General features: G+C 46.2%; 1 protein-coding gene across 2 annotated transcripts; it reads right to left on the bottom strand.

The window, feature by feature from the left end:
* Positions 1-14,061: 14,061 nt before the first annotated feature.
* LOC135902687 (nucleolin-like) lies at positions 14,062-46,138 on the bottom strand. Of its 2 annotated transcripts, none has more exons than XM_065432899.2 (4): positions 45,982-46,138; positions 40,244-40,345; positions 29,546-29,752; positions 14,062-17,784 (listed from the first exon to the last, which is right to left on the bottom strand). In XM_065432899.2, exons 1-4 carry the CDS (start codon positions 46,036-46,038, stop codon positions 17,308-17,310), a joined length of 843 nt encoding a protein of 280 aa, XP_065288971.1. In that variant the 5' UTR covers positions 46,039-46,138; the 3' UTR covers positions 14,062-17,307. The 2 variants fall into 2 exon arrangements, with proteins under 2 accessions (XP_065288971.1, XP_065288970.1); XM_065432898.2 differs by lacking the exon at positions 45,982-46,138 and adding an exon at positions 45,394-45,579.
* Positions 46,139-68,837: the final 22,699 nt, after the last annotated feature.

Raw genomic sequence — 68,837 nt, 5'->3', positions numbered from 1 at the left:
ATCTGCCACCAAAATTATCACTGACTCCAAATCCGCCATTCTCAACTATGCCAATGGCTACATATCCCGCACCGCTGCGCGCTTACTACGCTCCTGGCAGCCCCGGCGCCGCATAACGCTAATCTGGACGCCAGCACATGCTGGCCTCCCCGGCAACGAGGAGGCTCACTCCTTCGCCCGAGGTCTCACATTCCGGGCAGTGGGAACCGAGCCCCCTCTACGGCCGGGGAGTGCCTGCTCTCCTTCCGTGATATTCTCTCGTACTACCGGGACAAACGAAGGGAATACACACCCCCAGCCCTATCCCTCACCATAGAGCAGGCCGCACACTGGCGTCGACTACAAACTCGGACTGCTCCATACCCCATACTACTACATGCCAGATACCCAGACCAATTCCCCTCAACATGCAAACTTTGCGACAAACCAGGAGACTTCCTGCACATCCTCCTCACGTGCCCCACCTTCCCTCATCCCCCATCACCTGCCGTGGCGGTGTCTTACTGGGAGACTCTTCTGACCTGCACTTCCGCTCAAGACCAGTGCCGGATCATCTCCAGTGCAATAAGAAGGATTGCGCTTCAAGGACTCTCCTTTGCTTTGTAAGGGTGCCCCCTCATAGTAAGGGAGCACTCAAGTGCCATGTAGGGGGCTTGAGTGCTCAATCGCAGCGTACTGTATATAGCCCACATTGGCTTTGATATCTTTATACTGGTCACTTCAACAGGGCAGAGCTTTAATTAGCACAGTATTTAATTTAAATTTGTACATTCTTTAATATTTTTCGACGCAGTGACGCTCCGTTAAATCCAATTTCAACTAGCGCTGCATTTTCGCGGAAGTACTTTTTATGACACTATCTTTTTGCAGTCGAGCCAGGCAGAGATTGCGGTAATTTAGTTGGACGTCATTGCGTGCGTGAAGCTTCAGAAGCAGGGCAGTGGCCGCAAAAATGATGCGAAATTTGCTTTAACGTGATTATGGATTTTTTAGGGGGGGGGGCATGGGGGGAGGGGTTCAGTCCTAAAAGGCTTGGGGCCTCGGTGTAATGCATATGCCGCGCATTTAATACCTGGGCTATAGAAATTTCATTCCTGCTTGAAAGAGAACAATTTTTTTCTAGTTTTTCGTGCTCTCAAGAGAGATATATTTTTATTGACTACTGTAGAAGTGAGCGTAGCCAAGGGTTGGCTTGAAATTTATGAATGATTGCTGACGGCAACGGACGACTAGATTAAGAGATGGGAAGGTGATGCTGTCTTTGTGACTTATTCAGTGTAGCCCATCGAATGCATTCAATTAGTGCCTCAGACGCCCGTGGTGATGCAATATTCAGCGCTGTAAAGGACGATAAGAAAGGATTTAGCCATTCTGTGGCTGGGTCGGTTTCAAGGAAACAATTCGTACTATTTTAGAAATACAGAGCTTAAGAATCTCACGTTATTTTGATAGCATAACTAAATATAAATTGTAAAGATTGCACCTATGGCGAATGAAAGTCAGCCTTAAAAGGCATATCTGCTGACTCGCTCCTCACGTGCCGCTAGACCTCGGTATCGCGGTAGACTTTCACAGTCGCGGCGGTCACACGAAGGCCTTCAACGCTCTAAAGATCCATAGCAGGCAAGAAGATGCTCAAAGCTTATTTGCGCGAAGTTTTGGTCCTCCTTTGCACATTATTCTTCCAATCTGTGGCATTACTGGCTCTCCCAGATGTCATTCGTTTTGCAATTTGCCAATAAAGCTGTTTCGTAAGAGCTGGAAAAGCTGCCAGCCGCAGCCATTACCATAGATCTGAGAGAGGGGCAGGGTTTTGCCAGTTTTTTCAGCTACTTACTGAAAACATCGCGCCACCCCAACACAAATTTCAGACGCAGAGTACAGGTCTGGAGCATAGAATACACAGCCGCTGTGACACACCAGCACATATCTGGCCAGATGCAATTTTTATTGCAGGTGACTCTTGAAACGTTACACGGAAAACGCACAAAACATCCAGGATAGCACACACTTCGGAAAATATAAATATTCATATAAACCGCCGGTTACAAGTAGCATAAGCTCGAACCCAGTAACATGAAACATTGCATGGTGTTAGCCTCCAGACGATATGCGTGAAAAAGGAACAAATATTATTTAGAGTAGCGCACCAGATGCAACTAAAATTTTACAACATAACATAACTGAAGGAAACGAAGCAGCTGGTTTGTATGCTCACAAAGTTTTGGGCAGGTGGTACAACAAAAAGCCGCGCGATAACACTCATGTACAGCAAATGAAATAAACAAGATTATCACGCAAAGAATTAGAATATATATACAAATGTACAACATATATTACTAGAATACATTCAGGCAACACAGAAAAGCATTCAAGTCTGTGAAGAAATGAAAGCGTCATATGAATATAATATTAGGTCCAATAAAGTAGAAATGCTCGACCCGCGACAGAGGAACACGGCCTGCCCATGGCGCTGAAGAAAAACAACAACACAAGCAAAGCGACGCTTTCGCGCGCGTTTCCAAGGCGACGGCTGGGGCTGGCCGCAACGGCCAATCATCGGTCAGAAAAGCGCCGAGTGGAGAGGCGGGCGAGGAGGATGTGCGAGGGTTGGCGGCGCGGCGGCAAAGTTCACAGAATGGCGCTACTTTCAAATTATCAAGGGGCTTTAGGCCGACAGTGTCGCGCGCGCCGCCCCGCGGGCGCGACAGAAAGGGGCCAGGTGCTGCGGCGGAGTTTGACAACTGAAAATAATCTAGTAACGTTGCAACGCCCAGTACGCCTGCGTTTACCCAAATACCGGACAAGCTAGAACTCCCTGATGAGTGCCTCACAGAGGTCCTAGATCCCGCCCAGTAGCACCAGCACGGTGCACATAAAAAATACGCATTTGCTTCAAACAATTTGAATAATTAAAGAAATAATTGTACTGGGTGTTTACGGCTACAGCATAAATGCATCGCTAGTTTAAGTAATAGCATTGTCGAGGTTATACGCAACGAAGTAGTCAACATATATTACTTGCAATATGCATAAAAAAAAGTCAGCAGATTTGTGCAACCTTGGGAGAATTGCAATCTGATTTCCGGCGAAGCTGTTTCTTTCGAACAGTTGCAATAAAAGATTCAGTTTCTTGTAACTACATCCCACAATTTAAGAAGTTGCCCATATATATATATATGGAACACTTGTTGCGAATTTTTAAAAAGCCAGTAATTCGTTAACACACATGTTCATATGCCATAACATTTACCATATGGTGTCCTCCCTCCCTCCCTGACCCCACACCCCCACTCAGTTTCCGCTGGATGTGGTATCAGTTGAGTTCGCTGTTATCCCAGGACAATGGGATATAAGTCCTTAGTTCGCAAGACATATTCATAAAGCTCCGGATCGCTTGCCCGCCTAATTTAGAGCAAATGACATTAGTTCCATCTTTGAAATTTACTTACATAATGAGCCCTTTATTTTCGCCAATTATAAACAATATGAGTTGTTTAGTTCATAGAGAGCAAGGCTGAAACCCAGTTGGAACATGTTATGACGCCTGAAAATAGGGGGCAAAAAACAACAGCTCAGTAATTATTTGCAACACTTCTAACTGAACCGGGAACGTAAAAATTTTGTCACATTGCAGTTACCTGAGGAAGTTCCACGTTCTGGATAATCCTAACTGATTATCCATATTGGTGCATGTTGCTTCCCATTATTGGTTACAGAGCTGTTGTGCGTAGCTTCTATATCTCTGTTAAGCCGGGCCAGCCTGCGTAGGAGCGTCCTGTTGTGTCTGAGTTTTCCATCTCCTCAAGAGACCAGCAATTCACCCTGATTAGACAGGCACCAAAAACAGACAATTAGATGAAGAGATAGATGGTATATAAGGTTTTATGGTGCAAGGGCCAGGTATGGCCAAATATAGATTAGCGAAGTGAAGAGATTAGCAAAGCAGAATTGAGAACAGCTCTACAAAAGCTTAACAGTACATCCGCACCAGGTCTAAACGGAATAACAAACAAGACAATTCGAAATCTCGATGATGCCTCTCTAGAACAACTTACCAAGTATCTAAACGAATGCTGACAATCCGGTACAATACCACGACTATGGAAAACGACCCCGATTATTCTAATACTTAAATCAGGGAAGCAGCAACAGTTGGAGAACCTGAGACCCATTTCACTCATGTCCTGTGTGGGCAAACTCATGGAGCACGTTGTCCTAACAAAACTGACCAACTATCTCAAGGATAACGACGTTCTTTCATCTACAATGTTGGGCTTCTGGAGAAATTTGTCTGCACAGGATGCAATGCTCCAACTTAAGCATCAAATTATAGATAACACAAATTGGAACACTAAAGCTATCCTAGGATTGGACCTCAAGAAAGCTTTTGACAGTGTTACCCACGAAACAATATTAAACATCATAAATGAGCTAGGCCTAGGCCAGTGAGTATACAGTTATATACGAGACTTCCTTATAACAGAAAAGCACACATTAAGATGGGAGACCTTAACTCCGAAGAAGTAATGATCAGAAGCGCAGGTACACCTCAAGGTTCAGTATTATCACCGATGCTGTTTGATCTGGCTCTGATCGGATTACCAGCAAAGCTACAGGAAATCGATGGCCTCAATCATACCATCTACGCTGACGATATCGCCCTCTGCGCGAGCGATGGCAACGATGGACAGGTTGAAAACACATTACAACATGCAATAGAAGCAGTTGAACAATACCTAGCAGAAACCGGACTGGCATATGCAAGCACTCTGTTCGGCAGAGAAATCTGTGCTCCTCATTTATGTACTATCGCGACGTGGCCGAAAACCACACAACTACAAGGAACGAAACAATCCGGAAATTCACCTAACTACGGCAGATGGTACGCCCATGCCCAAGGTTGACAAGATCAGAGTATTGGTCCTCACCATTGAAAGTAACGGCTACAATGGAGAGACCACAAGCAAACTAGACGATATAATATCTCAAATCATGCGGCTACATAAACGAATAGCCAAAAACATAGTGGAATGAAAGAAGGCAATCTGCTTATACTAGTCCAAGCGTTCTTAATAAGCAGAATAGTATACGTGACGTTGTACCTACGATGTTACTCGTCAAAAAATTACAAAGTTAGACTGCTTAATCAGAAAAATCTACAAGCAAGCAATCGGACTCTCCATCACGACCAGCAACGATAGACTACTGCAGCTAGGTCTTCACAATACACTGGATGAGCTAATCGAGGCACAACGCATAGCACGATACGAACGCCTGTCCAAAACTAAAACAGGTAGGCAAATATTGAATCGCTTAGGTATAGGGTACTACACCCAACATGGCGTGAAAGTAGATATGCCCAGACACGTCAGAGACATGATAACTGTCCCTCCAATTCCCAAGTATATGCATCCCACCCACCATCAGGGTAGACGGGAAAGCAGAGCATGCAATATGCAGAAGAAACTTGGTAACAGCAAGGACATCACATTTGTAGATGCAGCTAGATACAGACACAAGCGCGCCTACATAAATTACGAGGGAAAATGCATGACGAGCACTACACCGCAGCAGTGAGATTTGAAGAAATAGCTATCACGTTAGCCATAGCACAAACACAAGCGGGCATAATCATCAGTGATTCCCAGATGGCGATGCGAAACTTCGCCAATGGTCGAATCTCCCCCAGAGGCACTACTATACTCCTAAAATTAGCTGATAACAATGACAAAAGTGTCCATCTCATCTGGACACCCGCTCACACACTACCAGACCGTTGCAATGAGGCGGCGCACCACATGGCTCGAGAACTTATGGACCGAGTCTCGGTTAGCCCCGCCTCACCGCCTACCAACGAGCGGAGTGGGAAGATCCAAAAACCAGATTTTAAGAAATTACACAACACCATAGATTGCAGAGGCGCACAATCCCGATGCTGCACCCAAAATTAAGCAAAAATCAGTCTGTCGAACGACGGCAGTTAGAGACCAGATCGTAAGCGAGTCCAGCTATCATGCACCTAATACACCCAGATTTATACACAACTGACAAGTGCAGACAGTGCGACTCTAAAGCCACCCTGGAGCAAATCCTATGGGAATGTACGGCTATAATACACAACAACAGTGATGCAGCTTCAAACAGCGACAGCCTCTGCACGCACTGGGAGTCTGTGTGTTGCTCAGCTCGGACCCGCAGCACCAACTCTGGGCCATCCAGCGAGACAAGGAAATTACCAAGGGCCAAAACCCTTGGCAGAAACCTAGGCGGGGTCGAAGCCCGCGCCACCAAATGGCAGGGTACTCAATAAAGTTATTTGAATGAATGAATTGCAGTTATCATGTCCCCCATGCGGTTTTCAGAAAATATAAGCCTGCTGTAATGTATCAATCAATCAATCAATCAATCAATCAATCAATCAATCAATTTTTATTATTACATTAGAATAATATACAGATAGAGGTACACAGAAGGCGGTCCCATAGTTAAAACTGAATTGGGACCTCCTGTTCATGGTTAACATAGAAGTTCATTTGGCAAGCAACAACAGCTCGATTGGTACAATTCCAGTAATAATAAATAGGGGTGTGCGAATATTGAAATTTTCGAATACGAATCGAATACGAATAAGGCGAAAAACTGTCTTCGAATATCGAATCGAATATCGAATAAATGTGTAGTATTAAAAATTGCAAAACGGAGGTAACAATAGCTTTATTACCCTTTTAAAAATAATATTGCATTTTACGAGGCTGCTTCAGGTTAAAGAGGCACTCCTTCTAGGTAATGCACTCAGGTAATTGCAGATAACGCTCTGTCAAGTAAACGCTTGTTACAGATTATTGCGAAGCAAAATTTACTGCTCAACATGTTCAGAAAGTAAAGGCTCTCTATGCACTGTGACAACATTGGTCCAGGTAACATTTTCTAGGTGCATATTTTATTGCGCATACTTACAAAGCCCGAAAGTACACCATATATTGTTATAAAAGAGCCCTGGAATACAGATTGGTAAAAAAAAATCGAAACTGATCATATCTCACCGGCCTGATGCAGATATGGGACAGAGCGTGCGTATTTATAGTAAGTTCGTTACAGCACTTAAGATCACAGTGCTGTAACGCTGTGTCGTCGATTGGTACCTTCTTTTGTCCTTGTTTTGTGTTGCGCTGTAACGAACCTTACTATGAATCCCAACCAACTGGCCCAACTTGCTATCTTGATGCAGAGCACACAGATAATGAGCGGATCATGTGAAGCTCTCAGTGAATAAACATGTTCTTAGGAGAATGTGGAGCAAGCATATAATTCGTTAATTGCTAAATTATTCGCAGTCTGTCCGAACATTCGCCGTTTCGACCATTATTCGGCCGTCCTCGAATATTCGGGAACTTACGAATATGCATTTCTCGAATCGAATACGCTTCGAATAAGGAAAATATTCGATTCGTATTCGAAATTTCGAATATTCGCACACCCCTAATAATAAATAATGAGATACAAGTCTAAGTAGATGAAGTAATTAATAGACAATATAACGGCAGTAAGAAATATTTCGAAACTAGTTGCGCTATGTTGGGACACTGGGAAGCATAGCTCATAACGGCCATATCACACGCTCTAACACTTTGAAAATAATTTTTTACAAAGGCGGTGTTTGATCCAATCATACTTAACTTCGCACAGAGTTTTCATGGTGTACCACCAATTTTCACTAAATTAGGTCTTGCTGGCTTTTATACTACTGCCAGAGCAGTAGGTTCAACTCTTCCCTGCTCGTTAGACATGCACATGACACTCGAGTGCTTGCATGCGTAATTTATTGCAAAGCCCCAGTTAGCCGTCCATTTCGAACTTTACCTACACATAGCCTATTACAAACATAACGAATCGGCCTCCTTTACTTCAGTGAGGGCACCATGCTAAACTAATATATCACGCATGAAGAAGTAAAAAGGTGTGGGTTCAATAAGAATTCTGAATGCTTCTAAGCCAGAAAAGTTAACACTATGCGAAACACTGCACATAAATTGTTGCCCTAAAAGAACAATATATCTGAACCACACAGTTCTCTTGGGACATCTTGAAACCTAGCCAATAAGAGCAGTGCGGTACTTTCGAACAATTGCTTACAATTTTTTTAACGCTCAATTTGATCAACTCACATTTACCATCACACATAAGGTTGGCATATTGTTCCCCTTATGTTCGCAAAATTTGACCTCAGTTGTAGTAATTATGCCAGTGCAGCTGTCCAAGTTATGCACCACTCATAAAACAAACTAGTAATGCTATAGACCACTTGCATGCCCATTCTACCAGAAAATGCCCATTTAACCCGACGATGTGAAACACTGCCTACACATTGGCTATACCATTCCCTTAATTTCCCCCAGATACAAACAAGATACCTTGCTTAGCTCACCGAGGACTCCGCAGAAAAAAGCTATGAATCTCGTATAGTTACTAAAACACATGGAAAAACTGGGGTTTAGTAATTATCTGCAACACTTGCACTTAAAGCAGGAAAGTCAGTTTCGCAGAGAAAGGCGTTTAAAATTCTATTTTCACGGAATAGCAACCATCTCTCATGCTGTGGTTTTAGGAATCTGCGAAACATTTAGATTAGCAGCAGTATGACACTCTGGAACACTTCAATTAGTAACTTTCTACAAAGGCGGCAATGAACCTACACATAACAAACACATATCGCTCGTTACTCGGAACATTCTTTCGTACTTGGAATAAATATAAACACCGTGCCCCGCATATTTTACCGAAGATACCAGAGGAAAACAACTAAATTCCGCGTATAACGCATAATAATTTGGAGAAAGCAACTATTCTGCAACTGCTGTCAGACCACATAAGCCACCTACACAGTTAACCAATGTGGGCCTCACTTTTTCAAAATACGAAATTCAATTCAGTGCTCAATTGGTATTGAAATGGCTCAGCACGTTTGACCAAGGTCATTTTCACAAGCATATCTACTATAAGTCACGCTTACACGATGAAATTCGACAGTTACATCGGTAAGTCGTTTGATTAGATGGTTGATGGTGATAACATACTGAGACTGCAACGCTATATCTAGGCAAGGTTATATCTAGATAGAGATTAAATAGTTACAGCATTTGATAATCCAACGATTTCATGCCGCAAGGCACATTAGTCATTGGGCGTGGCTGATTATACTTTATCCAGACCTCCCCTCCGCACGCAGGTTAAATGTACCAAGCCGATTGTGTTTTCAAATACAGAAATAGCAATCTCAAAAAACTGGGCATGATACAAGTTGCACAAGCTTACATTTGTTAGGGCAGGAACTGCCCAGCGTCAGGCGTTCTCCGCAACGCGAGTGCGTATGGCCAATCCCGCACATCGTCCGCTACAGGGCGCCCCAAGAAGGCACAGAAGACAATCCTCGCTGTTCAAGCGGGGGTGGGTAGTAACAAACACAGTACTTATGTAGACACTCTATTAACAATGAAAACTTAGCTTCAGCTGTCATTTTCTTGGACTTTCCAGCGTGCTGCCGAAAGTGCCTGCTTTCAAAAGTGGGGGGAGGGGGGATAACGACATAGTTTGACCCCTCACTTTTGAAAGCGGGAGGAGGGCAAGTGACTCTCACCTGGTATATACGTCCATGAGGCCCACGCCTATAGCTACCATTAGCAGCACTGACCATTTTGCATAGAGAAAGGTTCGGTCAAGCTATTGTTGAAAGCATGAGGGGGGGGAGGGGGGAGGCCACCACGCGCAGCAACAAAATTTGTAGGATGCTTAAAAGGACCCTCACCAGGCCACATAGCAAATTTTGGTTATACGCTGGACGTTGTTACGTATCCTCTAGGGAGTGTTCTGCCGCAAAAAGTTTTCAAATTGGCCCATTAATAGCCGAGATGGAAATATTTCAGTGCCGAAAACCCATGATTTCAGCAGGCAGGCTTCACTGCCAAGCAAGACGCTCTCTCCACTCGCCCCGTCTAGCCTCCGCAAGTGGAATTTCTTCCCTGCTTTCTCCCATACCGCACCTCGAGGATCGCGTGACGAATACATCACAGACACCACCTTCATTTTCTTTCTCCTCGCTTTTTTTTTTTTTGCCCTATGCACTTTTGCTGACAGCGTCGCGCGCGAGCTGCTGTCTCGTTCGTGCAGAGCATGATTTTGCGCGCTGTGCAGAAGGAAACATCATTAGTGGTATAATTCAGTGCTACACAGGCAGAACAAGCGGATCGCAAAGCATGATCACGCGCTGGAACACGGTAGAAAATGGCATAGTTTCGGTGCCTGTCCATGTGACCGCACGACCGTGGGAACAAGCAGACGAAGCGGAAGTACATCTCTCTTGCTTCAGTGCGAGGTAAAACAAAAAACATGCACACATTCTGTCTGTGCACTTTATTATTTCTCTAAACTTCAATTCAAGCAACAGATTGCACAGATAGCAGATGTCATGAATAACTCTCGAAGTCACATGTCACCACAAGCGGAATCACACTGCGGACACCAGTACGTAGGCGCAGGCACACAAGTACGTCATCCTCCGGCTTGGAGCGCGGCAACCGTGAGAAGGAAAAACGGCATTAGGTTTGAAATTCCAGATCTTTCCGCGGCGCATAGCGATGCAATACTTTGCAGACACGATCGTGATCGCGCAATGTATGCTCTGCGCTTATCAGCTCAAAATGGCCAGACCTTGTGCTGGGTCTTTAAGCTTCGCCTTTAAGAGTGGAATGCGTTAGCATTCTAAGATCCCTGACTGCTTCTCATGCTTCCCGGCAACTGCAGTGTATGTAGCCGTAATGTTTACCAGGAAACGCTAGCGGCGAATGCTATGCACAAAGGCGGGCTTTCTGGTTCAAACGAAGTTTTTTGCACGGGCCACGATGCGGCGGAGGCGCGCGCCGTCTGGAACTGTTTCAAGAAAACGGGCGCGCGTCTCCATGGACTCCGATATTCACGCGCAGGTGCACGCAAATGGCAGTCGCCGTGGCCACTATATGTATGGTAAAAATGCTGGAAAAGCGATTTGAGTTTTTGCGTAACAGAATTGTTTTCTCATATATTAAATTACAATCCAACATTATCAGGTTCCAGGTAGTGTGCAAGTCGTACTTTACAATTTTTCTATGTATTCTAGCTTGAGAAATACAATGAGTTCAGCAACTTCCTTACGCCACATGGAAGGCCTGAGTATGGGTGGTTCGAAAATCTTTTTGCCGAAACGACGACCGGCGCTGGAGGCCAACACCGGATTTTCTGCGACACGGGGCCCTTAATGCTTTCGCGTTAAAACAACAATGGTGCCAGACACAACTGGTCCTGATCAGGGGAGGAGGTATTTTCCTCAAGGTATTTTCCGCACGTCACCTGTTTCAGCGTCACAACAGGGACAGACCGGAGCATGCTGCAATGGCAAAGTTTTTCTACTCTTTCCCAAACATGACTTAGTTGCGTCGCCTGGCGGGAGAATCTGTACTACATGCATGCCCCTTCCACGAAAAAACACACGGACGACTTACACACGGCCGTGTCGCCAACCATGTGAACAGCAACCCTTTCTTTTCAATTCTACATGCTCGCCACTAACACACCTTTGGTCGTTGCCTCACCAACCCGCCTTACCACCCCTTCCCTTTAGGACCCTACCCTATCTACTGTGCCGAGGAAAGCATATTTGATCTTGAAAAAGACAAGTCCACATGTCAAAACTTTGGCTCTCGCTTTTACCTTGTTATTTTGCTCATCACTTCACGACTAGACTCTGACTGGCAAACTTTCCATTGCATTAAAAAAAGTAGGTACCACGAGAATCGGCTGTCAGTCCCTTTAAGAAACTGACAAAAGTTCAGCAGCTCTAGAGGCATAGGCTGAATGTTAATTATATCAGAGGTCTACAGCTGAGATATCACTTTTCCCCTTCTCATATGTGCATCCATGCAGTCATTATGTTCTCGTCTGTCAATCAAGTCCACTTGTGGACCGCCCATTTCAGCGCCCCCTTATTGGACGGAGCTCAATAGTCAGCGGTGATGATAGGGACCGATCCAGCGACTCTATTCAATCAGCGCATGCTGAAATGGGCATTCCACTTAGTGGAGTCTTACAGAGTACCGCCCCCCCCCCCTGGAGATTTAAAGGGGCCTGAAAGTACTCACAGAATGACCTCACAACTAAATGACGCCATCTTGCAACTCTCATGCCACACATTTTTTTCGGATCCTTCAACCATAAGTGGAGTTATCACACCAATACCGAGCTTTCTCTCACTTTTCGTCTCTGCTAGCACACTGGAAGCTATACAGCACAGCAGTCATGCGGGCAAAGCCCTGGCTAGAGTGTAGAGATGTAAGCTGCTGAAAAAAAAACGATCACATTTTGAAAAAAAACTGTTTTTCCGATTTTTTTTTCAACCAGGATAAAATTGAAAAAAGGAAACAGCCTCCCCACAGAACTCTTCTGGTGCGCTGCAACTCCTCTCAACGTGTCTAAATGGCAAGGACTCTGCTTGAGCGCCAACCCTTGAGACCCCTCGCTTGTCGCATACTGCAGATTCCCCCTTCTGCAGCATGCGAAAGAAACTGGTCCGAGTTTCAAAATGTGCACACCAAGCTACACAAAAGGCTCTCAAGAGATTGCATGCAAAAACTTGTGTACGCACACTCAAACTTCAATGTCCGGATGGCTTTGTCTATTGTACAGCGAAGCATTGATATATAAAGTGGAAATGCACGGGATACAGACTGTCACAAATGTCAGTCAAGACGCTTTGATCTGAAATAAATGCCTTGACATAAAATCGTGCCACGATTTTGAACTCAGAAGCTCTGCTGATCTTTCTGTGATGCAATAATGTAACAGTTATATTATTTTCAGTGTTAGAGAAATAAATGTGCCTGGTTTTTCATAGCTCTGTGCACAATCGTCTTTCTTTTTCAATTTTTCATATTTTCCTGAAACAGGAAAGAAACCACTTTTCATGCCCCTCAATATTTCAGCAAATTTTACATATATACTAGAGTGTACTAGACTAAAACAATTCTAGTACAGTCTAGCCCTGGCCGTAAGTTCAATGTCGTGGCAGCAAAAGGGCTCATCGCAGCACCCGGTGGCGGCCACGGTAGACTACGCCACGCAGCACACCGCTGCTATCTGGGAGGCCATGCACAGCTGACGCAGTGCAAAGATGAAAATATTTTTCAGTCTTTTTGAGTTAGCAGACATGTATTTTTCATTTAACTCAAATTTAGCGCATCCGCAGCAATTCGGTCCTGTTGGTATACTATGGTGAAACATTTTGAATGGCGCAAGGATGTGGGAAGAAAACCATGAAAGACAGAGCACGCAGTCTTTCGTTTTCTTGTCAGGTCCTCGCACTATTCGCAATCTATTAAAATTTGCAATTTTGTATAACTGAGAATGCTCTCACGATCACGATATCACCCAATAGCGTTGGTGTGTCCAGCTGCTTTCGATGATATTGCGGAAGCAAGAGCAAGCTATCTCCCACTGCGTTCGACAGGAAATTGTTAATACTATGCTGCAAGCAGTTCAGCAACATTTGGCCCGCATGTTCACAGCAGTCTCTACAACAGATCGGCGATGTCTTACTATGATAAAAGTGTTTCAGGGCCTCTTTAAAGAAAATTTCTATGTTCTAGCAATCTTCTTTAACAGATCTTTGCATGGCGTAAGCAGTAAGCTTTGTACAGTGAAAAACATTCACAAGTCTAAAACGGGCCTGAACTTTTCGAACTGTGATACCAGTAAATTGACATAAAACCACACTACTAATTCTTCCATGCCCTCCAAATGAGAATTCGGATGGCTTGCAAGTCTTACAAGAACGGCGCCGAATAAAACAACACACGAAGAAGGGGAACACGAGACAGCACGTAGGCGCACGAACAACAACGTGCTGTCTCGTGTTTCCCTTCTTCGTGTGTTGTTTTATTCGGCGCCGTTCTTGTAATCATGCTTAACCAACTAGCCCACCAACACATGCTCAGTTTGCAACAGTCAACAAAGAGCCCAAAAAGCCAAACAGCATACTTTGATGGAAATTTTATTGTGAATTTACATTTGCCATCATCATGAATGAATAGAAAAAAAAAAACAATGAAATGATGAAAGACCAAAACATTGGAAACGTGTACAACTACAAAAATGCACGGCTGTTAGAAAAGGAAGAGGAGCGAAAGGATGAAAACGGATACTTTGCGAAGCACTCAGACAGGAGGACGCAAGGAGAACAAGGAGCATATTATTGACAGCAATGTTCGTGGGTATGTGCAAAAATAGTCGTCACAGCAAGCAAACCAGCCCCATGCTTTATAAACATTACGGAGGCTTGCAGCTTTCAAGTCGGACAAAAACACTAAGAGAGAGCTTAGGTTCAGCACACTAACCTTTCAGGAAAACAAAATCCAGTGCCTCAACTGCTTTTTCCAGCCTAATCTAAACACATTCTTTCAAGACAGATTACTACAGTTCCGAAAAGCGTGAGGTCACCGAGTTTTCACCGACCAAGAACCAATAATGATTCTGCAAAGTGAAAATGTAATTTCTATAATCATTGCTTACTCAGCTCAGTTGTGAAACTACCCGACACTCAGCCATGGTCTGCTGATGCTGACAAGCCCCAAGTCAATATGAAGGCTTTCTAACAAAACACGCTTCTTCGAGACCCATCCAAACCAGTCTGACTACATGCCATTGCATTTGAAATGACAACTGGCACCCGTGAGCTCGCAGCACAGAGTAGAAAAAAACACAGGCCAACACCATACCACACACGCAACTGCTTGCTAATGCATTCCTTCTGCGCTGGGATCCCCGCTCCATCCCATCAGTCCCACAACACAACAATGTGCAAGCAGAAGTGGCAGTGGATGTAAGCTCCACAGAACACACCAAGGCTTGCTCCTGTACATTCAGTTCAGACAGAGGCAATGCTAAATCCTTAAAAAGGACAGGCAGCCACCACTAATAGAACGGAAGGGGGGGGACCTTTCAAAGAACCCACACAGACAGACTAACACCAGATGACCAAGGAGCATTCGCACTTCACTTGACGAGGCTTCCAGGACTTGAGCTCTGCGCAAAAGCAGCAGCTTGGTCAGCCAAAGCTATTTGCGCAAGAATGCACCAGCCACCCACACTTCTTTCAAATGCAAACACATACACACTGTCCGTGCCCCTCGTCAACCAGCACACAAAAATTAAGAAAGAAAATGGCAGCATGCCATGGGTGTGCCCGGAAAAACAGAGAATAGTACATCTGACATGAGCCAAAATGAGCATGTTGAAGAGCCAATTTGAAATAAAATTGACAAAGGTGCCAAGGAAGCAAATGCGTGTATTTACAGTGCACCGCCACACGGAAACACTTTGTTCTGAGTGGTAGTTTTCTGAAAGGGCACAGTGGAATAAAAAAAAAAGGGGGTGGGGGCTGCAGCTAATGAAAGATTGTAAATGCATTCCCTGTCTTAATGTCATAGAAGCTTCAGCAGGCCCCCAAATTGCTAACCAAGTACAACACTCTTCAAAGACATTTTAAGTTTGAAGCCAAAAAAAAAAAACAAAAAAAAACGTCTTTCCAATCTCCAGATGCCACTGACATGGCAAAATGACATGATCCCAAACGAACAGCAAGAGCTTGCAGCTATGCTACCACCATTTCAATGGACAATACAAATCTACAAGAAAAGACTCCACACAATTTTTGCAAACTACAATCATAATTGAATGAAGAAAATGAACACAGATACCCTATTTTGCCCCAGGGACATGCAAGTTTTAAACGAAGGTATAAAAAGAAAAAAGAGGGAAAGAATGGATAACTCTGATGGGCTCCCTGAAAGTAGCCCTTAGTGCAGGCAGCTGTGATCTACATTTCACAATACTCGCAGTGTCACACCCTTTTCTCTGAAGTACGCAGATTATGGGTAAGACTGGCTACTGCCTCTTCATCCCTTTCAGAATAGAAGCTTGGCCTTGTACACAGCTGCCTGCACTAAGGAAGAACATCCAAAAGAGCATCGTATTAAAACAATTTTGCTTTGAAGAAAAAAATTTTAAAGAGACGAATTCGCATGCTTTGCCAATCGCACCTCCTGCTGCAAAAGCCATACTGCAGGACCTTCGAAGAAAAGAAGAAAATGAACACGACTCGTGGATGAAAAACGGAAACAAGTATAGTAAAAGCAGCTAAAGAAATACACACTAAGTTCAACCCGTGCCAAGCAACAAGTCTGTACAAGCTGGTACGGTAAGGACCACACCTGCTGGTGACATTTGCTGGCAGAAAAACCCCGCATTCACCAACGGCTAATCAAAACTGCAGGCAAGCTGCGGACATCATTGTAAACGATTCCTGCATGAGTGTGGCTATCCAGCAGCCCGTGACAAAATGAAAGGTTTCAGAAAAAAAAAAAAAAGTAGAATGACTGGGTCATCAAATGATCACAAAAGCGCCGCAGCTCCCTTGTCGTTTTGTTCAATGTAATCCCAATGTGGATCCTGTTTGCTGCTAAAGGCGTGCTTGTCACATTCAAAATCAAGCAAGCTGACAGCCAACAAAAGCGGTATCTATGATTGAACAATCAGGGCCAACTCATGCAAGTTGTGCCGTATTCACTCTTTTCAAGGCATAGTGATTCAATGAAACAGTGCCAGCCAGCACGTGCAAGTGGCAACGGCACATGCTGCACGTGCCAACGTACCAGGATATAGAGCTCACCGCCAAGGCGGCACTGCAGGTGCATTCGATGCCACCAAGTCACACCAAGCACATAGGACTTCAAGCCCACGCTTAGCCTTATCTACCAAGCAAGCCCTCTGCATCCATCACACAGGGCGCTGTCGAAAAGTAAACAGCACAAATGGCAAGCAGCTCGCGCACTCATGCACCTCACACGGTGCTTTTTGACATCGCCAGGGGCCAACCTACACCCACAGGAGAAGTTGAGTGAACACGCAACGGGACAAATAAATACGGATGTTGCTTCAGAGCCCAAGAAAGAAGACTGATGGGGGGTGGGGTGCAAGCGCGAAGTGGAAACTATGGAAACCCATTCCACGCGTCGCCAAGGTGGACCTCGCTGAAACGCTGTTATCAAGAAAAAAAGAACCCAAGGAGAAGTGGTGCAATGCCAATGAGCACCAGAAGCTCTCAAAGCCTGCAACAAACAGGCTTCACATTGGGATGATGCGAAGAGAGGTGTGTGTGATCTGAAAGAGGGTGCAGTGCCTGCCAGAGGGACAGCGCACAGCCGTCAACGACAACCGTGCACACTAGGCGGCCACTTCCTCCAGTGGCTTGGTGGCCGGTGGCTTTGCAGCCGGCGGCGCTGCCACACTGTCCCCTGCGACGGCGTTCTCCTTGGCAATTGGTGGCTCGGTGTCCGCTTTTGCATCGGCTGTCGTTGTGGCTGCCTTGCTGCTGCTGCTGCTGCTGTCTGTGGTCGCCTTCTCTTCCTTGTTGTTGACCTCTGGCTCCTCCTTGTGGTCGTCGTCCTCTTCAGAGTCCTCTTGCCGGGCCTTGCCCGCATCCTCGTCGTTGTTCACTTCGTCTTTCTCCTCGTCCTTCTTGCCTTTGCTGTCGGCCGACTGGTCCTCGTTGGTGGCTGCCGTCGAGGCCTCCTCGGCAGAGGCTTCCTCCTCCTCCTCCTCTTCCTCCTCTTCGTCCTCCTCCTTCTTGCTGCGCTTGGAGGCAGCAGCCTTCTTGGCAGCACCGCGGGCTGGCTTGGCAGGGGTCTTCCGTGCGGGCTCCTGCGGCATACGTAAACAACTGTGAGGTCCACATCCAATCTAGCGCCTTTAAGCGTTGTGCAAATGAAAACTGCACAAGACTAGCAAGCTAACACACATGAGGGCACACTTCTGCACGTACGAAATACACGAGGGAGTTTTTCGGATTTGGATTGAATGAAACTCCAGAAATCCGAGAAATAGTGTGGGTCCCAAAAATGCTTTGGGTCACTCTCAGGGCGAACGGGAACACGTTCAAACTGGCATGGATACAGCGTGCGACTTATAACAATCCCCGAAAAATTTTTATCAACTAATACGGCAGCGTCGGCGGCTCTCGCCTGCCACCAAATCTGATCTGATTTTCAAGTAAATAATGTTTACATGAAATGAAAGATGAACAGGTTTTCCTCACGTCATGTAAACGAGAAAAATTTAGTGAAAATCACCACTCTTTTGAATATCACTTGTCTATTTAAAAGCCCGTGCGCCTAAAGCGGTAAGGTCTCGGTTGGCATACCCTAACCCAAGCTGGCTTGACTGATGACAGCAAATTACTAAGCGCAATGAACTGCTTACTGGTGATGTACCAAACATTCAGAATTCTTACTAGAAAGACTCTTAAACACGTAATCATAGACTGGCCTCACTATTAAAAGACGTCGCCTCACGAATCTCTTGCCGAATAAAATTGTTAGAGTCCTTCGTGCACAGCATAGTTCGAGGTATTTATCAGTCCGATCTGCAGCTTTCTCTCTCCTTTTGTCTCACCAGCGCTAGGGCACCTGGAGCTAAGTCACTTACAGAGCCGAATTAGCACGTGTGGTTGTCTTATCATCTCAACAAAAAGAGGGCTCCTCACGATGGTATCCAGTCTATGCAGAATGCCGGTGCGATCTCGAAGGCCATGCTCAGCAGACATAGCTATGCACAACTGGCATGTGGGAAACGGAAGTGCAATGACGAGATACTTATTTGGTCTTTTTGTGATTGCACACATGTGTATTTTTCGTTTATTTATAATTCAAAAACAGCAATTACAGTATTACTGAGAATGCTCTCACCATCACCTGGCGACTATGAGGTGATTGCAAATAACAATGATGGCAGCTAGTTGCTTGTTGCTGTTCCCTCAAGCGGGAACATTCTTCAGAAACAGGCCTTAGCCGTCTGACAGCACGGCACTTTGTGGACTTCATCTCGCTTACAGCAGGCAAAGAATGACCAACAAGGCAACACGTTGTCAGTTGCAAAGGTCTAAGCAACACTGGCAATCCCGTTCGCAATGGAACACACGTGTGGTGTAGGGAGTGTGATGCGTTTGGGACTCATAAGAAAGCAACATTCTATTCATCCATAGCCACTCTTGAAAAACTTGGACATTTCGCATTTGCAAGCCATTCTCCACGAATTTTTCACTCTAAAATCTACCTTAAGCATCGAGCGGTTGCGACGGAACTAATTTCCTAACAAATCTGAAATTTCTTGTCCACATACATGGCTCTTGTTATTTTGTATTTTCAGACACAAGTGGTCAATTTATTACCCCTATGTTATATATATTTCCAATCTGCAGCAAGTTTGGTAATACAAAAAAAAAAGCCAATTTCTGAACCATCTTTTGTCAGCACTTGAAGGGTTGAAGAGAAACACAGTACAACGTCAAAAGCACTTCCTTCATCAGCACTTACTATTTATTGTAGCATTGCTTTCTAGTCACAATGGCACTACAAGTGCCATACGCTGTCATAAATCTCTTTTGTAGCCAAGCCAAACCATGGTTTAACCTGAATGCTTTTACATGCTTCCGCAGACACCAAAGAGAAACGTTAATCATTTTGGACTGGGATGTTAACTACCGACAACATTATCTTCATTTTTTTGCAGTAAAAAAGAAAGCCTATTGTAAGAATGTGAAGGCAAAACTTAAAAAGTATGCTGACTACCAGGGTACCAGTATGACCACCAGGCGACACCACAATTATTATGGCATTTTCCTTTATGTGAACCGTTATGTCAAACATGCTGAGCGGCACATTGCTTTACAGTGCTGTGTATAGACAATTAAAATTAATACACTCAATAAATGATTTTTTGATTGAGGAGGGGACCTATAGAAAGACCCACATAATTCGGCAGTTCATTCAAAAGCATGACTCCAAGGTTTCAAACTCAGCAGCAGTATGCAAACCGTTAAATGGCCGGCACCTCATCAGGTCTGCACAGTGCAAGCAGACAAGCAGTGTGTAAAACCCACTTCAACAATCGCACCTGCAGTGTATTAAACCACTGCACGGCATGAGAACAGATGAAATCTTCAACAAAAGCCTGTGCACCCTTTCTTTCGAGAGAGTTCCGTTTTCCTATAGGAGAATCAAGGTAACGTGCATAAACGCTTTTATCCAAGGTGCACTGTCTACAACGTCACCGACTATGGCTTGCGACTTCGGAAATCATCCGATGCAAAACATGCAAAATCACTACTGGAAGTGCGCCTAGCTGCAACAAAGAAAGAAGAGGGAGCAGAAAACAGAAAATAGGCAGGGTTTGTGATGCACGCGTAACACAGTCCCTCAAATCTGGTGGACAAAAGCAGGGGATTACCCCACCAGCTTCACGGCAAGGCCACAACTAAAGAACACCAGCCATTAAGCTTTGTCTATTTTTACTTCACTGTTACATATTTTGCAATGTGCAACTGCCATAGCAAGGCGTTCGCCACCTCCGAACTCGCAATTGGTGAATGTTGTTGCATGAAGCGGTACGTCCACAGCATCGGTGCATTCAGCAAGAAAGTTTCGTTTTCACTTCATTGAAAAGAACGGGCCTTTGCTGTAGCCTCGCCTCTGCTTCGAGTTTTAGTTGATGTGGCTGCAAAATTTGCTTGTTGTGGAACATACGACCGCTTTCCTCAATGCTGTTAGCAGCTGACAGGTTTGCCAGTCCAGGTTAGTCTGGCGTGGCCCGACTAACCTGGACTGACACGTCTCGATGGCGCGTTTGATTCTAGAAAGCCAATGAGCAAGCCAGTGGTGGCAGGAAATTGAACACAAGGGGCTGCTCTTTCAAATGAGGCCAAGATGACTGTGATCGGAAACATGACGGCAGTTGCACAACGCGAAATAAGGCCCTTTTTGTGCACGTTCACTGCTAAAAATTCAGCTATCCAATACGATACAAATCACTGTTACAACTACAACATTGATCCAAAACGTGAGAAAATTTACAAGATTAGGCATCAGTCACAATATAACATAATAAAATGTTTAAGAGTTTATTTTTTCACAATTTCGGGAAAATCAATTCCTCCGATTTTACTAAACAGGGTACCAATGACTACTGTATGGCTAAAAAAAATACAAATAAGATCAAACTTTTTGTTTCCTACTCTCGAACAAGAGTTGCGAGACTTCAAAAGAAGACACAAAGAAGATGTCCAGAAAAACACTGAATGCAGACCTTCCTGTCCTTCTTTCATTTTTCAACATGAGGGTGCCTGTTATAAGGGGGCAGTTTGTACTGACAATAAAAGCGGAGCAGATACTTAATTATTTCTAATAAAGTGCAGGAGGGTTCTCTCAAAAAAAAAATAAAAATAAAAGCTCCGCTTCACGCTATTTGATGTTTATTGGAAGGCCATTCCCGACTCACCTCACAACCCTCACTACCTCCTGCTGTACTTTTCACAGCCAGCCTGCAGGTCACAACTTGCATTTTACAGAACAGCTGATTGATTCACAGGGCTTAAGGTCTCATAGTGACACGTGGGCTACGAGGGATTGCATAATGGAGTGTCCTCATTTTGTATCATTTGGGAATTTTTATTATGCACCACACGGAAAGCGTCTGATGTGGCCAGGTTATCCCACAACCACCATGCCATCATGGGAAGTCACCAAAGTAGCCCAAATGACACAGGCCAAGGTTACTTGCATTGTTGACAGGAGCTGAGGAGAACCAAATGTAAACAGCAATGTAATGTGCATAAAGCAGGCGGGCTGCGATGCTACCTCCATGGTGTTTATGGATGGACTGTGGAGCATTGAACACGAATGTACTGCTGTACTAAGGCTTGTGACACTCATGTGACTGCTCAATCTCACCAGCCCCGAGATGCTGCCATAAGTGCAAAGACGTGTTTCCTTGCAGCTGTACACTGAGCTTATCATTCTAGCTGACGGCAGTTATCCTTTAGTAAGAAGTGTACTAATGCTTCTTAAGGGGGGTTGAGGGTCATGAAAACTTTCTTATTTTTCAACATATGTTGCTTAAATTTTGTGTGCAGATATATTGTAGAATGCTGATTTCAAATATGTATTAAGCACTATTAGGTTTGGATTCTTCTTTCGCTCCTCCAGCCGTTCTTGGTTCTGACCTAACAGCCGCGCAGACCGAAGCCTTACTGGTGGTCTTGGCAAAGCACAAAGCCTGTTTCGATAGCTGTTCCCGTTTTGAGCCAAACTTCTGCGGCTACACACCGCATCGAAACAGATGGTTGCGCTATAATACGACGACGCCCCTATCGTGTATCGCCGTCCGTACGCAAGATCATTGAACAACAGGTTGCGGACATGCTTGCGCGGAAGATAATACAACCTTCACCTAGCGCATGGGCTTCTCCCGTGGTTCTGGTAAAGAAAAAAGATGGCTCCATTCAATTTTGCGTCAATTATCGAGCACTCGATAAGATCACACGCAAGAACGTATATCCAATACCGCGAATTGACGACGCTTTGGTCACACTACAAGGGGCAGAGTATTTCACCAGCATTGATCTTCGATCAGGATATTGGCAAATTCCGATGAACGAGACTGACAAAGAAAAGATCGCATTCGCTACACCACAACGACTTAATGAATGTAACGTGATGCCTTTTGGCCTTTGTAACGCTCCTGCCACATTTGAGCGCATGATAGACAACGAACTTCGTGGTTTAAAATGGAAGACCTGTTTTTGTTATCTGGACGATACTGTCACCTTTTCATCTGACTTCAGCCAACATCTTCATCAATTAGACAAAGTTCTCAAGTGCCTTGCAAATGCTGGTCTCCAGATCAATACAAACAAATGCAAATTTGCAAGCAAGAGCATAAAAGTATTGGGCCATGTCGTCTCAAAAGATGGCATCCTGCCAGACCCCGAAAAGATTAGTGCTGTTCTTCAGTTTCCTCGCCCCCAGCAACGGAAAGATCTACGCAGTTTCCTCAGCTTGGCGTCATATTTTCATTGATTTATACACAACTTCGTTGCAATAGCAGCTCCTCTACACAAGCTACTGGTTAGCGGTGCCTCTTTCACATGGACTAGCGATTGTGAGTCGGCTTTTCAAGCTCTTAAGCGACAACTTACTCCCGGACCAGTGCTTCCCCACGTCGATAATCGAGCCCCCCCCATACTCCGTACTGACGCAAGCGCACAAGGTATTGGCGCAGTACTTCTGCAACGTAATGCAGCCTCTAAAGAGCAAGTCATAGCATATGCCAGCCGAACACCTTCTCTAGCTGAGCGGAACTACACCATTACAGAGCAAGGGTGCCTTGCTATTGTTTGGTCGATTCAGAAATTTCGCCATTACCTTTACGGCCGCCACTTCACCATCGTCACCGACCATCATGCTCAGTGTTGGCTGTCATCAATGAAAAACATGTCAGGATGCTAAGGATGCTGGATACTCCGTTTGCAGGAATATGACTTTACAATAATGTACAAGTCTAGAAAAAGTCATCATGATGCAGACGCATTGTCTCGCTGCCCACTGTCACTCTCTCCCGGTAACGTGCCGTCGTCTTCCCTACCAAGTCATTCCGATGCTACGCCTGCCTCACACCAGCTCTCGATAACGCCCCTGGACCAAGTTACGCTTTCATCACGGTCTGATTTCGTGTCGCTTCAGCGGGCCGACTACTACTGTCGAGCTCTCATGGATCGCCTTAGTGGGTTCGCCGAACCACTCAACAGCCGCATGCGACGCCAACTTTGACAATTCCGCCTTCACGATGGCGTGCTGCGCCGCTACGTTTTCCACCCAACAGGTCACCGGTGGGTCCCAGTTCTGCCTCGCTGCCTACGCCTGCGAGTATTAGAGGTATCGGCTGGCCACTTAGGCTTCCACAAGACTTACGACCACATCAAGACCCGCTGCTTCTGGCCCGGCCTATCCACAACGGTGGCCAAATACATTTGCCTCTTGTGCGTCATGTCAGCACCGCAAACGCTCGACATCCCCTCCTGCCGGTTTATTACAACCTCTCCCTTGCCCGGATGCACCTTTTGAATTTGTTGGTATTGATTTGTATGGTCCCTTGCCGTTGACACCCTCCAGTCCCCGTTCGATTGTGACCTCGGTCGACCATTTAACAAGATATAACAAGAATAAACAGCGCTGGACAACTTGATCGGTCTCGGTATTATAGTACTTAGATTTAAAATATCGCACTTGGAAGAAAAGATATGACAGAATAGTCCTGATTCTGTCATTTCTTACGGACTTTTGTAGTAATCTCTCATTAAAATAAAGTGTTAACAATATGCATACCTTTTCAAAAGGCCCATTGCACATCCTAAAGCTAAAGGATGTGCAAAGCTAAAGGATAAGCTACCAAAGGTGGGAAGAAATAACAATGTGGCAGTAAGTAGCTTACATTTGATCTAATTGATAATCTATCATAGTTAAGAAAAAACAGAAAGCTTTAGGATGTAGCTGTAACATTACCAAAAGAAATGATACCTAGTTCACTGAAATCAGTTGATGCAAACATCAAAACTTATGTAAAGCAAAAGCACTTGACAAAAATAAAGTTGAGAAAATTGCATTTAAATTTTTACTGCCACTGTCTCTTTTGTCTATTGAACATATGGAAAACCTATAGCGTCTAGCATGTTGCCCAGGTATTGATGAGCACAAGAACACAAAACTTACTGAAATCAATTGAGGAACCTTCATCGAACCTTTCATAAGGCAAAGGCACTTGAAGAAAAACCGCATCCAGAAAGCCACTTTCAAGTTTTAACTTTCAAGCGTCGCCCCTTCAACAGAGCTGCTGCTCAAACTGAACGCCAGCCTCATGATTGGTTGGTTTTGTATTCATGCAATGCTCTTGAAACAAGAAACTTTCAGGACACATCTAATCTTGTGTGCTGCTTACAAATATGCAATTAAGTTTTTCTAAACTCAATAAAAAAAAGTTGTTACAATTTTTCTTGTGTTAAAACATTTGGCATGTGACTTGCAGAAAATTACTGTAACAGGATAGCTAAAAGCAAGCAGGTACGTCCCTGGATGTTCCAATACTGCAAGTTAGCACTTGGATGTTTGTATCTGTACTATAGGCTAAAGTTATGAAATTCTAAAGTTGCATGCAGCTTTACAAATGGGAATTCTTTTTGGTGATTTCTACAGGATTTCAAAATATTTCAGTGTCCTAAGACACTATATCATAGCTTTTGTGCACTTTCTGACTCACCTGCATTCAGGTAAAAAAAGAATGACGATAATTGAATGAATAGAAGGGACAGAGTTCTGATCCCAAAATTTGACTTTAAAATGCAAAGTTCTTTTGTTGATGTAGAGTGCACGTATAGGCTCCTAACAGAATCTGGAATGCACGAGCACGAACCCATGTACGTGCGAGAGGCACGTGAATAGGCATCGGTCTGCGCTCTCCAAAGTAAACCTACACGCAGGGATAGAGTGCAATGGTTAGCTTCCCCGGCTGTGTTATTGCCGATACGATACCACATGAGACTGCATGACTCAGCGACTCATCTCCGGCCCGATCTTGTCGGTTTGTCTGAACCTTATGATAACTGCCCCCTCTTTCTTGCCGTAGAAAGCAGAGACGGCTTGCGCTTCACTTTTCACGGACGCATGCTCAGTTTCAAACTTTTTTTAGTGTGGGTCAATTTGCTGCTTACGTTCATAATACGATGATCAAAGAAACAGTGTATCAGCGGTTTTCGAAGCGACCCACTGCCAGGCCTAGCACAAGCGCCCCTGCTAGGCCTAGTTGCCATAGCAACAGCCAATGAGAAGGCCCCTGTCAGCACATTGGTGCACTGAGCCAATAGAAGGGCAGCGTGTATCGCGAGCTTCATCACACCGGCCCCCCGATTGTTTTACGTTTGCGTTCTTTCTATGCGGCCTTTGTCTGCGAGGATGTGGGGAACTGAAAGGTGGAAATCTCGAGCTTTCGAACGATACCAAGTTGGCGGCACTCAGCGGCGGGAAAGACAAAAGATAGCTTTGTGAACTCTGGTGTTTAGGCACGATTTTGGGGTCGTTTCTCGCCGTCCACACTGACAAAATAATTTTTTTCAGACGCTTAGGGTGCGTTTCAGGGCAAGTCATTTTGATACAGTGTAGATTTGGCATTACAGATGTCGAAACAAGTAGTTCCGAAAAATCAATTCTTTTTCTGCGATTTTCGGTTTTTAAGCCCCCGACCCCCTGAATACAACTAAATGTGTCTATCCCCCCATAACGTGCAAAAACAGACTACACTTACGATTTGGCTGCAGCACTTTACTGAAAGTAGCCTGCTATAAATATTTAGGCTTAACATTAACGAGTGACTTAACGTGGAACTTGCACATAAATACCATCTGCTCTGCTGCTTTCCGGAAACTATGCCTTCTACACCACAAACTCGTGACTGCCCCACCTAGTGTTAAATTACTCTCTTACTTTTCCTTAATTAGGCCAAAACTTGAGTATGCTTCCACAGTTTGGGGCCCTCACACAAAAAGTAACATTAAGAACCTAGAAAGAATTCAAAGAAAAGCAGTACAATTTATTACAGTAACTTTATGCCTACTGACTCCCCCACTGCATTACTATCTGAAAATGGCATTGAATTATTACAAATTTGAAGAAAGAAAAGTCGACTAGAGTTCCTTTGAAACTTAATTAATCATAGGCTAGCGTTAGACACCGCAACATACGTATCCCCTTTGATAAGTAGACCCGCTCGACACCACTATCGCCATTCTGTAACGCCAATTTTTGCAGGGACTGACACTTCTCGGTACTCTTTTTTTAGAGCGCAGCTCTTTGGCGTCCGTTCCTGGGTTTCGCGTCGTCGTCGGCGTCGTCGTCGGCGTTGTCGTCGGCCTCGTAACCAGCTCGCCTCCGCCGCCGCGCTCCGCCGCCGCGCTCCGCCGCCGCGCATGCGCCGCTGCTCCGCCGCCGCGCATGCGCGCTGTCGGCTCTCCGGGTGAGGGAGGATGATGGAAGGGAGGAGGAGAGACTGTGGAGGAGGGCTGGCTACACAAATGGCTCTTTGGCGTCCGTTCCTGGGTTTCGCGTTGTCGTCGGCCTCGTAACCAGCTCCGCCCCCCTTTCATCCCCCCAGCGCTAGCAGCGACCGACTGATACCGCTTTCGTGAGTCCGCTACCGCACTCACGAAAGACGTCGTGCACTTCCTGCAACTCGCATTAACCGTCCATCGATCCACACCGATGTTAGTAGTGGGGGACTTTAATGTTGACATAAAGACAAACAGCAATTTCCTAACACTTATGCGGGAGAACATCCCGTTCCTCTCGCTCGTAACGCGTCCCACGGCTGTGACAACCTCGCGAGGCACTTGTATAGATCTCGTCTTTGAGAATCAAGCATTGGTGTACCAAGTCGAACATATATCAGTCTATTTCTCCGACCACAAAGCTTCCTTCATGACTGTCAAGAACTGTTAATGGAGTCTTTGTTAAAGGAATACGTGTGAAAAATAAAAAAAAAATTCTGTGATAGCGCATACATGTGTTGCTCGATTTCTTTGCCTCAATCTATCGAAAAGGTGAAACAGCTTATTTGCTGCGCTCAAATTTCGCATTAGGAAGTAACGTAATCGTCGGTAATTTTTTTTCTTCCACAAACAATAGCTGACTGGAATAAACTAACTGATGCATTTACCAACGTCCTTGGCCTGTATACCATTTGTGTAAATAATGTTATTTCGTGTACAAATTAGAGTTGTATTATAACCAAGTGGTTAAAATTTTCATAATCATCTACCTTATGACCAAAGAATTTGTTTCATCCTGTTCTTCTGTGTAAATAATCTTGTGTGTTCTGCTCACCCTGCTTGGACTTCTTGTCAGCAGTATTTTATAAACAAATGAAATAATTAACGGGCCATGACACGGTCATCCTACTGTTCTCAGTTTGGCATTGCAATTGAGAGTAGATGGCCCAGTATGTTTATGCACAAAAAAAAAAAACAAATAAGAGAACTGGGCTTCAGTGCACATTTCAGCTAGAAATTTCAATGTGAAATCATTGTTTCTGAACCCCCCCCACCCCCACCTACAGCAACCGCCATTTCAACATGGCTTTGCAACGTCAGGAAATGAAGGGCTACTGCTGTGTCATCTGCCTTGAAACAGTTCGAGACCACGTCGGACGTTTTGCTTCGCACGTTTTGGTATCCGGACGGTGGAGTATTAGCGGCAGCATTGAATAGTGCTCGCAATTCGTTCATTCTTGCAATAGAAAGCAGCCACAAACTGCCAGGAAGCACAAGCAAAAAGCAAAACGACACATGGCGGCCATGATGTATTTCTAGCTCCTGCACTGCTTCAGGCACTTGTAGTACACAAAAGCAGGCCCTTCGAGATTGACTTCTGCTCCTGTGGGAGCCACTCATGGGAGCGCCAATTTATTGCATCACCACTCAAGTGTCCGCAGGCCGCTTTACATTTGAAATGCGACAAAAAAAGGAATTTAAATATGAATTTCCTACACTACCAAACGCGCTCAAATTTTGACAGCTAGCTGCGGAATGCGTACGGTTTAACATGCGATGCATAATTTACGCTCAAAAATTTGGTGTCATGCACTCATCCTGCCACCTTCCGATTCCTGCGTTTGTTGTTCACATGGTCCACTGCACATCATACCTCGCATTTAATGTTAGACACTTCTCAGTTGATTAGATCTGCAAGGGCTCTTTTTTTTTGGAAGGGGGGAGGAGACACATTTGCACTGCAGTTGAACACGCATATATCGAACTCAAAGGGGATCGCGAATTAATTCGATATATTAAAAATTCAACATAAAAAAAATCCTGTGACTTTACCTGTGGTGAACGGTGACCTACCAATCGGCGCATTCAAGAATGACAATTCTGCACAGACGACGCAACATAATGCTTTATTTGCGTAAAAAAAAATCGCTTATGTTGGCCTGCTTCTTTGCCGTGGAAATTAAATTAAAGATGCTGACCTTGATCTTATCGTGAGCTGTGGTTGGCTGAGCACAACTTGTGAGAAAGCAATGACAAGAAAAAAAAAAGGCAAAAGGAGGAGGCCGCTGGCGCCTTCGTTCCTGCACTCTTACGTTTTCCAAGCCGATCACTATGGTTACGCGGGGGAAGAATGAGAAACAGAGGGAGAGAGAGAAGAAAAAGAAAAGCTGTTCCGCAAGTCGGAGAACATGCGCAGCGGGAGTACAGTCCGAGCCAACCTTCCTCTCGCTCTTACATTTTCCGAGCGTTTTGGGTTTCGGCGGAGGCGCAGAACTCGTGAGTGCAGCGAGTGCCAAGCTTGCGTGGCGTTCTATATATCCAATGGCGGGTAAAAACACCGTTCCGATATAAACATACAAATTTCTTTACTTTTACACAGAATATTCAAGGGGACAATTTACGAGTTTGACACAGACAATTCGATATATGTGGGTTCGATATATTCGTGTTTGACTGTAATAGCAACCACAGAGCCACAGTCTTGCAAAAAGAAAAAAAAAAATCATCCCATGTGCCCCTGCCAGAGGCAAGACTTACAGCCGCCCTGGTCTGGCGCTGCTGCCGTGCGGGCGGAGCAGCCGGGGTGCCCCGCGTCTGGGAGCGGGTGCGCCTGCGGCCGCTGTCCGGGTCACTGCTGTCCTTGTGGCCGAGTTCCTTGAGCAGGGCCTCGCCCTCCTTGGCGGCCGCCTCCAGGCTGCTCACGCGCCGTCCACCCGCCGACTTGCTCTCGCGCTGGGGACGCGTCTGCATCGTGCACAGGGTTGCGGGCTTGAGCAACTGGCTCGGAAGGCACGCAACGACTACCAGGTCCCAAGTCTGCATATTCACTCATGAGTACTGGGAGTCTCACTCGCCCCACAGGCACGAGATATTGCTGTTAGTGGGCAACCAAGGTGTGAGCAGAGGCGAGAACAAATGCGAGTGGCTGCGTGTACCTATGCGGGCGAGTGCCAGTGAGTATCGAGTGGTGCTGATAAGTGTCAACCTAAGCAACATTCTACGTGAGCAAGTGTTCCACTTATTATCCCCTTGTTCTGCCCACCCGAGAGGATGCTTTCCAAGCAGGGTGGGCCCAAAAGAGTTACGATTTCATATCTGGCATTTTTGCAGAGAATTCACGCATGGAGTGCGCATTGTGTAAACTTGACAAAGCTCACTGAATATTTCAAAATTGTAATTAGGGTCTGTTGATCCAACAAACATCTGCAACCAACCTTCTAGTGAACACAATAAATTGGTACTTTAAAAGTGATCAATAAAGAATAGTATTATTTCATTTAGGCTTTATCAACAACCTAGTTTTGCTCATTTGGAGAAAAAGAATGATCATTACTAGGGAAAGAAACAAGGCAGAAAGAAAAGAAGGGGAAGGCCAAACTTCCATTTAAAAAACCACTGCGCTAAAGCTTCAGCACCAGTAGGTGAATGCGACATCGTAGACGTCAAAGTATCTTTTGTAGGATTTGGGCAGTCGTGGCTGAGAAGTTCTTGAAACTTGCAAGGTTGAGTCTCGTTCCTTCAGTTAAAGGGACATTTGAGCTAGAGTGACAGATTAGGGTTTCTTAATAACAAATTTGTCATTCAAAGCAAGAGTGGAGCTTTTGTAACTGAAAAAAAAAAAATGATGAAAATGAAAACTTAAAGAGTGGTGCCACATATATTTTTTGCACTGCATTGGAAACACCCTCGTACACTTGAATGCAGATCATGCGTGACTACAGCCCACGGAGTAAGACATTTAGGAGGTGAAACTCCCGTCAGCGCGAGCAAGCGCGGGCGACCAGATAAGGTCACAATTGTTGTATGCGCCGACGGGGCCGTATACAGTGGCGGCGCCATGCGGCGCGTCGTAGAAGCCGCAGCGATAAAAAATAATAAAATGCTGCGCTCGGGCAGGCGGCTCTGGCGCACTCTCAACGGCGGTAATTTCTTTCCAGGCTGCCAGCACGATAACGGCTCCGCGGGCTTGTGACCTTTTCTGGTTGCCGGCAACAGCAGAGCTTCCACTCCTAAATGTTTCTTGCTCCGTGCTACGGCCCAACTATACATCTGTTACAATACACAATTAGAACTTTCAGACTGACTCTAACCAAATAAGTGTATTTTGTTAGCCCAACGTTTCGGAGCCCATTCAGCTCCTTCTTCAGGGTGTATTCTTCGGGGGTGGCGGTGCACAGCTCTTTTAAAGGGTCCTTCGTAAGAATACCCCCTGAAGGAGCCGAATGGGCTCCAAAATGTCGGGCTAATAAAATTCCTAATCAATTTCCCAACTAGACAGGTAATTATGTTGAAATGTTTAGCTTCAAGTTGACACACTATTACACAGTCGAATGCTATATGCCAACAAGTTGATCCAGCCAGACGCTATTAGGTTTAAAGGTGGCTTCCAGCTCGCAGATCATGCAACTCCAACCCCACTTATGTGCTAAGCGAGTATAAATGAAGCACATTCAGAACAGGTAGCTGCTCCAACAGTCTTTCCACAAAGATTACCAAACCGGAAACGTGGGGACGCATTCTGCGACGATCACTTTCGGCGATAGTATCGCTGAAGCAATTGTCACAGAATAAACCCCATAGTGTGCAGTGAATTTGTTAAATATGAACTGTAAAGTAAAAAATCCATATTGTACATGAGGGTTTCAATCGCATTCATTATGGAATTTTGAAGCAAGCAGTTTGAATCATTGTGGGATTTGCATAAAACCTTGACACAACAGCCAGATGTTTGACATATCTACAAAAGCTTGCTTTGTTTTACTTGCCAAAAGGGGAGTAGGTTCATCTCTGAAGTTGGCTCACTTTTTAAGCGCTGTTATTCAGATATTTTCATGCATAAATGATACTTCAACATTTATTACAACTCCAGCAGCACAGAAACTTTGTTTACAGTCTCGTGCTCACTGTTGTGTTTCAGTCTACTTAAACTTTTGCTGCGGGTGAGGCTGAGGGAGTGTTTTGCATTCTCCTGTTGTGCATTGTCACAATGCTGTGAAATGTGACCTTGACTGCGCAACACCACAGTTTATGCTGTGTTGCACAAATTCAGGTTGATGCTTTCTGTCTACGCACGAGCTTAACCCAATCTATTCTGTAAGAGCACAGATGAACGTGGTAGGCAAGCTCGCCGCTTCTGCAGTCCTCAGTGTAGCACATGCGAATGATGTGTGATCCGGTGACCGGTCAGCACCAAACTCCCCATCACAGTTTGCCATCCACTGCCATGCCTGCCTTGACGTTTAGGCTTAACCAGCACTGTTTTACCTGGTGTCGGCAACCAAAGTTATGGTTTAGTGTCATGTCGATGCAAATCTATTCACAGCGGCTGTACGACCTGGCCAAGATTGCAGTCCCGAGCCTAGAATAAGAATACAACTGCCGACCGATAAATCGGACACTGATAATCTCATCATGCTCAGTAATTCGGACAGTCTGCAGCACTGCAAATGGCCCCATAGATTTAACCTGTAAACACGACAGATATTTCCAACAGCTGCCAGCTCTACATTTGATTATCTGGACTCCGTCCATGGCTGTAGCAAATGCGAAATCTGCCGCCATTATCTCCTCTGGAAACCTCGACGAGCAATCAAGTATGGCCTTAAAGATTACTCGCTAGATGGTGATCTCCGAGGCATTGCCTTGGCCGATGCTCTACGCTACAGATTTAACTGCAAATGCCAATCTTGGACGCTTTGCCTGCATTGTGAGATCGCATCAACATAGCGATCATCACATCCTATTCCGGCATCCCCGTGCATGGCCCGCTGTTGCCATTCGGATTGTTGAATTTGTCTTCCGGACAGCCTTGCGCCATTATGTGCTTGCTTGCTTAGTCTGCATTCCGGACAACGCTCTGCTGGCTCCAAGAAGTCTTTCTCATGAAGTTATAGACAGGCCGCGTCAAGTGGCACCAACGTACCATTGCCCTGACAGTCTGCCTCTGAATGAGCCTTGAGTCGCAGTTCGAATGAGCTCGACTACACAAGTGAAGAGGCTGAACTGCAGCCTACCACAACGAGCTCAAATGCAGATATCATTGATGACCTCCTAGGCTACGGTATGCCGATTCCTACTGCCATTACATATGAAGACTTTATAGACATCAACAGCACTGTTTTGTCGTGTGCCGAACTGAATGATGCTGAAATAATTGAGCAAGTTCTCCCACCGTCAAACAGTGACACTGACTCGGATGATGATGATGTGCCATGTGCTCTGAAACCTTTACATGTGGATCTGACTCGAGCATTTTCAGTCATTGCATCGACACATCGCAACAACACAAAACTGGCAGAAATTATCGGTCGTCGACTGTATATAAAATAAGCAGTCATCCTGGCAGATTGGTGCCACCCTTCTTGTCACCCGCCATCCCTCACACCATCAAAGCTTTTAAAATGTGACTCTCAGCATCAACGGCGCTAACAATGGGAATGCAGCGATGTTTGTTAGAACAAGTTAGACGCATGGGAAAGCCTGCCTACAAAGTTTCGCATATTGTAAATTTTTATTTATTTATAGATACTGTGTGATCTCAATAATGAGATCATAGTATGGTGGCGCGTGACTTAGTGCATATAACAAACCGAAAAGAAAGGCATACACGAAGAGCAAGCTGGTTAGCAGATTTAAATACACATCAATGTAAACATGCGACGAAACAATGTTATGTGTCTTTGCTCAACTTCATTTGCAGGTTCATTCCCTTCGGTAGTAACCCGTGGGAAATCAGACAATTTAAACCACTTGTTTCTTTTGGTTAAGGGTGTAGTTGTCCAAGAAGGCAATTCCCGTTTTTTTAATGTGTCAATATAGTAATGACCAGTGATCATCGGTGGTTAGAATAACAGGATACTCACTATACTCGCTCACCAACGTTGTCACAGGCTATGTAGTCAATCACACTTGCCGGTGCTCACTGATAGACACCAACGCTCGTTCACGTTCTGTTACGTTTCGCCTATGACGCGCGCTGTAGCCGGCGCGGATTCAACGGACGCCGGGGCTTTGTTCAAAGCGGCGGACATTTTGGCCCGTTCGGAGCGGCCGCGACGCATCCCCGCCGAGTGCGTCCCGCATGTTCAGTGCCACGTGTCTTTGTGTGTGCGTGTGTGTGTGTGTGCCCACGCTTGTCAAAGCGCGGCAGCCGGGGAGAGGAGCTCCCCCAGTGTGAAGCGAGGAGGTCTGACCGGCGCCGGCCCGGCTGATGCGTCACCTCCTTGTCTCTACATGTCTCTCAGTCCGTCCGTAGCCCGCCGTCACGTGGTGTCATCCCGTGACCTTCCTTCTTGCCCGCAGCACCGAGAGTATAAGAGCAGCTGTCCCCGGATGCCAAGAGAGAGGCTCCGATTTCTTCTGTTGAGTAACGTGCTCTCCCGTCTCTCCACTTCGGTCGACCTGACCGCCCGCTCTTTGCGATGCTAGAATAAACAAGTTGTTCTGTTAGCAGTCGACTCATGCTTTGCCGGGACCTTCGGATGCTTCCAGTGTGCCCCAGGCCGCCAGGCCAACGCTACCCTTGGGGCTTGCGACCCATTTGCAACAACGGGCGCCAGCGGTCCGATTGCAATAACGGGTGTCAGCACTGAGGTTCCAACAGCTGGTGGCAGCGCTGAGATTCCAAAAGCCGGTGCCATCGGTGAGGTTCCAACAGCTGGTTGCCAGCGGCGAGATCGCGACAACGGAGGCCAGCAGCGAAGATATGCGGTTGACTGTATGCTGAGCAGCACAGCGAACATCCGGGAGCAGTGCAACGAGCCCTGTGTGATGACTGGTTGCCTGCAGCGGAACGACTGCGTTGAATTCTTGGCTGCGAGGTTTGGTGAGTGCGGGACTTTCTTCTTCTGAGTTTTGCCAGGCTTTTGTTAGTGTCAGAAACAGAGCTGGTAATTGTGGTTGTCGTTGCTGCCGGGTTAGTTTGCGGCAAGACAATAGTAGGCAGTACAGAAAGCAGCATTCAGAGCAGCCAAGGATTTGAAGTCGTTGCGCAAACCGAAATTGTTGGAGCTTGCAAGAGAGTTGGGTTTGGATGTCTCAGACAAACTCAGAAAACCAGAACTGCTAAGGGCTATTCTTGAGTTAGAAGCTGAGGATGACGAGCTGTCGGAATGCCTTGAGACCATTGAGGAGAGGGAGACTGCAAGAAGACAGGAGCGCGAACTTAAAGAGCAAAAAGATGAGCGTGAACGTAAACAACAGATAGAACGAGAGCAACAAGAGAAAGATGAGCGTGAACGTAAAGAACAGATAGAACGAGAGCAACAAGAGAAAGAAAGGGAGCGCGACCACGCTTTGGAAATGAAGCGTCTCGAGGTAGAGATGGAACGCACTCATAATGGAAGTCAGGCACACGGTGCAGGAGAACGAGTATTGTTTAAAATGACTGACCTGATGCGGCCGTTTAAGCTTGGAGAGGACATTGGTTTGTTCCTGGTTAACTTTGAGCGAACGTGCGAGAAGCAGGGGTTCTCTCGGGAAACGTGGCCACAGCGCTTGCTCACTTTGTTACCCGGCGAGGCGGCAGACGTAGTCGCTCGCTTGGAGAGAGAGGAGGCAGAGGATTTCGACAAAGTGAAATCGAGTCTGCTAAAAAAGTACAGGCTGTCAGCGGAGGCGTTCCGTCGGAAGTTTCGGGAAAATGAGAAAGGCAAAAGTGAGTCGTATACAGAGTTTGCCTACAGGCTTATGTCAAACATGCAGGAGTGGCTCAAAGAAGAGAAAGCGTTTGGTGACCACGAGAAAGTTCTGCAGTGTTTCGGGCTAGAACAGTTTTATAGTCGGTTACCTGAGAACGTGCGGTACTGGGTCCTGGATAGGCCAGACGTTAGTACGGTGGCTAGAGCCGCTGAGCTAGCCGAAGAGTTTGTGACGCGTCGGGCTCACGGAGCTAAGGACGGTCAAAAGGGTGAATTTGGCTCCAAGTTTGAGAGGCCGAAGTTCACGCCCATGAGAGCAAAGGGGGACACACGTAGTGCGGATGCGAGTGAAAGCAGTCCGACCGAACGTAAGGAGACGGCGGCAACCGAAGCCGAATGCAGAAAGCGGTTCGAGACGAGGCAAGAGCGCGTTTGTTATACGTGTCAGTAGCCGGGTCACTTTTCGGCGCAGTGTCCAGAAACAAAAACAAAAGTCGTGTTTTTGTCATTATGCAGCACTGACGAGAACATGAAGCTTCTCGAGCCTTACATGCGAGACCTCCTCGTGAACGGGAAAGAGTGCCGAGTGCTTCGCGATTCCGCAGCTACAATGGATGTAGTTCACCCCTCTTACGTAGAACCCGATATGTTCACGGGCGAGTGCGCATGGATCAAGCAAGCTGTGGAAGCTCATAGTGTGTGTCTGCCCGTAGCAAAAGTGCTTATTGAAGGACCTTTCGGAGCACTTGAGACAGAGGCGGCAATGTCATCTATACTGCCACCCCAGTACCCGTACTTATTTTCGAACAGGTCCGATCACCTCCTGCGCGAGAAGGGGCTTTTGTTTGGTGAGGCTAGCGTTCAGGCCTTAACCAGATGGAAGGTTCGGGAGCTCGCTGCCAAGGCGGTAGTTGCGGGGCCGACGTTGTCGAACAATGAAAAAGGGTCAGAGGCGCAGCAAGCTGATATTCAGAGCACGCCCGAACTGAATAAAATTGAGCCTGTAGCGTTAAAGGCACCAGATACTGGAGAGGAAATGCCCGACACGGGAAAGTTAGAAGAGCTATCTGAAGATTTGCTCATCGCGCCTACGTCAAACGGACTTAATAGGTTGCTAAAAGTCAGCCGGTCGGCTTTGATAGCCGAGCAAAAGAAGGATGGCAGCCTAGAAAACATACGCTGCATTGTCAAGGAAGGTATCGCCAAGAAAAATGCTCGCTTTGTGGAAAGAGGTGGGGTCCTGTACCGGAAGTATGTAGACCGCAGGGGAGTGGAGTTCAATCAGCTGATCGTGCCTCAGTGCTACCGTCAGGATCTGTTGCGCTTGTCGCATGGGGGTTCGTGGTCCGGACACCTAGGAGTTGAGAAAACTAAGGACCGTCTCTTGCAAAAGTACTATTGGCCAGGGTGTTTTCGGGACGCAGACCACTTTGTGAAGACATGTGACACCTGTCAGCGGGTGGGCAAACCAGGGGACAAATCGAGGGCGCCGTTGAAGTTGGTACCTATCATTACAGAGCCTTTTAGACGGCTCGTTATTGATACAGTGGGACCTCTGCCGGTAACAGCCACGGGGTACAGACACATTTTGACTGTGATCTGCCCAGCGACAAAGTTCCCTGAATCAGTGCCGCTTAAAGAACTCAGCTCAGTTGAGATAGTCAATGCACTACTGTCCATATTTGCGCGAGTTGGTTTTCCTGCGGAAATCCAATCAGATCAGGGCACAGTGTTTACTAGCGCTTTGACGACAGCCTTTCTCGAAAGGTGTGGGGTAAAGCTGTTACACAGCTCAGTGTACCACCCACAGTCGAATTCCGTTGAGAAGTTCCACTCCGTCATGAAGCACGTGTTGAGAGCATTGTGGTTTGAACAACAAACTGACTGGGAGCTGTTTCTGCCTGGGGTGATGGTTGCATTGAGGACCGCGCCGCATGCGGCTACGGGGTTTTCGCCAGCTGAGCTAATGTACGGTCGCTCGCTGCGATCTCCGCTTCGCATGCTTCGAAACGGATCACTGGCCTCTCCAATGGCTGCAGACCATCTCTTTCACAAATGGCCGCCTCCTGCGCTGGAGCCTCGCTTTGCAACAACATTCCTTTGAGGTGCGTTACAAAAAGGGGAGTCTCAACGGTAACGCCAATGGCTTAAGTCGAAGCCCCTAACGTGGGAATCAGCCTCAAAATTGTTTGTTATTGATGTTTTTCTTCCTGAGGCAGGATTTTTAACGTATTGCTTTTGTGTAGTGTTTCAAAGTGATGATGTGCTTTATAGTGCAATTTTCCGATTTGTGGACGCGTTCTGAGTGCTGCTAGACTACTGTAAGGAACTAGGCAGTAGTATAAAAGGGGAAAGAGCCTGGCATGGTTTAGTGAGGGTTGTGCCGTGCTTGCTGACTGAGCGGCTGAGTTTCGGCGTAGTTCTAACGCTTGCTGGGAACGAGAGAAAAATGAGAACTCTCCCGAAGTCACTTTGCAGTGTCCTGTGTGAACCTGAACGTGAGAACGAGGCCTTCTCGGTGCGCTGCGCTCAAGAAACGCTGAGGGACGACCGACTTCGGTTATGAGCATCATCGAGCGATATCCCTCCGGACAGCGGATGCAGTCCCCTGACCATCGGGATCTCCTTCCCCCGGCGGGGCGGTCTGTTACGTTTCGCCTATGACGCGCGCTGTAGCCGGCGCGGATTCAACAGACGCCGGGGCTTCGTTCAAAGCGGCGGACATTTTGGCCCGTTCGGAGCGGCCGCGACGCATCCCCGCCGAGTGCGTCCCGGCATGTTCAGTGCCACGTGTCTTTGTGTGTGCGTGTGTGTGTGTGTGCCCACGCTTGTCAAAGCGCGGCAGCCGGGGAGAGGAGCTCCCCCAGTGTGAAGCGAGGAGGTCTGACCGGCGCCGGCCCGGCTGATGCATCACCTCCTTGTCTCTACATGTCTCTCAGTCCGTCCGTAGCCCGCCGTCACGTGGTGTCATCCCGTGACCTTCCTTCTTGCCCGCGGCGCCGAGAGTATAAGAGCAGCTGCCCCCGGACGCCAAGAGAGAGGCTCCGATTTCTTCTGTTGAGTAACGTGCTCTCCCGTCTCTCCACTTCGGTCGACCTGACCGCCCGCTCTTTGCGATGCTAGAATAAACAAGTTGTTCTGTTAGCAGTCGACTCATGCTTTGCCGGGACCTTCGGATGCTTCCAGTGTGCCCCAGGCTGCCAGGCCAACGCTACCCTTGGGGCTTGCGACCCATTTGCAACAACGGGCGCCAGCGGTACGATTACAATAACGGGTGTCAGCACTGAGGTTCCAACAGTTCACAAACACTTCCATTCACACTTACCGGCACCTGCTTAAGCTCATACTTGAATATACTCCTATTCACCTACACTCACACATATACAGTCACTCATTTTCATACGTTCACTCAAACTTACCATCACTAAGTTTCATTCATGTACAATGAATGTCAGATTTTTCAGACTCCCTAGAGGCCGCGAAAATGTCCACAAATTAGGCAGTCCGAAAAAAAAAATTAATGCATGTATTTTACCATCTCAAATCGCCACAGCCATCGCCAAAATAGCTCTGAAAGCCTGCAAGCACACTTATTAGGCGTGTTGGTGCTCATACTGAAAGGAGACTGCAAATGCACACATGTATACTAATTAAGGAATACAGACTGTGTCCTGTACCAGTGGCCCCTTTCCACACTTCGTATGCTTCGTCACAATACAACACACAAGCTTGACCGCATAACACCACTGTATTGTGGCAAAGCTGACCTTTGGAAACCAGAATTATGCAACCTGAGCTATGCTTTCTGCACATTGAAGTCATCGGCGAGGATGACAAAGGGAGACTTCATGCCACTGCTGACAGGCGAAGCTCTTCTATTAAAAACACGGCACCAAACAACACGAAGCTACGGCTACCAGCGGATTGGCTCGTGAGTGCTGATTTGATGCTGCGAGATAATCAACTTGACGCCAGTGGTGGCTTCAGTTAATGCCGTTCTGAACCTACAGTCACGACAAGAAGTCTAGAAAATACGACAACAAAGGTTTTCAGCGGTCAAAATTTTCAGACTTCTCTATACATTGGCTCTGTGGGGTACGGATGGTGCCATGCAGGCGTCCAAATTATGGGGCATGTCTGAGCGAAAAATTGGCCGTCGACTGTGCTCATGTTACCCACTCCTGTTTGTGCAGAGGTCCCACCAAACTTGCCAGCACTTACACATACCCCCATCCACTCACACCGTTTTTCACTCACAAACACAGGATCTTAGGCCTTAGAAATGTGTATCGAGTGAGTACAAGTCGGGGTGCTCATGAGTGAATACGCCAACCTATGCCAGTGACTACTGACAGAAGAATTTTGCTCTACATTTATGGTTTCTGTGGCTAAATGATGGGAATCTACTTTTCGTCATGAAGGTGCTGACAGACGTTCGACCACATGTTCTAGATGAACCGTGCTGCCTATATCATCCTATATATTGCTCATCCTATATAACCTCATCATCATCTTATATATCATCCTATATATCTCCCCATATTTCATCCAATATGGCCTATTAATTTGCCCCAAGAAAGAAAAACTGCCCACTCACCCTGGCTGGTTCAGCCTTGGCCTTCTTAGCTGGCGGGGCAGCATCCCCGTTGGTCTCTTCCTCCTCCTTGGCATCTGTGGCAGGCTTCTCCACCTCGGCCTTCTGCAGCATGGAGAGAAGAGCAGTGATTGCAGCAGGCAGCCATATTTTATTGTGGACACCACAACTGTCTACCTTAAAACTCATGAAGTACACTTTCAAGACCTTATTTTCATTAATTTCCCAGTAATATGTACATGATTCAAACAGAGAATGGAGGGCAAAGCCTCATTATGAAAATTTTGTGACAAAACCCCATCAGCATGAAATCATCTATTTCGGTGCTTGGTCCTTTACGACACAATAAATGTCCTCTAAATTTATCACGTTCAGTCTCTCGCTCTCTTCTACTGCAACACAGCCCATCTTTACTAATAAAAACAAGCCACGTGCGGATGCGAAATAAATCTATGACACCATGGCATGCTAGTGCTCGAACTTCCAAGGCAGAGTCACCACTCCTCTTTTGCTTGTGCGTCTTTTCCTGCTCACGAAGCCTTTTCTCGTGGTAACGGTGACTTTCTTGGTCATATAGAAGAGCAATTTATTACAGCTAAAATAGTTAAAAACAGCTAAAAAGGCTCGTGGAGACCTCACCATTCACTTCCCAGAGCCAACTGGGGATTGTGGAAATCCTCGAGTCCCATGACAGTCACACGCACAACAAACGTAACATCTGAGTGCAAGCAAGCTCAGGTGGAAGCCTTCCTTTTGCAGGCGGCACACGGCAATAGCAAGTGCTGCCAGTGTCACCGCGCGAGTCAGGCAAGATCCCTCTGACATTACCCAAGTCTGGTCAACAGCAAGCAGCGAGTACAGTAGGGTCTGCCGTCACTCCAGTTTTTCCGCACGTGGTCAGCCAATGACGTTTTTGCCATGGCAGTCACCGTGGCCACCCATATTCCCAGCAGTTAAGTCGAAAGCCCTCTTAGCGTCTTCTCTTCGAGGAATTCCTCAGTGATGTAAACCATTGGGGGCAAGGAGTTACGGAGTCGCCATCTGTTGGAAGCACCTCCCTTGCATAGTATGAGGGATAGCGCGGCGTGCTTCTTACAGGTTTCCCTAATGGCGCTGAATAAAAACACCACGCGGCAGCCCTCTTGGACATTTATGTAGGCGCTCTCAAAACGAAGGAAGTTTTTGACTGTCGATATAATAATCTTGGGCAAACTGAAAGCACAGAATGGTTTACAGACACCATCTCTTTACCGAATACGTACAGTGAACGCCACTGCGCGCGGTCGCCACGATGGAGTCTCCCGAACCGGCTTCTTGTGTGAAAGGTAGGCAAACGCTGGAGTAAGCTATGTGAAATATGTTCTTATAGTGGGCTGTCTGTATAACCAAATGGGGCATAACAGAGTGAAGCCTCAATGCAGCGATCGCACGGGTTCGCAACCAACTGCGCGTCTGCATGCATGTCTGCGCACAATGTTTTGCTTTCGCTGTGAGCGTGTTTTCGCACCATGCCGTGAGCTTTAGGCCACAGCATATGAGCATTTGACAGCACACTAGCAACCATTGTTGCGCGGACGCTATCAGAACTGTTCAAAAATAATTTCGTTATAGAGACTTCGACGCCTAGCTACGGCGACTGTGTTGTGCCGTCGCAACGATTCAATCTTTTTTTTGTTTTCTAAATTCTTGGACATTTCAATATTATTTCTCAAGTTGCGTTGCACTGTATGTTCAGCGGTCTTCTCAGCGTGCAATTTCCCTCTGCTTCTGTTTTGTAAGCCAGTGCATTAATTCATAACACAAACATAACCATGCCTTTAATGCGCTTCTTACTGCTCCCTTTCCATTCCAGTGAACTTGCCAGAATCTAGTATCAACAAGTTCATAGACCTAATAGAGCGTCATGACACTAGCCGGGCAGCAGGCGAGGGCGAGCGTCTCAGTGAGCATTTTCTGCTACTCACCAAACGTTATGCAGTCCCGGCGCCATAGCAGAAATCTTCCTTGCGTCTGTGCTTGCTGCGTACCCAAGATGTAGCCGGTGGCTATATGCCGGTTCTAAGTTTTGCCAACGAAACTTCACGCAGCTCCTTCCCCTGCGACTATGTGTGAATATGGCTGACACCGTGCTCCGTTGCATACATCTGGCACTGCGGCACCGAGCAGTAGCCTACCATGCTGCACCCCTCCAAAGGCAGCCACTACCTATTATAGTTTCAGATTACCTATTACCTTTCAGATGTTGTCAAGGAGACCCCCAAGGCAGTAAAGCCTCACCACTTAATCAGAACCGCAGCGCAGGTGGGACTTTAAACTTTCGTTTTCAGCTCACTTCAGCACTTCCAAAGCAACCGACACAGCCGCTGTGTTCCCGTGATCCCTCACGCCACGTCAACGCCGACGGTGGCGGCAGGTTTTCGAGTGGTGGAGCTGGCCCCCGATGTGTAGCTAGATGGCCTACTCTAAGTGTTATTTACAATAGTAATAAATGATTTCCAGGAGTATACATGGTTGTCGTCGATTGTTTCCTCGAGCCTGTACTGTACCGCAGCTGATGGGCAGGCGGTGATGAGCAACCGCGGTGCACTATGTGCCAAGGCATAGCGCCGTCGTCACCCCCTTATTCCTACAGGATTAAAGCTCTCAGTTGTGGCACCGCCTCAAGAAAATGGTATGTGATGACGTGACAAACTCTTGCCACCAGCAATTTCTACGTACAGTGTAAAGCAGCAGGGTAGCCAACAGGGCTAGACCAAACATAATTGTTAGTGATTAGGGTTGAAAATGTGGAGACTGATATAGGAGCAATTGGCCAGCATGCAATAGCATTGCTTATTTGTTGTGCAGAATTAGCAGACTCATGCACACCAGTGCCTGGTGCAGGAAAGTGCTGGTGGAAACTTGACTAGCTTGAGAAGCCGTTAGCACCCTCTATTTGACAAGATCGTATTTCTTTCATTTCATGCATTGTCATAAGTGTGTATTGGAGCACCTAGCTGCATACACATACACCCTCAAGTGCATCTCTAAACTGCTTGTCTGGATTCACCTACCACCGTTCCCAGCAGAACCCCAATTGAAAATTCTATGAGTAATGTTTTATAAAGCAGGTAAATTTCCTAACATTGATGCAAATGTCTTCACATCAAAAGCACATCTGTCTGGCTCTTCATCATATCTGTGTCATGCTATCACAAGTATGCGAAATTAATGTTTGAGCAGAGTCCACCAGGGCAAATGAGATCGAATGGCAAGAACCTAGCTCGATGCAGTTGCTGATCTTCATTGTGCAATATCTAATGTGGTGAAAGCTTTTACTTACACTTGCCTTAAATCCTGCTCACAAAATGCAATACAAATATTGTTAATTAAAATTGAATTCTTAAGTATTACATACGGAAAGCGCAGTATGATTATTAGTAATGATGTCGTGGAGAGCTCTGTAACAATTTTGACCACCTGGAGTTCAACAAGCACCCAATGCACGGCACACGAGCATACTTTTGATTTTGCCGTCATCAAATCGTGGTCACTATGGCCGTGATTCGATCCCGCTTCCTCAGGCTTAGCAGCGCAATGCCACAGCAACTACATCCCCGTGGCAAGTGGCCGTAAAAATTAAGCTGCATTCCAGTTCATTATCCTTACACTGCACAGGTCCACCAATCTTGCATATGACGGGAGATGCTACTGCTGTTGCAACTTTGATAAAGCGCAGTGTACAAATTCTGTAGATGCTTATGCTGGAGACGTATATAAAGGGCAAATTAGGGTGCTACCCAGAAGTCCACGTGCTGAATGATGTCATCACTGGAGTTGTTTCTTATAACTGTCAGGTCAGTGAACCACACAGTTTGCCAAAGCAAATGCAGCCTGAAGCATGAGCACGTACTGAGAAACTAGTTGATATTTTCTAAATAGGACACTACTCCCTGTGAAGACAGCACCAACCATGAAACATTCAACAGGATCAAAACAGCAAGCTGGTCAAGTCAATAGATTAACATCTCCAAAAACGGATAGTGAGAGAAAAACAATGGGCAAAGATAGCTGCGAGTCAGTGCGCGTGTTGTCTAAATCAGTGTCCATCGTCTGTTTCGCACAGTTCTTCTAAGACTTGAACAGGTTACATTGAAGTAGCTGCACCATACATGATGACACCAGGGAAGCTAGAGGTCATGGTTTTAACAACATGAGGCGGTGTACATTACCTCTATTGGCATCCCCTTTGAAAGAGTGGAGACAAATAGTCACCTAGCCTGCTTGAACTATTGAGTTTTACTGCATCCTTGCAGCCTAGAATTTTGCACATCGCTATACTCTCTCTCGTGTACAGTTTATTGCTCCAAGTACGGCAGCGTCATTGGCTTCGTTCGAATGCGTGCTCATTCGAAGGTTTGCACCTTCTACGACCACAGAAAATTCGAGTCGCGCGATTTAAAGGAACTTTAACGTGTCCAATCGCAAATGTTGCTTTACATATTTAGTGTAAGTCGTTACTGTTCGAGAGTAGCTGAACCAGACGCAGTCGCCTGCAACGCACAGAATCGCAGGTTGCCCAACGCAGCGCGCCAAGCGCAGTGAACGAATAGCCGATGGGGCACCGCTATTCTTCGCGTCTACTACTTCTTTCTGCTCTCGCAAGCCAGGACGACGACCTCGACAACGGAAATTATTCTTTCTTTTTTTCTTTTCGGTTCAAGCGATCAGATTACCGTTTACTTTTTTTGCCGTCTTTTTCGTATCTCTTACACATCGCCTCCGGCAATTAGTACGCGTTCACTATTTTCGCACGATATTCACGCGGATGACCCTCCATGCCTTTTTCCGTTGCTTTCCTCGGCGCCAGCACCGCCGAGCAAGAAGCGAACGGACATTACAAATGCGGTTCGACGGGAACGAACACCGCCGCGCGCAAAGATGTCGGGCAATGCAGATCGCTTACACCTTCTTGAAGTCTGCGCTCCGAGTAATGGTGAGAAAGTTACGTACACGCGCAATCTCCTCGGGCGTTTACATAGCCTTCGGTGGTGAAATGCAGCAGCGCAAACGAACTGAGTTTTAACAACCGCACGCGCTTCGCAGGAAGCCTGCGCGAGACGAACGCGCTACGTGCCAACGGAGACTTTGGCTACAAGGAAAAATTAACTTACCGGAACCTTCCTCACCCTCATGACTCCACTCTTAACACTTGCACGCGCGAATATTCCAATGTACTGCAACGCCAATTCCTTCCTGAATGCTGGTTCGAAGACACACGAAGCTGATCCTTGCGTTACGGCCGAAGAGCAATGGCACCGAGAGTTCGTCTGGCCGGCCGCGCGAGCGATGAAAGACGAGAGGGAGTTGGGCGCCTCGAGAAGCGTAGTCATGACAACGATGCGCGCGCTTGCTATCGGTCGCGAAAGATGGCGCTAGGGTCGCATCAAACTCCCGCTCCACGAATCGCCCGCCATTATGGACGTTGTCTGAAAGACAGATTCAATTTGAAATATTTCACCGTTCGCACGGTGCAGGAAGCCGCTCGATAACGCAGCTGGAACGCGAGACGCTGGTCGCCGGACCCACAGATTCGCGCGACGGACGCGGAGTTCAACACGTGCCCCCGGCGTGACCACGACGGCGGGGACGTTCGAGAAAACGGTCGCCTGTTGTTGGCACGCAGTGCTAGTGGCGGCCCCGTCTAAGCGCCGCCGGCTGGCGTCGATTCATGATCGGCACATGCTACCGGCGTTACTCACCTTGGTCTCATCTTCTGTGCGATCCTCCATCTCACTGTCCAGTTTGTTTTCAGACATGTTTTCGCGAACGTGTGCCACTGCGTCCACGGCGCTTTAGCTTGCCCCACCAACACACGAACCACTCACGAAGAGTTTGAAGGGCGGCGTGGGTCACGTGACGCGGCAGGTCGCGACACCAGTGGTGCACAGTAGAACCACGTGTCAATGGCGCGCTTTTTCGAAAATCTCCTAGAACTTCGCAATGTGTTTCCAAATTGACTCGTAGGTGTCATGTGTTGCCGGTGAGCCCTGCCGCCGCGAACAATGGGTGAAGCGGCTTTTACCGCGTACGGTACCGAGGCGCAGCGAATGTAGCGCGTCCATCATGCACCTGCCTCGGATGTTGACGCCGGAAGCAACCAAATGTGGCAGCGAGATCAAACAGGCCGTGGGCCGAGGTTTGGCAGCTGTGCGTCGGCAGCCGCGTGTAACCTAACAGCGCTTGTCGCGCTCTCGTGTCCGCAAGTGCGATCCCGAAGCAAAAATGAAACGTGGTTGCTTTGTAGGGCCAGGCTACGGAGCGTTTGAAAAGTTGTGTGGTCCCCAGCTGCGCAAGCACTTGTATAAAAACGTGAGGACGATTCAGGTGGGCACATAATATAAATCATAAACATTACGCTACTAGGAAAAGAAAATAGGGGGGAGAGGGATTGGTTACTACAGTAGAAAGGAACTACAAAGAACTTAAAAAAAAGACCAATCACGTTTGATCGACAGAAAATTTGAGAGACCGTGTAAGATTTGGGAGTTATAAACAATCACCGCTAAAAACTTATCCACAGTTTTCCTTGCTTACTAAACAGGGAAGAAATGTAGTCAAGGCCTAGTTAGCGTACTACTATTCAATGGGGCATTCACCGAGATCTGAGACGCAAATCTATGTCCACAGATTTGACGCTGACCGCATTAAGAAATTCCAACACAGTGAGAAGCCTCCTGACGCAGCACAACCAATTATTGACTTTCGTTGCGCTTACATCTGCGCTCTCGCTGCCATTCAGTGAGCACTGTCGAGAATACGAGGCTTTTGTTGCTAACACCTTTCTTCGCTGGCTGTAATTTATGTACGCAGGATGTTTGTCCATTAGCAAACACAACCTGCATTTTTGATTGGCGTTGCGGAGAAATCGCGTAGAGCAGGGGACTCCAAAGCCGTCTCCGCCTGCAAGCGGGGCTCCTCCACAAAACCTCACTCCTGCGCTTCTCCCTGGGAGCTGGCTTCACTGCAGTTAAAAAAAACATGCCGTGTTCCAGCCACCACATCAGGATACGCGTCTAGGCTTTCGATACATCCATTTAGGTTGCGATGTGGATGCACTGCCAGGTTCCTCTCAATTAGAAGTAATTCAACTGCTGTCAAAACACACCTTAAAAGTACAAGCTCGCAGAAGAAAATTTAATATGGTTCTGTTATCTCTGCTAGGCTATAAACAGTCCCCAAGAAGTGGAAGCAGTCTGCGCGCGCGGGAACATGTCCACCTTTGGCGCCATACCTACTTTTGTAAGCAAACTTTCTCCAGAGTGAAAAATGGCAAGTCAAGATACCGGGCTAATTTATCTGACGAGCACCTGAATCGATCGCTTAATGGCTCAACGGGCTTGCCGCCGCACTTCACCGAAACGGTATATAAAGTCAAAGTATCAGGTCCCCCACTCGCACTAGCTTCCGCTTCCGCCTTACACCTTGGCAATAGGATGACTCCGCATTAAAGCACATAAAACATTCTGTTTACTGCCCTGCAAATCACTTTTGTACGTGTAATAATGTAAATCTGAATATTTTTTCTTCCTTTCTGAATTTTATTTTGTGGGAATTCAACTCGACATTTATTTACTAGCGTGAATGCTACTTTGACACGCTTTAATAAGCCGCTTCTGCTTCAGTAAGTAGCAATTTGAGTCCGTTCCGATTGTGGATAGTCTGACAGTACAGTGTTTTAGGTATTGTAAGTTGCAGTCAGCGGTCACCGTCGTTCTTAGTCAAACATTTAAAGCCTTCTTCATGATGTTCCTTTCTCTTTTTTTTCTTTTTTTTTTGGCGACCTCGAGCATATTGCGCATCTTGCATTGTTTCTATACCCTGTCGCACGTTGTCACTGCCGTGTCATTTCAACTCATGTGCTGTTCTTTGCAAGTATGATGACATTCCTATGCGCGCTCCACAAAACGTTTACTTATGATCGATGTGTTTTGCGTCACAACTGAACAATTTGGTTATTGTGCTTATAATGTGTTCCTTCATAAATAACTTGTAAGCACCTGACTCAGATTGTTTTCCTTTATTATTATTTTTTGTACTCGCAAATCTGCGACGAAGGCTTACTTCTTAGGGCTTAACAATTTTCTCAATTAAATACCGAGTAATTTAATAGCGGCTCAGTCGCGGGTAATTTTTGAATCCGGCTAATCGATTCAATCGCGCCAAGAAAAATAGCTGAAAGTACCACCCTAAAATGACTGTGAGCACCTCTTGAAGTAACTCGTCTTCTTCAGGAGTACGGTAGAGTACAGCAGTGATTGCTGTTGATAATTAGTATACCTCAAAATATGTGGCACAGAACAGAAAGAAGAAAAAAAAATGGGTGGCTTTTTAAACGCGTAGTCGCGTAACATTTCTAAGTATCATTTTAATTAAATACCCTCCAACTTACACAAGCCGCCTTTTCTGGCCACTCTTAAATCTCCGCTCTCTCTCCTGCAGGAGAGAGAGCGCTCGAGTTTCTAGTCTTTGTGGCGTTGTCTTCGTCTTTGTTGCTTTTTCTTTATAGTGTTAGGCCAAGCGGCCTGCGCTTCCCCACTGCTAAAACGCAAGCACTATGCGCAAACGTCAGCACGGAGTCGTGGAAATAGCGAAGTTGTAGTAATAGGAAACATAAAGGGCCTTTTGTGAAGGATGGTGACGCTCCCCAGGCCACGTCAATGCGCTGCAGATATCTGCTTCGTGCACATATACAGGATGACCCATGGAGCTAACTTTAGCCGGAGTTTAAAGATATGCGAATGCCACGTAGCTGGACAGAACCAATGGGATGTTGTTTGCCGTCGCTTGGAGATACTCAAATTATTGTCTTCATTGCGCCGAATCAGATAATCCGTCATAATTAATTAATCAACTTCTCAAATATTACTATTACATGAAAAGTGTCAATGACAAATTTGTAGGGCGTCGCGGAAAACTCCCGATACAGCTATTTGTTGCTCGATACGTGCTACATAAAAGTGCTTTTCCGAGCGTGAAAGAAACCCGCGAATACACGCAAAGTGTCTCGAGCGGCCAATCGCGCGGCAACTTTGCATGCATTGCGTGCCTACCGTATATGCACTCCAAGCCTTTTTTTTTCTGTAATAAATCTATACTTCTCACTCTCCAGGAACCGCCTTTAGGCGGCCATCATCATCATCAGCCTGGTTACGCCCACTGCAGGGCAAAGGCCTCTCCCATACTTCTCCAACAACCCCGGTCATGTACTAATTGTGGCCATGCCGTGCCTGCAAACTTCTTAATCTCATCCGCCCACCTAACTTTCTGCCGCCCCCTGCTACGCTTCCCTTCCCTTGGGATCCAGTCCGTAACCCTTAATGACCATCGGTTATCCTCCCTCCTCATTACATGTCCTGCCCATGCCCATTTCTTTTTCTTGATTTCAACTAAGATGTCATTAACTCGCGTTTGTTCCCTCACCCAATCTGCTCTTTTCTTATCCCTTAACGTTACACCTATCATTCTTCTTTCCATAGCTCGTTGCGTCGTCCTCAATTTGAGTAGAACCCTTTTCGTAAGCCTCCAGGTTTCTGCCCCGTAGGTGAGTACTGGTAAGACGCAGCTATTATACACTTTCCTCTTGAGGGATAATGGCAGCCTGCTGTTCATGATCTGAGAATGCCTGCCAAACGCACCCCAGCCCATTCTTATTCTTCTGATTATTTCTGGCTCATGATCCGGATCTGCCGTCACTACCTGCCCTAAGTAGATGTATTCCCTTACTACTTCCAGTGCCTCGCTGCCTATCGTAAATTGCTGTTCTCTTCCGAGACTGTTAAACATTACTTTAGTTTTCTGCAGAATAATTTTTAAACCCACTCTTCTGCTTTGCCTCTCCAGGTCAGTGAGCATGCATTGCAATTGGTCCCCTGAGTTACTAAGCAAGGCAATATCATCAGCGAATCGCAAGTTACTAAGGTATTCTTCATCAACTTTTATCCCCAATTCTTCCCACTCCAGGTCTCTGAATACCTCCTGTAAACATGCTGTGAATAGCGTTGGAGAGATCCTATCTCCCTGCCTGACGCCTTTCTTTATTGTAATTTTGTTACTTTCTTTGTGGAGGACTACGGTGGCTGTGGAGCCGCTATAGATATCTTCCAGTATCTTTACAGATGGCTCATCTACACCCTGATTCCGTAATGCCTTCATGACTGCTGAGGTTTCGACTGAATCAAACGCTTTTTCGCAATCAATGAAGGCTATATATAAGGGTTGGTTATATTCCGCACATTTCTCTATCACCTGATTGATAGTTGAATATGGTCTATTGTTCAGTAGCCTTTACGGAATCCTGCCTGGTCCTTTGCTTGACAGAAGTCTAAGGTATTCCTGATTCTATTTGCGATTACCTTAGTAAATACTTTGCAGGCAATGGCCAGTAAGCTGATCGGTCTATAATTTTTCAAGTCTTTGGCGTCCCCTTTCTTATGGATTAGGATTATCTTAGCGTTCTTCCAAGATTCCGGTAGGTTCGAGGTCATGAGGCATTGCGTATACAGGACGGCCAGTTTCTCTAGAACAATCTTCCCGCCATCCTTCAACAAATCTGCTGTTACCTGATCGTCCCCAGCTGCCTTCCCCCTTTGCATATCTCTTAAGGCTTTCTTTACTTCTTCCGGCTTTACTTGTTGGATTTCAAGTTCCTCTAGACTATTCTCTCTTACCTTATCGTCGTGGGTGTTACTGGTACTGTATAAATCTCTATAGAACTCCTCAGCCACTTGAACTATCTCATCCATATTAGTAACGATATTGCCGGCTTTGTCTCTTGACGCATACAACTGATTCTTGCCGATTCCTAGTTTCTTCTTCACTGTTTTGAGGCTTCCTCCGTTCCTGAGAGCCTGTTCAATTCTATCTATATTATAGTTCCTTATGTCAGCTGTTCTTACACTTTTTGATTAACTTAGAAAGTTCTGCCAGTTCTATTCTAGCTGTAGGGTTAGAGGATTTCATACATTGGCGTTTCTTGATCAGATCTTTCGTCTCCTGCGATAGCTTACTGGTCTCCTGTCTAACGGCGACTTCTATTGCGCACTCCTTAATGATGCCCATAAGATTGTCGTTCATTGCTTCAACACTCAGGTCCTCTTCCTGAGTTAAAGCCTAATACCTGTTCTGTAGCTTAATCCGGAATTCCTCTAGTTTCCCTCTTACCGCTAACTCATTGATTGGCTTCTTATGTACCAGTTTCTTCCATTCCCTCCTCAAGTCTAGGCTAATTCGAGTTCTTACCATCCTATGGTCACTGCAGCGTACCTTGCCGAGCACGTCTACATCTTGTATGATGCCAGGGTTCGCGCAGAGTATGAAGTCGATTTTATTTCTAGTCTCACCATTCGGGCTCCTCCATGTCCACTTCCGGCTAACCCGTTTGCGGAAAAAGGTATTCATTATCCGCATATTATTCTGTTCTGCAAACTCTACTAATAACTCTCCCCTGCTATTCCTAGAGCCTATGCCATATTCCCCCACTGACTTGTCTCCAGCCCGCTTCTTGCCTACGCTGGCATTGAAGTCGCCCATCAGTATAGTGTATTTTGTTTTGACTTTACCCATCGCCGATTCCACGTCTTCATAAAAGCTTTCGACTTCCTGGTCATCATGACTGGATGTAGGGGCGTAGACTTGTACTACTTTAGAACTTTTACCTCTTATTAAGTTTCACAACAAGACCTGCCACCCTCTCGTTAATGCTATAGAATTCCTGTATGTTACCAGCTATATCCTTATTAATCAGGAATGCGACTCCTAGTTCTCGTCTCTCCGCTAAGCCCCGGTAGCACAGTACGTGCCCGCTTTTTAGCACTGTATATGCTTCTTTTGTCCTCCTAACCTCACTGAGCCCTATTATATCCCATTTACTACCCTCTAATTCCTCCAATAACACTGCTAGACTCGCCTCACTAGATAACGTTCTAAAGTTAAACGCTGCCAGGTTCAGATTCCAATATCGGCATGTCAGGAGCCAGGTATTCTTAGCACCCTCTGCTGCGTCACAGAACTGACCGCCGCCGTGGTCAGTTGCTTCGCGGCTGCTGGAGACTGAGGGCCGGGATTTGATTGTTGTATTCATATAGGAGGTTGTGGCCAAGTACTGCACCAGGGTGGCCAATCCTGCTCTGGTGAGAGAGTGCGTTACCGGTTCTGGTCACCGGGATCAGGCCGCACTCCAGGCCTGTTTGTGCAATTTTCTCAACACACGGGGTGTTTTTGGTATTTTCCGTGGAGAATTGCGCGGCACCGGGATTTGAATCACGGTCCTCTTGCACGGGAGGCGGATACTCTGCCGCCGCCGCAGGAGTTGTATGCCTCATTTAACCTACAGTGGTTAAGTGATATATATATATATATATATATATATATATATTTAGGAGGGTTCCCGCACAGTGATAAACTAAAAGAAAAGACATTAAAAAGGGGGAGGCAAAAAGAAAAAAAAAAGGAAGGAAAACAAAAAAAGGAAGAGAACAAGTGATTTGAACTCGTGACCCTTGGATGTTGCCCGGAAAGATAGCTCAGTCGGTTGGTTCGTCAGGCCCCAGGTTAATTTGAAGCGCCATTGCTCTTGCTCCTAACCTCATACTTACGTAGAAAGAGACTGATCTTGTCCGCGATGGTCGATTCCTAGCGGTTGGAAGGCATACTTTCTTGGAAAAATGGCCGCCCGTGCAGAAGAGCGAACTCGAGCGGCTTTAGAGACTAGGAAAAGCTTGATCACGTGCTTGGCGAGCGCGGCACGCATAGCGTGGGAAGCTAGCCCGTGTAACTATCTCAAGGACTATGGGTTCATCTCATCTATGGGATCGAATGCGAGCGCTGTTGCTATGTCTCTGCGTGTAGTAGTTAAGAGAGCCAGTTTAAGGGAGGAGAAGAAGAAAGGAAAGGCAAGCTTCTGAAGCAAAATTGCAGCGCCGTGGTTTTAAAGCGCACCCGCGGTAGCGAAACGGAAGGCGATATAAGCGTGCGTGGCCATGATACGCACAAGACAAACTGCCTTAAAATATTTAGACTTGAAGGAAAGCTTCGTTAATAAACGATAACATGGCAATCAGCACTCGAATACGATGAGAGGAGTTATTGAGACGTGGAAAATTCCCTTGAACTAAGTATGGTTTGCGAGACAAATACCATAATGTAAACACGCAGAAAGCGGGCTAAACACGCAGTACACACGCTAACGCCAAATAAGTGAAGCTGGTGTTGTCTTCTGACGACACAGGAAACTTTTACAGATTTTCCGAACTTGACAGCGGCGATTTCAGCGACGATTTCAGCGGTGGTGGCGGTGTAGTCTCTGACGTCACCAACATACGGTGGCCAGTAAAATGCCATCAGTCGGGAACGCAGCCAATCTTCAAAATTCATTTTCAGGAAAACTAAATTACTTGCAGCCATATTGCTTGGCACAGAGAATCATATACGTGGGCCAATCGCGAAGATTGTGCAATACCGGGCCGACCCGCGGCAGAGGGGAAGCACGCGTTAAGCACTCCCCATGCGTGCGCCGATCCCGAAGATAGCGCAGTGCCAGGCCAGCCCGTGGCGGAGGTGCAGTTCGCCATTAAGCGGACCACATACACAGCGTCGCTTGTCATCCTTCTTCATAGAGTGGAAGGTCACTGAGTTTTTGATCATTGTATATATATATACAAATTATAAAATTGAGTTGTGAGTCTGCGCGCGTCCTGCTCACTTCTACTTCTGTTGTCAATGTGTTTAAGCAAAGTACCCTCCTTATTATGAGAAGTCGATTCGCTCGCTGCTGCTGCCGCGATACGTCACTACAGCGTTTTGACAGGGAGGTTCCATGGTCATTGAATGAGATGTGTTCATGTTTGCTTGGGAGCGCGTGACACCTTGCTTGTTAATTTAGTTAATAAGCGAACGTTTACAAGTTTACACGACTGATAAAACTACTATCTTTACTTCGTATAGCCGTCTACTAATTTGCTATCCAAATCGATGGTTCACCTTTCGGGCGACACTGCGACTTGCTTTTGTTTGTCTCTTACCAACGGTTTATCCGTGTTGTATTTGAAAATTACATAAGTTTAGGTGATTAATTTAAGCCCGAAGTTAGTGGGCCTAGTTGCGACCACATCGGATCTCCGTGACGGAATCGAAGAGGACGGACCACATGCGAGGTGGCGGCGTGTAGCTTCAGGCTTAGCTGAGACAAGGCTTAGCTCACACAATAGGGAGGCTAGCTAGTAGCAGTCCTCTTTCGATTGCGCCAGGGACATTAACCCGTTCTGAATGTTCTCAGAACAAGGTAGCCCGGGCGCGTCAGTGCTATCGTGCGAAATGTGGAATCACGGAAGCAAAATGGCATTCGGAAATCACCTCGCCAGCTTTAGCTATTGCAGTGACCTTACGTCGCCTTCGATCAGGAGCGGAGCTCGGCCTTGCAGCAGCTACAGTAAGTGGCCCATTTTTTTGCGATTGCAGCTGTTCGTTTTTCGGTGTATACTTTCTTCCTTGTTTTACAGAGGATGACCTTGAGCACCACTCGTGCCATCACCGACCGTGTCAACTCCTTTACATTCTCTTGTCTGTGAACTCTTGCTGGTGGACTGGACTTGTTCTTCGCCCGGAACTACTATTGGCAAGTACCATGTACACTCGGATCGTAGTAGGGCTGTGTTCTCGAATGTTTATTAAGTCCTGTGTGATTTGAGGTTCCAACCGTCTGCTTTCAATTAAGGCTATTGACGAGGATATCCAGAGCGCTTCTGCACATTTTAAGTCTCTGGCCTACGCTGCAGCAACTAATTAGTTCTACTCGTCCTATGGCCAGTCGTGTTACATCTGCATGTTCTCGCCGGTGGCTTCCTGCTGGGATGACTGTCGTTAGGCTCCCAGCACTAATTCGCTCAAGTACCATGCACGCGCCAATCGCGTGCACTACGGATGCGCTCCTGTACGGCTTATAAGCCCTATGGCATTTCCGGTTCCGAACTGCTGCTTTTGAAAGCGTTGCCAGAAGATAGAACTTCTCCAATGGCGGCTGTTGTTCGTGTTCACTGGGTGCTCTTTTCCTTTTGCTATCCGTTCCCGGTGCTGCCAGTAAACCAACTTTGCGGGCTTCCGAAAAAAATTTGTTGTCTAACGTATTTAATAGGCCGACTCTGGAGGTTTAGTTTATGCTTGGCAAAACTTCCTTCGCCAAGCAGATTTTCCGAAAGGCCATCGAATGTCGCTCTCCAAGTAAGACGATGTCGCATTTCTTCAGTTTCTGGTGAAGTTCCTCAGTTATCCGATCTTATTTCTGCCCCCCTAATTTCTTTCGTTTACTCGTAGTGCTATATTTTTCATCGTGCTTTTGTAGTTTCACGTACGTTGCCGTACTATTCTTCAATGTTTCCGTCCATCGGCTCCGCAGGAGTTAAGAGTATAGGCTCTCGAGGTCCTTCGTGAATTTGTTAACGATTGCAGTGCATATCGGCCGATCGCTTTTCGGCGTTGACTTGAAAACTATGGATGAGCCTTTCATAGAGACTGCCCCAACACGGAGCGTTTTCCGGAAGTAATTTCCACTCGGTGATTGGTGATGAAATCCTGAGTTCTTTAGCGACTTATAGTTAACCGCATTCAATTCTTGATTGGTCTTCCTCAAAGTCTTGCATTGTCACTGAGTACATTTATTTACGAGCTGAGAAGCGATGAAATGGTTGTAGAAAACCGAGGCGAAGCATCTCTAACAGTTTCCCAGTACCCACCTCTTGTCACGGCACATGTAAAAGTTACTACATAAAGTTTGACAATGTATCCTTTTGTTGCAATAGCTCCCAGAGCACACCATTTGAAGTAGCTGGCCTACGTTTCAATAGTGGTCTTAGTTACTCTATTATCAGGAAGAAGTACTTCCTCTTACAACGATCTGAAAATGCACCGTCGCCACGCAACGCACTGTCCTATTACCTATTTCACTTACTGTCGTCCTCTGATTAAACGAAATCTGGTTGTTATACGAGTCGGTGGGTTACGTACTCCGCCGTGACAATTTTGTCTATATACGTGTCGATATACGTCAGGAGAGTTCCATCTAATGTGATAGGGTGCTGTTCAACTCGTATATGGGCCCTATCGAAGGCACCCTTGAAAGCGCAATGGGGCTTTTTTTTCTTCTTGTCCTAAAGCATTGTACATCTGCGTATTGTCTGCACATTTGCTTGCTTGTTGAATTTCGTATTCTTTTGTAATATCCACATTTTTTTCTAGCCCAATACAGGTTACCTCAGACACCGGTCACAGCGCTATTTCTTCTGCTTTTAGTGAACCGTTGACCTCGTCTTCTAATATAATGCACGCCAAGACATTCACGCAGTTCATCTGCAAATGTTCAAGCAACTCCCTAATATGTCATCTTCAATAATTCTTCTTCTTGCTATCCTTCCCGGCGTATATGTAATACGTGATTCACAACCTTCAATCTTTTTATAATTACCCCGCTTGTTGTAACAAGGCTATTATTTGGTCTGTAGCAATTCGGATCCCTTCCACAAAATTTTTGGCGATGAAATCTGACCTGCGGTGACACTTCTAGTTATATCTCCTGGAATTTCATTGCCACTGACGTATCGCCATTGTTTTTTCCACTGACTAGTCGCTTATTTCTTCCTTTCGATGTTCAACGGACGTTCCACCAATGCAGGTCAATTGCAGCAGCAGTCCAAAGCTTGGTCACTTTCTCGTTTCAGATTATTCTTGATGTCACTCCACATTACACATTTTGTGAGACTGACGACTGTCTTCAATAGAGCTACTCTGTTCTTTGCCAGCATCAGCGCTGTCTATCTCCGCTCTCGTGTAACAGTACCGTCAATGCTGAACTTACATACACCGCCGGGCTTGCATCCAAGAAAATAAGTGTCAGTGCTAAGGTTCTGTTTCTTGTTGTCGATGTATTCTCAAGGCATTTATTCCGATTTTGTCTTCCTCGATGCATTGATCCATGGATCATTTATCTTCCTACGGAATAGCGTTGCCCCAAGATATATACCGGTTTTCCCAGTGATTGGACACCGATATTAGCTGTTACAGTGAAGGACGTTAGAAATTCCAGCGTACCAAATATTTTTTCCCTGGCTTGAAGTACTCAGCGTTTCGTGAGCATTTCACTCAAGTCATCATATGGATGGGGTAGCAGAATATCGTCGGCCGTGTCCCTAGAATACTGGTCTCGCTTGATTCCGTAGGAACAGCACCTTGATGCGCATTAAAATTCTAATTTCCTCGCGGTTCGATGTCCATTTCGTAAAATTTATTGCAACTCGCCGAAATTTTTTTGCTATGTGCACGCTTTTTGCCTGGTTTTCTTCTAATGTTGCAATCATAACTTCATCAATCCAAATCTAATTACGCGTGCTGTCATCGCAACTGAGTGTCTTCGAAAATTCATTATTAGTGTTGGTATATTTGTATTCAAGTTTACTCATATCTGAAGGTTTTCATTTAGAACGTTCCTGATGTTGACCACGTGGCGTCAAATAGGATGCTTACATTTTGTTCCTAGTCGGCCTTCTCGAATTACTTGATGCGGCATTTGGTATTTAACGTCTTCATTCTTCCGACAGCGTTCATTCTGTCACTCCTGGCATGAAATATCTTGCATTACCCAGTGGCACTTTTCTCCCGAAACAGAATTCTTCTGGAGGCCTTGAGATAGTCTTCCGATTGCTACTTCATTTTCCGCTTTAACTTATTCTTAAATCTAATCAAAGAAGATGTAACGGTGTTGCAAATCTTCTTTTTCAAATAAGAAAATGTTTGCGAACAAACAGCAAAATTATCTTTTTATTGTTCCACATAAAATAAACATGGCACTGTTCTGAGGAAGGCTCTTCGCCTTCTGTGTTCTTGTTTCTACAGCGCCATCAACAAGCATATACAGCGTGCTTCTGTACACCCACTCTCCTGCCTACGCTACAGATGAATTTGAGCACTACTATTCATACGGCTTACAGTGTTACATATGCATTTTCTCGCCGCTGTGGTCCTGCTGGCAGACTGGACTTTCCTCCTTACCCTGCACCTCTACTGGTAAGTGTCGTGTACAGACGACTTGTATTACGGCTGTGTCCTCCAGTGGTTAACAAATGAGCAATGTGTCGTCCCAGGTTTCGAACTCCTGTTTCTGATTGCGGCTTAGAGAGATACCTAGCCCCCTCCTGTACACTGACTCTTGGGTCTAGGCTCCAGGAATTGCTTCTAGCGCGAGTACCACCCGTTACATAAGCTACTGTCATTACTACATCCTCTCGTTGATGGCGTCCTGCTGGTACATTGGACTTAACCTGGCGCCCTTGCACTTAATTCTGGTAAATATGACATACGCACGACAGTACTGCGACTGTTTACAATTGACCAACAAGCAGGCCTTGTGTCGTTTCAGGTTGCCAGTGTTTGTATCGCTTGTACGACAAGAGCACCAAATGTCTCCGCATGATCATTTACAAGAACCCTCCGGCTTTTACCCCAAGAGTGACTATCCTCAGCCCGATCGTCCGGCCTCACTCCTTTTCAGCTCACCTCTGCCGATCTGTGAAATGTGTCGAACATGTCCCTCTTGGAGGTATCCTGCACTGTGTTGGCGGCGTGTTAATATTCTGAAGGACTGCGTGTCATCACCATCCCGCGACCGTCCATCGAATGTACTCCTACATGTTCTTCGCTTTTGCCTTTTTAGGCGGGCATATTGTATAAGATTGGTACAGCTACCTTTCCTGCTTTGAGAGTACTACGTTGCGCAGCGTATGAGTGGTGCTTTTAGCAGTTAGGATAATACGAAGCAGAACAGTAAAAAGGCCTATGGAGGCCCCCCAGTTTTTCATAAGGATTGTTGATGTCATTAGTTGATCTATATATTTCAAGGGGAGGGTAATATACATTCATTCACATTGTGCACTATCGTATTAGTACGTTGATATTGTGTGTGTGTGTGTGTGTGTGTGTGTGTGTGTGTGTGTGTGTGTGTGTGTGTGTGTGTGTGTGTGTGTGTGTGTGTGTGTGTGTGTGTGTGTGTGTGTGTGTGTGTGTGTGTGTGTGTGTGTGTGTGTGTGTGTGTGTGTGTGTGTGTGTGTGTGTGTGTGTGTGTGTGTGTGTGTGTGTGTGTGTGTGTGTGTGTGTGTGTGTGTGTGTGTGTGTGTGTGTGTGTGTGTGTGTGTGTGTGTGTGTGTGTGTGTGTGTGTGTGTGTGTGTGTGTGTGTGTGTGTGTGTGTGTGTGTGTGTGTGTGTGTGTGTGTGTGTGTGTGTGTGTGTGTGTGTGTGTGTGTGTGTGTGTGTGTGTGTGTGTGTGTGTGTGTGTGTGTGTGTGTGTGTGTGTGTGTGTGTGTGTGTGTGTGTGTGTGTGTGTGTGTGTGTGTGTGTGTGTGTGTGCGCGCGCGTGTGTGTGTGTGTGCTCCCGCACTTCGAATTCTTTTTATTACGGTAACATTTCCAGTGTCACCATTGTATCCACAACCCCCGCTGATGGTTCATTTTTGCACGAAAACCATGTGTCGTATTTCTTGCATTTTTACGTCAATGTATCTTAAAGCTGAGAAATTCTGTGTCCTATGAAATCCCGCTATATATGATAAAGCCCAGTCACGACGTCACATTGAGTCACTTTCAGTTTTGTTTACTTCACAACCGTGTTTTGCGCTGATTCTACTGAACATGCATTGCAATAAACTGTACCTTACATTTCTGTCAAAATAAAAACAAAGAAACCTTATTCCTGTTCGCCGTCTTACTAACTGCATGTAGTGCAAAGACTGTGTCGTGTCAGCCAGCCAGCCAGCCACAAGGATACATCCTGTCTGCAACTGATCGCGCGACGCCAACTGAATGCGAGCTTCGAGCTTCGAGGACGGTTTAGTAGAGCACAATCGGCCAACCATTCTTTCTCTAGAACATTCATGGCGTCAGCGCATGTGTGGATTGGTTATCACGGAATGAAAAAAGGTAAGCCAATAGCTCATTAAAAAGTCGGCCCAGCCAGACCCAATCACTTCTCTGAAAAGCGCTGGTTTAGCTTAAATTTGACCCCCACGGCCATTGCATGTTTTGACGAGATAAAGGATATGTGCAGCCTGGTTACGTACCACGGAAAAAAGTGTTCCCAGCCAGACCCAATCCCTTCTTTGAAAAAGAGAGTGTTTCTTGTGCAGTGGGCTTACCGTTCTTTCATTTTTTTTTCCAGAAGACTAATCTGAGCTTATTCGTTTACTTATCCGGCGTCAACACGTGCTTGGGGAGTTATGTATGCGAAGAACCATCAAGCCGTCACTTTAGGCCGAATTTCTGACCTGGCACTTAGCATTCGTGAGCAGAAATGGGAGCAAAAAGAAATATTACGCTGAACATTGTATAACACTGTCACGTTGCAAAGCAGGAAATTACCGATGGGAGTTCCGTTCTTAGTGAACTGTCAAATTATTTATAGGGGTATTACAGTCTCGTACATGCTTTCACAAGTTTGAGAAGAGGAGAAAAAAGTAGAAATGATGATCGTGTCTGCAAAGTATTACATCGCTACGCACCGTGGAAAGATCTGAAATTTCAAACCGAACGCCGTTTGCCCTTCTCCTCGCGGCCGCCGCACTCCAAGACGGAGGGTGACGTACACGTGCTAGTACGCCTACGTACACGTGTTTGTGCTGTGACGTCGCTCGCGGTGACACGTGACTTCGAAAAATATTCAAGGCAACAGCTGTTATTTGTGTAACATGTTGCTCGAATAGGCGAATTAAAGCTTAGAGAAATAATAAAACGCACAAACTGAATGTCTGCATGTTTTTGTTGAGTTGTACTTCCGTTTCTTCTGCTTGTTCCCACGTCGTGCAGTCGCAGGCGCAGACAGCGAAACTATGTGATTTTCTACGCGGTTCCAGAGCGCGGTCATGCTTTGTGATCCGCTTGTGGCTTCCTCACTATTCGTGTGGCGCTGACTTATGCCACTAATCACGTGTCCTCGTGCACAGTGCGCCAAATCATGCGCTAAGCGAAACGAGACAATCGCAACACCTCGCGCGCGACACCGTCAGCGGAAGTGCGCCACGCCGCAAAAAAGCGAGGAGAAAAGAAATGAAGGCGGGGCCCGCGACGTATGCGTAACGCATTCCTCGAGGTGCGGTATGGGAGGACGCAGGGAAGGAATTTCGCTTGCGGAGGCTAGACGGCGCAAGCGGAGAGAGTGTCTCGCTTGGCACTGGAGCTCGCCTCCTGAAATCATGGGTTCGCGGCAGTTAATGAAATCTCGGCTATTAATGAAATATTTTTACGGCAGAACGCTCCTAGAGGACACGTAACAACTTCCACCGTATAACCAAAATTTGCTATGGGGCCTGGTGGGGGGTCCTTTAAGATTGAGAACACCTCGATAGACAACCTGAACAAAATTGGCACACTTAATTGCTAATTTTGCCCGATTATGCAAACTTTTGAGTTGGCCAAAAGAAAATCTCGGACAAGAAAGACAAGCGCTAGAGCACATATTTCCAACCAAGTCTCGCTGATGTTCCTCTTGTCGCATTCTGCGCATTTTCACAATGGCAATTTCTTCCGTGTGCTTCGCTTTCAATTCGCACTTCACCGACTGTACCACTCGATATAAATATTATTAGTTACATCGATATTCTATGCCGTGACAAAAAGAGAAGGCGAGAAGCAAATGACTTATCGCAAGGCACATGCCGAACCTTAATTACATATTGGGCACGTGCATTTGGTGTGCTACTTAACTTGAGCGAAGCTTGAAAAATATGCAAATGCCGCCTAGCTGGACCGAACCAAGGGGATATTTGCCGTCGCTTGGAGATAGTCGGATTATATTTTTTTTGCATCCTTCCCGTAATGATATATTTAGTCTTAACTCATTAATTACCTCTTTAATTGTTATATTTAGATGAAAAATGGCAATTAGAAAACTGTAGAGCAACATGGAAAAATTCCGATATAGCTTTCTATTGCTCAATACGTACTCCATAAATGTTTTTCCGAGCGTGAGAGAAGATACCACACTGCACAATAAACTTGTGCCCGTCGTTATGTTCCGTAAAGCACTCCTTTACGGCAATCATAAGTCCCGCTTGAGGTATTGCATAAAACAAATGCTGAACATCGATTATGAATGCGTTGCACCCCCCTGCGTTACTGGCCTGTAAATACAGCACCACTGCGGTGCAACTCTTGTCTCGGAACGGTTCTCTATGTATTTGTCATCCACCTATACGCTTCCTGCCGAGGACAACTTTTCATTCAGGAGTCCGGGGTCTGTATTGGCTCCAGAGTAGCACCCGTCCTTAGCGACATCTTTTTGTCAAAAGTTGATAGGGCCATCAGTGACGACTTGGGTGAAATGGCTGTTCGCGTCTTTCGCTATGTGGGCGACTACCTGGCTTTTGTCGACAGAAGGAGGGCTGGAGGACCGGATTCTTGACGCTCGGAAGGTTTTTAAAAAATCGGGGCTAGGACTTAACTTCACAGTTGTAAACTCCGTGAGAACTAGCTACAGTATTTGGATATTCACCTGCGCTTTGAAGTGGCCCACACCTACTGGTTGTTTCATCCCAGATCCATGGAAGCACCCTAAAGTTTTTCTTCAGGTCACTAAAAACAGTTTAAAAAAAAACGGCATTGTTGTGTGGAGCGTTGGTGCTGCCCTACTGAAATCTTGCGCCCACACAGTAGCCGAGGGTATTGAACATCAAATAGACTAAATACAGCTGATTATCCGAGCAGATGTTACAGCAGTGGCTTGCGAAAAATCGATTAGGAAGGTTAAGTGTAGCGTCACAGCTTCATTTCAAGACAATTAAAGTTCTCTTGAAATGGTGTAATGACTTTATTTGAAAAAGTCGCAGTTTCGCCCGAAAGGCGAAACTGTGATAGCACCCGCCGTGGCTGCTTAGTGGCTATGGTGTAGGGCAAGCACGAGGTCGCGGGATCGAATCCCGGCTACGGCGGCCGCATTTGATGGGGGCAAAATGCGAAAACACCTGTGTACTTATATTCAGGTGCACGTTAAAGAACACCAGGTGGTCAAAATTCCCGGAGTCCCCCACTACGGCGTGCCTCATATTCAGATCGTGGTTTTGGCACGTAAAACCCCAAAATTTTTTTTCGATTGTGATAGCAAATTAATGAAAAGCTATACGAAGTAAGTATAATAGTTTTATCGGCCGTATAAACTTTTAAACTCAACCATACTAATTAAATGAACAAGCATGGTGTCACGCGAGCACAAGCAAACAGGAACAAATAATTTATTTATTTATTTATTTATTTATTTATTTATTTATTTATTTATTTATTTATTTACTTATTTATTTGAATACCCTGAAGGCCACGAGGTGTTACTGAGGGGGTGGGTTACATTGCAATGAAATAGTATAACAAACAAAACAGAAAAAAAATATGCGAATGTAGATCCTAGTATACGTCATTATATACTCTCACTCGATGACCGCGGAAACTCTCTGTCAAAGCGCTGCAATGAGCAAACGTGGCAGCAGCAGCAGCGAGCTAATTTACCTTAGGGCTGCCTTGTTTTACTGGCATACCAACTTTCTCGAGTGAAGGAGCAAACCGCAAATGATTTGACCTCTCCCCCTCTCTCTTTATATATGTATATATACATATATAATCAGCAGCAGCAGCCTATAACTATTTTATGTCCACTGCACGACGAAGGCCTTTCCCTTCAATCTCCAATTACCCCTGTCCTGCGCCAACCGATTCCAACTAGCGCCTGAGAAATTCCTAATTTCATCACCCCATCTAGTCTTCTGCCGTCCTCGACTACGTTTCCCTTCTCTTGGCGCCCGTTCCGTAACCCTAATGGACCATCGGTTATCTAACCTACGCATTACATCGCCTGCCCAGCTCCATTCTTTTTTTCTCTTCATGTCAATTAGAATATCGGCTATCCCCGCTTGCTCCCCGACCCACACCGCTCCCTTCCTGTCTCTTAATGTTACGCCTAACATTCTTCGTTCCATCGCTTTCTTTTATTTTGGGGTTTTACGTGCCAAAACCACTTTCTGATTATGAGGCACGCCGTAGTGGAGGACTCCGGAAATTTTGACCACCTGGGGTTCTTTAACGTGCACCTAAATCTAAGCACACGGGTGTTTTCGCATTTCGCCCCCATCGATATGCGGCAGCCGTGGTCCATCGCTTTCTACGCGGTTCTTAACTTGTTTTTGAGTTTCTTTGTCAGTCTCGAAGTTTCTGCTCCATATGCTATTTACGCTATAGGCTATATTTTGGGGCCCCTATTCCAAAACTCTAGTGACAGCAGCGTGATACTTTCGAATACCTGCTTACAATTTTTTAGGCTGTGATCAACATGCCTTTACCATCACACATAAACTTGGTGCATTGTTTCTCCCCTCCTATGTTCGCAAAATTTATCTCAGTTGTAGTTCTAGTTATGCCAGCGCAGCCGTCTAAGTATTACACCGCAAAACAGGCTAATAATGGTATGGACCAATTGCATATGTATTCTAGTGGAAAATGCACCTTTAACCCACCCCTTTCCAACATTGCCTGCACACTGACCATACCATGCCCATAATTTTCCCCAAATATAAACAAGAGGCCTTATTTAGCTCACCGAGGACATCGGAGAAACAAACTACGAATCTCGTGTGGTTCACGAAAATGCATGGAAAAACGTGGGTTTAATAATTATCTGCAAGCAGGAAAGCAGGAAAGTGAAAGTTTCGCAGCGCATTGAGCTTAAAATTCTCTCTATTTTCACGGAATGTCAACCGTCTCTTGCGCTGTTGTTTTAAGAGTCTGCAAAACGTTTAGATCAGCGGCAGTATGACACTCTGGAACGTCTCAATGAGTATACTTTCTCCAAAGGCTGTAATGAACCTACCACAGAATAAACATATATCACTCGTCACACGGAACATTGCTTCGTACTACGAATAAATATAAACACGATGCCCCGCATAGTTTCCCGAAGATACCGGTGGAAAACTAAACGCCGTGTATAAAGCAAAGAAGTTGGGAGAAAGCGAGTATTCAGTAAGTGCTTTAAGACCATATAAGCAACCTAAACAGTTCAAATTTTCGGTACACGTCACCAAAAAGTGGCCTTCACTTCTTCAAAATGTGAAATATCTGCTGTTTTTGACCCTGCCGGGAAACCATAGTACAGATTTTATTTACAAACAGCCTGAAAATGAAATCGACAATGTCAGGAGTGATACTCGCCACTACAAAAATTCAAGTCAGTGTTCTATTTGTATTGAAGTGACTCTGCACGTTCGACCGAGGTCATTTTTATGAACATATCTACAATAAGTTGTGACTGTGCAATTAAATTTGACGGTTATACCTCAAAGAGGTTTGATTAGATTTCTGATGGTGACAGGATACTGAGACTTCAACGCTACGCAGGCTATTTCTGGACGGAGATTCAATAGTTCCAGCATTTGATAATCCAACGATTTCCTGCCGTAAGGCACGCCAATCGTTGGGCGCGGCTGATTATAATACTTCATCCCGACCTACGCTTCGCTCGCAGGTTAAATATAGCGAGCTAATTGTGCTTTCAAATACGAATATATATTGTGGTCCGCCCCCCCCCCCCAAAAAAAAAAAAAAACGTGGCATGATGCAAGTATAGCGCAACCGGACATTTGTTAGGGCGGGAACTGCCCAGTGCCAGGCCTTCAGCGCAGCCCGAGTGTGCATGGCGGATGTCGCGCGTCGTCCGCTACAGAGCGTCCCGACGAAGGCACAAACGACAATTCTCGGTGCCCAACCGGGGGATGCGTAGCGAAGAAAAACGTTACTTATGTGGCCACTCTATTGAGGTGGAAAATCTTGATTCGGCTGTAGTTTTGGTTGACTTTCCAGCGTGCAGCCAAAAGTGGCCGCTTTCAAAACGAGGGAGGGGGGGGGGGTGTCAAATGGCATACTTTGCTTCTCACTTTTGACAATGCGGGAGGAAGTACCCCCCCCCCTGCCCGCCCCCCTCCGGTAAATAGGCCTATGTGATGTTTTTTTTGGGGGGGGGGGGGGGTTGTGGTGGGGGGGGAGGTGAAAAGTGTCGCGCAGAAGCGTTTCGGCGTCTCATAACAGGAAGAACTTTCGTATGCGCGGTTCCCCACGGCTGCTCCAGCGGTCAAATGCATGGTGACGCTGGTGATGGCTATTTCTTTCGCACCGCGACGACAGTAAACAGTTTAATACATCGAAACACATTCTGTACGCAATTCCTCGCAGAAATAGTCCAAGGTGTGTGAACGTCACGTTGAGGACTACGTCGTTCGATATTTTTAAACGTTGTTCTTGAAAACAAACATATATTGATTCCTCCCGAAAAATATGGACGCTGGTTCTCGGCGCGATTCCATGGCTCAATTTTTCCCGGTCTTCTTGAGCACATCTCGAAGCCAAGAGATGCGATGCAAAAGCGAAGTTCGCCAAGAGAAGGAGCTCGAGTGTCAGCAGGACCTTCGGCGGAAGTTTGCAGTGATGCACTTCACCACAGGGTTCAAACATATTGCGCTCGGAATATCGTTGTGCTTACTATCGAAATATGCGCTACTGTCTGTGTTCAACGAGCTCGCGACCGTGACTTTGCCTTCTGTGCGCTGAAAACTTGAATTTATTGAAAACGACGCCACACAGGGGCGATAGGTGGATCGTTTTACATGAGGCAACTCGTGGGTGGTCGTCTCTTTAGTTGTGGAAACTGTTGTCCTTGAAGAGCATACCACCTAACTCAACGTTACTAGACTAGCTTCAGTTTTAAAACTCGGCGCCGTTGCGCGGAACCGCCACCCGCCCGCGCCTTCGTGGCGCTGCAGTCGCGCCCGGCTTCACTTCCTCACTAGCCGGCTACGCGGGCGGGCCGTACTAAGCACGCGGTGCAGCGTTGGTGTATTCTGTGGTTCGTCGTTGACGGCGAATTTCAGCAAGCATCTCATCCTTGGAACTGTAGCCTTCGCCGAGTTTCTTAAGAATATCAGCTGACGATACCGACGTGCTGTGTACCTGGCTGCATAGGCCGCTATCGGAACGATGTCAACAGTTTGGAGCACAACTTTTTCTGTGCTCCCAGCAATGCGATGCTTCGCTCGGCGTGAAAAAGAGCGATTCCTCGTGCCGACCGGGAACAGTTGTTGTAGTTGTAGCCTGTGATGCGTGTGGCTCCTACCCACGATGGGGCATTGGCCAAGAAATGGGTGGATTATTCGAAATTATTATGGAGCATAAATTTCCTAATAGCTATTGAAATAGCATTGAATAGCGCAGAATTACCTGTTAAATAAAATCAGGAAGGTCATATTGAATGAGTAATAATTAATTTAATAGTAAAAACAAAAAGAAAGGAATTTAGCAGGGCATCCGTTTAGATTCCGTAAGGAATGTTCCGACAGCGAAGCATGCATCCCTGTGGCTGAATACCAAAGTGGACGCTCCGAACGAAAGAAGACCGGGAACACTCTGCGAAATCAACGGCACGCGCTCGTGCCACTGCTCCCGCGTTCGTTGTCGTCTTGCGCAGCTGGCTGCATGGCCGTTCATCTTTCCAGCGTAGAATTTCGCTTCACTTCTGTCGTCGTAATGGGGAGGCCGCGTTTACGGGGGTATGAGCCATTGCTTAAGGGAGTATGAGCCACTCATGGTCTTACGTAACGGAAAGATTTAATTTTGAAGAAATTTAATTTCAAAGAATCACAAACGGCAAATCGCAGGCGATGGCTGCTAACCACGCCGCCGAGCAAACTCGAGACATCGAACGCAAGCGACAACTGCGGACATACCATCAGTGACGTCGTTCTCTCTCGTAGCCGATTGTGTGTGTAACCTCATAACTGAGAAATACTTTAATGAACCCTCGGGATTAACCCAGTGCTAAACACAGCTAGGGGCTGCACGTTTCAGCTTCGCTGATTAAGCATCTTGACGGAATGAAAAATCCGGCTTCTTTATATTGTGTGTGTGTGTGTGTGGCTTGTGTGTACAAAGACCAACCTCATCTTTCTTTTTGTAGCGCTTCTTTGGCGTGGTGACAAGCTTCGGTGGGGATGAAAATCATCCTAAAATCACGCACTTTGGCCAGATATTCAGGCTCCTGAGCCTAAACTGCGCGAAACGTTAAGACGACAGGAAGAAACACACGACATTTAGAGACGCAGCTTCTGCGCTTCGCTGTATGCGTTTCTTCCTTTCGTGCAGTTTACCCTTCTTTCAGTATTAACGAACTGGTGCGATAAATCTGTAGGTAGATATCGCTTTCTGGTGGTCTCACTAATTCGGACAAGGGGAACGCCAGCGAGCGTGAAACACGCACCAACGGCGGCCCGTCTGCACGAGCTCAAGGCTGTGACGAGGCGTCTGCAGTGGAGCCCGATGGAACAGCGTTGCCCTCTGGCGGCTGTCACAGAAGTGGCGACAGCGGCTGTAAGCGCGCGGGCGGGGAGTTTTACAACTGAAGCTAGTCTAGTAACGTTGACCTAACTTGCTGCACGAAATGCTACATAAGAATCTACAAAGGCAACTTATAGCGACTATATTACTCTCAAAATCGTAATTG

This window comes from Dermacentor albipictus, chromosome 2 (assembly GCF_038994185.2).
Source record: "Dermacentor albipictus isolate Rhodes 1998 colony chromosome 2, USDA_Dalb.pri_finalv2, whole genome shotgun sequence".
NCBI lineage: Eukaryota > Metazoa > Arthropoda > Arachnida > Ixodida > Ixodidae > Dermacentor > Dermacentor albipictus.
This window is presented reverse-complemented; position numbering and strand designations above follow the sequence as displayed.

Bases quoted from the DNA above. Each gene is read 5' to 3' on its own strand.
- LOC135902687 (XM_065432899.2), bottom strand. From the start codon at position 46,038: ATGTCTGAAAACAAACTGGACAGTGAGATGGAGGATCGCACAGAAGAT. The intron at 40,346-45,981 runs GTGAGTAACGCC...TCCATGCTGCAG, and splicing joins GCACAGAAGATGAGACCAAG to AAGGCCGAGGTGGAGAAGCC. The intron at 29,753-40,243 runs GTGAGTGGGCAG...TGCACGATGCAG, and splicing joins CCAAGGCTGAACCAGCCAGG to ACGCGTCCCCAGCGCGAGAG.